Source organism: Chlamydotis macqueenii, chromosome 1, assembly GCF_036417535.1.
Source record: "Chlamydotis macqueenii isolate bChlMac1 chromosome 1, bChlMac1.mat, whole genome shotgun sequence".
Lineage (NCBI taxonomy): Eukaryota > Metazoa > Chordata > Aves > Otidiformes > Otididae > Chlamydotis > Chlamydotis macqueenii.
The window spans coordinates 56,340,942-56,409,770 of record NC_141556.1 but is presented as its reverse complement, the minus strand read 5'-3'; the positions used below and the strand labels follow the sequence as shown (position 1 = coordinate 56,409,770).

The 68,829-nt window shown below is 51.4% G+C and overlaps 4 protein-coding genes across 4 annotated transcripts in view; all 4 read left to right on the top strand.

Moving 5' to 3' along the window:
- The window catches only part of TAB1 (TGF-beta activated kinase 1 (MAP3K7) binding protein 1), an 8,810-nt gene extending 7,296 nt beyond the window's left edge, over window positions 1-1,514 (top strand). Inside the window, exon 11 of the mRNA XM_086752675.1 lies at window positions 844-1,514. Within this exon, the coding sequence (XP_086608801.1) occupies window positions 844-1,051 (208 nt within the window). The 3' untranslated portion in view covers window positions 1,052-1,514. The remainder of the gene's footprint in view (window positions 1-843) is intronic.
- A 23,413-nt stretch (window positions 1,515-24,927) lies between these two features.
- On the top strand, window positions 24,928-49,776 carry MGAT3 (beta-1,4-mannosyl-glycoprotein 4-beta-N-acetylglucosaminyltransferase). The gene is made up of 2 exons (XM_086752661.1): window positions 24,928-25,172; window positions 42,972-49,776. The coding sequence occupies exon 2, from the start codon at window positions 42,973-42,975 to the stop codon at window positions 44,479-44,481; it is 1,509 nt and encodes a 502-aa protein (XP_086608787.1). The 5' UTR covers window positions 24,928-25,172; window position 42,972; the 3' UTR covers window positions 44,482-49,776.
- Window positions 49,777-57,959: 8,183 nt separating this feature from the next.
- MIURF (mitochondrial elongation factor 1 upstream open reading frame) lies at window positions 57,960-58,691 on the top strand. Its single transcript, XM_086752643.1, has 2 exons — window positions 57,960-58,056; window positions 58,399-58,691. Exon 2 carries the CDS (start codon window positions 58,425-58,427, stop codon window positions 58,635-58,637), a length of 213 nt encoding a protein of 70 aa, XP_086608769.1. The 5' UTR covers window positions 57,960-58,056; window positions 58,399-58,424; the 3' UTR covers window positions 58,638-58,691.
- MIEF1 (mitochondrial elongation factor 1) lies at window positions 58,672-68,265 on the top strand. The gene is made up of 5 exons (XM_010120426.2): window positions 58,672-58,810; window positions 59,949-60,097; window positions 60,242-60,422; window positions 62,456-62,718; window positions 63,809-68,265. The coding sequence occupies exons 2-5, from the start codon at window positions 59,954-59,956 to the stop codon at window positions 64,613-64,615; spliced, it is 1,395 nt and encodes a 464-aa protein (XP_010118728.1). The 5' UTR covers window positions 58,672-58,810; window positions 59,949-59,953; the 3' UTR covers window positions 64,616-68,265.
- The last annotated feature ends 564 nt before the right edge of the window (window positions 68,266-68,829 follow it).

The following is a 68,829-nucleotide window of genomic DNA, read 5'->3' as shown; positions in this document are numbered from 1 at the left end:
CAGCTCTGAAGCCAGCTCTGGGAACATGCCTTGGGAGCAGCAGCTGCTGCTGTTTGCGGAGGGCACTCTGGCAGCGAGCAGCCCTTTGCTTTGGATCTTGGGTGCCAAGTGTGTTTGGGCTATGCACGGAGGGAGTGTGGATGCCCTTCATTTTAATAAGGAAGAGGGGCTATGCAGGTCACCTGTAAGGCTGCTGGAGAGGCTGTGCTGCACCAGGTGGCTTGGTCAGAGGCAGAAGTCAGGGTAGGAAAAAAAGGATAAACATTAGAACTGGATCCTATTTGGATCTGCTTTGCAGGATCATACTAGTTAGTGGCTCTGGTTTAGGTTCAGCCTTTGGCAAGGGTGGTGTGTGTACACACTGCAAAGTGAAGAAGCTCTCTCGTTATTGTGTTCTGTTAGCTTCAGAAACAATGAGGCTGACACTAGAGCTGCTTTGGCTGCAATGCAGGTCATGCAAGAATAGCTTTCCTTGCTGCCAGACTCTTCCTGTAAAGCTCATGCTGTATGGGTAGGGAGAGGCCAGCAGAGTGCATGCCTGCCTTTAATTTTTTTTTTTTTTTTTCCTGCTTCCTCTCCTCTGTTCCTCAGACGCCTGGTTGTACTTAAGGCCTTCCAGTTAAATCTGAACCGGATATCTTTTGGTGTTCATCAATTCCAAGCAGTTCTCAGTACTTCTAGTGCTCTGATAGAGCAAGAACCTGAGAACCTGCAACTTTTTACCTGTTTGCTGAGGATAGCTTGATCTGTGAACAAGCTGGTACTTGCAGTGCTTTTCTTGTCCAAAGCGTCAGATGAGGAAAAATAAAGACACTTGTGTTCTCTCTCATTTTCTTTCTGTAGCCAAAGCCCAACTGTGACGCTCCAGTCGACTAATACTCACACACAGAGTAGCAGCTCGAGTTCAGACGGGGGTCTCTTCCGCTCCCGACCCACCCACTCGCTCCAGCCAGATGAAGATGGGCGTGTGGAGCCCTACGTGGATTTTGCAGAGTTTTACCGGCTTTGGAATATGGACCATGGCGAGCAGGGAGCGCTGACTGTGTCCTAACATGGAAATCTGCCTCCTCCAGACACCCTGCGCTCGGCTGCGTGAGCAAAGACTGAGGCAAGAATGAGAGCGCTCCGCCAAGGGCTGTGTTCTGCCGAGAGTTAACTCCTATCCAGGATGTGCTGAACACTGGGCTGGGGGGCAGGCGCAGTGCCTGTGCCACACACCCGATCCTGACCAGCCTCCTTCCCTTGGAAGCCCTGTGAACAGGGGAAGGGGTCTTGAATGCCACCCTCGCTGCAGGTTTTTGTGAATAAAGATGCAGAGAGGGCTCCTGCTGGATAATGCAGGAGTTAGGGGCCTGTACAAAGGCTGTGTGCGTGTGTAGGTGTACGCGTGTGTGGCTGTGTGTGCGTGCTGTCATAATGTTTCCACAACTCAGTTCATAATGCTGTGACTCCAGTGTTCAACTCCATAGAAGATACCTCTATTTTGCAGAATAAATAACTTATAGCTACAGTCATTGGCACCTCTGTGGCTTGCTCTCTTCCTTACATCAGATGTGTGTGGGTGTGACAGCTCTTCCTGCTGAAACCCTCTGTTCCTCCAGAGCACGGGGTTGCACTTGCAGCAGGCAAGCTTCTGGCTTAAAACTGGCCCAAGCCTTTTTAGGTGACTTAAAAGCGTAAGGTCTTTGTCCCGTGCTTATTTGCTGAGCTTTGCTACTGGATTTTGGCTTGGAGTTTATAGTTTAACTCGGATTCCTTTTTTTTGTTTTGTTTTTTTAAAAGGCAAAATGCACATCGTTTCCCTCCATGCAGGCCAGCTGCGGAGTCATTGAGGGCAGGTGGAGCTTGTAACGCAGTTTCACTGTGCAGGCTTCTGGTAGTGCACAGCAGGAAGTCACACGTGGATTGAACCAAAACTGCCTTGTGATGAGGCTGCCTTGATGCAAGCGTGCACCCCCGTGTCAGAGCATAGAGGTGTGCAGTGAGGAGAGGTTCTGCTGGTGGTGTGGATATGCATTGGGTCAGCAGAGGCCTGGGATAGCTGGCAGAGGCGTCGGCGATCTTCAGTTCAGGCTTTTGACAGCAGGTGGCAAGTGAGCCTCTTCCCTCCCTGCTGCAGCCTTCCCCTTCGGGCTCCCTGGGGAAGGAGCCTTTCCCCAGCAAACGTGGGGAGGCCCCCGGGGGTGACTGCTGCTCCGCAGCGCCTGGCCCCTCCGCGGGGAGATGGGCAAGGCCAAGAGAGGGCTAGAGGAGATTAGAGTGAGGGAGCTGGCCTGGCTTCCTTCCTGGATTTAGTCTTGCTTCCAAGCTGGTCACCTAAGGAAGGAGAAGGGGAACGGGAAGGGATCGGGATGAAGTAGCAGAGGACGCTACGGTCAAAGCCAGCGTGTAGCCAAGCCTTGGCATGTGCAGGTTCAAGGCACTTGTGGTGTGCCAGCTTAGAAAGGAAGAGAGGGGGATTGATTCCTTCGGATAAATCAAATAGCACTGGGTGCCCCGAGGCAAGATCCGAGTTCACTGAGAAATACGTGGGCAGGATCAAAGTGGTGAGAAACACCTGTTTCTTCGGAAGGCACAAGGATCCCTTGCGTATAGGTGAGCGGCTCTCCGCCTCTGCCCTCTCCAGCTCGCACTGGCACAGCTTTGCCCTGCGGGGTTTCGTGTGAATCGTATGGTGCTCTTGGCTGCCGGGCTGCCTGCAGAAGCTCGTGTTTCCCTGCCCTCCTGTAGCTCCCAGGAAGGCTGGGTGTGCTGAATGTGTCGGCACAGGCACCTGCTGTCGAGACCCTTCCAGCCCAGCCAGGGAAGTGGTGTTCAGGGGCGTGGAGAGAAAGGCAGCAGAGTTGTGTGAAGTTTGGTGGCTTGTCCTCAAGGCTGACCGAGGCAGGGGCTGGCAGCCCCCACCTGCATCCTCTGCCCTGCAAGGAGCAGTGCATTCAGGTGTCTGAGCCCAGCCTGGCATTGTTGTCCAGGACTGCTCCGAAAGGTCATTTGAGCTGGGATTCTATCCTTTCCTTCATGTTGTGGAGTGGCTGTTCCATAGGATGGTGGGATCCTGGTATGGACAAAAATGGAGTTGAAGAGGTTTTATCCTATTCTGCATTCCTTAATCTGGCACAGATTTCCATAGCTGTATAAACAAGTCTTTCCTGCTTATTCCTCCATCCCATTTATCTATGGTATTTACTAACTTACACCAAGAACAGTTCCAATGGGAAATATTCCAGCATGTGGATGCTCCAGATATAAGTGTACTTGGCAATTCTTAAACTTTTATAAAGCAGATCGCGTAGAACAAACTTATCCTTTGGCATACTTACCAGTTTATGAAGTAAGAAAAAATAAAGTGGGTAGGAGCAGGTGGATCGCACCGAGCTGTGTCTGTACAGCCACTGGAAAAAAAGAAAGATGAGGAAAATGGGCTTTCTGTACAGGCTATGTATGCTATGGCTTAGGGGTCCAGGTCAAAGAAACAGACTGAATGTTGCATATGGGGCTCGGGAGTGAATGTTGGTATTTAATATCGTCCGTAGGGAGCGATGGGAAGATGCAGCCTGTAACAACAGTGGAAAAACCTCTTCCCCCTTGCCCCTTTAAAACGAAGGAGTGGATGGAAGAGGGTAGAACCAGAGCAATCTGGAGAAACAAGAGCAGGGGCCTTTTTGCAATGTAGTGAAATTCAAAACCACTGGAAACGTAAAGTGCTAGGCAGAAAGAGAGAAAACCAGTGCAGCTATGCACCACAAGACTGCTGGAGAGGAGCTGGCAAATTAAGATTCGAATGTGCCAAATAAGTCTGCTGCAAAGGTAGCTAATCTTATTTTTCAAGAGCTATGCCCCTGCGAGACAAGGGTAGAAATAAGAAGCTTTGTTCCTGCAATGGGAGCTATGGGGATGCTTTGCATGTCCCCCACCTGTGGGCACTGGTTGAGGGTCATTAGAGGTGCTCAGGCTGTGGCTGGTGGGACATGCTGGGAGAAGGTCTGGGTCCCAAGGCTCACGGGCACACAGCGAGGTGAGCAGGCAGCTGAGCTCAAGCAGCATGATGAGGATTCGGTAGGGCTGAAGATGACGCAAAGACTTCAGATGCTCTTGGGGAGGACCAAAGCCATATGCACCTTGCTGCACACCAGGGGTGTGGAGAAAACCCAGCAAAGACTGGAAAGGGCTTTGTAGACTCCCTGGTGCATTTGAGGACCTCCAGAAAGAGCTTGCCAAAAGAGGAGGCCGTGTCAGGGCTGGTTTCAGTATGGAGCTGGGGCTTACATTGCTCTGGAGTCAAAGTGGTGCCTCTGTCCTGAGTTATCCCCAAAAGGCTTCTCTTGGCTTGCACACTTGCTCCTCTTCAAACTACCATTATCTGGTGGGGAGCACCCAGCAGAGGGCTTGGTGGGTGTTGGTGAGATGCACTTACTGGCAGCTTCTGCACCTTCTGCCTCTCTATACATCTCATGGTCCCCAGGATAAGCAGAGAAGCCTCTCCAGCACTGGGAAAGGGGGTTTCAAAAAAAAAAAAAAAAAGAGCAAGCTTGGCAGGGTCATCTGGGGTGGACATAAGCCATCGGAGGGAGACCTGGAAAATCCCAGGCTCCCTTGGAGTAAGGGAGTCTGCAGCTACAGAGGGCCCTTCAATGCCACCTAAACTCGAGGTCCTCACTGCCTCTGACACTGAGTGATCACTGGGGGCATTTTTATTTTAAGCTCTCCATTAGGCGAGCAGCACACCCATTTATAACAAAATCTTTAAATAGCGGAAGGATGGTCAGGCAGGGTCACAGGCAGGAGTTAGTGCTCAGCTCCAGCACACGGTCTGTGGGCCAGTCAGGCAGGGCTTGGGTTTTCTTCAGCAGCTGAGGCATCAGCTGAAGCTCACACGGGCTGGTTTCTTCCTGTTCACCTCTGACTTCACACTCGGTTGCGTTTGGCACAGCTAGGCTTCCCAATAGGAAAGAGGCACGCGGTGCGTGAGTGCCACTCAGTGCCACCAATGCTTCCTGGACCATGCAAGGAAAATTTAGTGTCCTTATCCAGAATCTCCGCTTCCACTGCTGCCATGCTCTGAAGAGGAAGGAGCGCATTCCTCTCCCCTCTCCCTTTTCTCTTTTGCCACATTGAGGTTTTGAGAGTGTTAGGAGATAGCAGAAGGGTTTGTGGTACCACTGAAAAAATGCAGCAATTGGCCTTCTGTCATCGTGGGGCAGAGACAGCCATAGCTGAAGGGTGGAACTGCCTGAAATGTATATACAATCTTTTTTTTTTTTAATTTGATAGCTAATAGATAGTTGTTTATATACAATAGCCTGACTTTTCCTTCCCTAGAAATTCTGAGGAAGAGCTTTAGAGTCATCCTGTATAGTTCATTACTTGAGTGACTCTCCCTTCTCCGATTAAGAGCGTCACTGGCTTCCTAAAATGCCAGTGCCATTAACCTGAGTTGTAAATAAACCACTGAGGGTGGGTTAGGTATTTTCAATCCTATAGCTCTTTCTGTAAGCATAGGAATGCTATTTGGAGTATTCTGGCTAAAATTCAGCACGAGTACTTATATTCTGCCAACTCAAATCCCCTCCTGGAGTTTCAAATGGATACGATATTTATCTTCACTTCCCGACTTAACTGTTGTGTGTTGTCACTGTAGGTTGCTAAACAACTGCTGCCTCATCGGTGCCTGTATTTTGCTGGCAAATGAAGTGAGCCCCATGTGCATATGAACCATAAAGCTATTTGGAGTCCTTGCATAAGAACCCCAAGATACATGTAAGCTGTTAATATTTATTATGTGGAGCTGAGAACATCACTGAAGATGGAGGGATTAGAGTAACTGAGTTCAGGCTGTTGAACAGCCAGACAGAATGGAAGAGAAAACAGATGCCCTGGAGGAATAAGAGCAAAAAGCATGAGGAATTTTCTCTATGCAGGATTAGACTCCAGTGGAGCATAGAAAGAAAAAGCCTGGGAATGCTCGGGAGAACCAGGGCAGATAGGACAGATGCAGCATTACGGCTTCTTTGTTGGAGGTGAATCTTCCCCTCTCCGCTTCCCCTAAAGAGGCAGCCACTCAACCACGGGCTCGCTGGGCTGCAAACAGCAAGAGCCCTGGGAGAAGGGACCTGGCCGCAGCGGGAGGCAGCTCGGACAAGATGTTTGCAAGGTGTGTGAGAGAGGACTCAATCTTCCAGGCTCCGCAACGCTTAGGCCTGGCCCTCTCTCTGCTAGGTGTTTTGAGTCTCCTAACCTGTTTTTCTCTCTTTGCCTCATCTCTCAAGAACAGCGTGACCTAGAAACTCTGCATTTCTTCTGCTGTTTTTGCCTGAGCCGGGCAAAGAGCTTTCCTCTGCCTTCCAAAAACCAAGCAGCGACAGGGAGCAACACCAGCCCCTTTTTGTGGAGCAAGGGCCTCAGCAAAAACACCTACTTTGATGTCCAAAGGACTGGTAGGAAGGAAAGGCAAGGCTTGGAGAGCCAGAAGTTCTGAAAGGGCGGCCAACCCTACACCTCTCCGTTCAGAAGCTACGGAAGCGCTTCTGCACGATGCCCTTCTGGCTACTGCGGCATTAAGGCAGTCAACAGCCATCAAAACATCTCAGGAAGCCACGGTGTTTTATTTCCAAAAGCAGCCGCAAGCCCAGTTATCCAAAACAGACGTTCCAAGAGGTCGTTGGGCATTTCCGAACATGCAGTGAAGAGCTCCCAACCAAAGTGGAATTGGGCAAACGCAGCTGCCTCCAAACTCTGATGAGAGTTGGTTGCTTTGGAAAATTCAGGACTCCTTTCAAAGTGTGGGGATCAAAGCCGAGCTGTTAGTGGTTTCATGCATCAGCGATTCGGAAAGTCCCTTGCTCCAGCCAACGGCAACTGGCAGCCAAAAGCAAAGCAGGTAGCCGCTCTTGTTTGCCTGTGCACCGCACGGTCCTCCTGCCCTCATCAGTGCCTGAGCTGCTCCACCCCTGTCCTGGCTGCAAACCTGCTCAGTGGAATGGCCGAAAAATGGATGCATCTGTCACTTCTGAGGCAGGGTGATTTCACATTGCCATCACGCAGACAGGAACCATACGAGGGAGGGGAAGAGCCCTGGTGCCTTTTCTTGACCAAATGTCCACCCCAGGCCCACTGTGCAAACCCTGTGCAAGGGGCACCAGCTGCCTGCATTCAGAGAGGGACGCTTCTGCTTTTAGGCAAAGCAACGCAAACCGGCTGGGGCACCCAGTTTAGCCTCAGTTAAAGGTTTGCTGTGCGTGCCCATCTCTGAACGGGCTCGTTGGGTGCTGCTCGTCGGTTCGGCATGGAGACTGGCCCAAAGCGGCCCTCCCACGACCCACAACATTTTTTACCTGCAGCCATGTGCTGTATGAAAAGGGATGAAGCTCTTCCCTCTGTTTCAAGTAAGAAATAGGCAGAGAAACAGCTTCAGAGCTCATCCCTAAAACACTTACAGCTCTTAAATGTAAATGAGAGTCAGGCACGAAGGTGAAACAGCTTTTGGATATGAATTCTTCATCCAGGTAGTTCAATAATTTACTGAACTCCCCCCCAATCCCAACATATTCTGGAGCCAATTCTGCTTTTCTTTATTGCTCCTGTCATTAGCTCTTCCAGGAGTTTTCAGCTGCTGTGGTGAGAAATATCCAAAATAGTTCCACAGGGGACTTCTCGGAGATCTGAAGTCTTGAAACAACACACACACACACAAAAAAAAAAAAAGGCTAGATGGGAAATGGAAAAGGTGAAGAGACAAAACCAACATGCAGTCAATAAAAGCTTTCAGAGAAGAGATAAGAGCAACAAAACACAGAATGGCTTACTGCTTGCTAAAGGTGTGATGGGAATGAAAAGAGCTTTTGCAAATGTCTGGAGGGGGAAATAAATTAGAGGAGAAGTGTATCCATTAGTAAATGAGTGTGTGAGTGTATTATTCATGGCTGCAAATATCTGGGCTGCAAAAGTACGACTTTTTAATTTCTGGCTGCCTTTAGAGGGATATTTAAGAATTTTGGATAGCAAGGAAGTAATTAAGACCTAATAAAGCAGCTTGCGCCTGCCGCTGCAAGCGAGGAACGTGGCAGCATCCCTCCTGAACTCCGCAGGGCTGTTCACCTGGATAAAGTTACTCTGTGTTTGCAGAACGGCAGCTTGCATCAGCATTAAAAAACCCAAACAGATACAGCACCTGGGCAGAAATAAGGTACAATATTCCATTATTTAGCTGGGATGCGTATCAGCTGGTGCCCTTCACCGTAGGCCTTTGTTTTCAGTAAGCCACCGAGGTCCTGCAGCTGTTTGGCACCAAGGGACCCTCACTGCCATCTCCTTGACCCCCAGCAGTGCCCCTTGGAGGGGTGCAAGTGGACTATGCTGCGCTGGGAAGCAAGGTGGGCGGCCAAACGTGCCTGCGATTTGCAGCTGCCATCGTCAGTCCCACCCCAAAGTGGCGGTTAATTGTTATGCTTGGCACCTCCAGACAGCCTGGCTACATCTGGTCGGCTGCTTGCCAAGTGCGCGAGCAAATGCGTAGTTCTGGGGAGACACGCTGTTGTGCTAATGGTCTTATGCCAAGCTTTAAGTAGGCTGGGGACCTGCGGCTCTCCAAACAGGAGAAGAATTTCACTCTCCTCTAATTAGACCAATTTCTTGAAACAGGGAATTGGAGGGGGGCTGCGATTCCTGGAGAAAGGGATGGCTCCGCAGGCTGTTTGCCAAACCTGCTGCAGGCAGAGGGAGGGATGTGATTTAGCAAGACCCCCCTATGCAGGGAAGCTGGGAGGCACACTGCCGCGCAGAGCCTGTTGCTGCTGCGTCTCCCGCACCTCACAGCTGGAGATGTGCTGGCTTTGCGCTTTGCCAATAGCCTGTGACACAAATGAAGACATGGGACAGGGGAAAGGTGTGAGGTCCAAGTGTTAGCCAGGCTCCACATCCACTGGGAAAGCCAACTGTTTGGTTTCCCAGGTGTTTTGTGCCCATAGCAGAGAAATTAGGGTAGTTTCCAGAAGTTTCCGCAGCTAGCGGAGTTCAAGGGACGAGAGAAGAATATGTTGTGATAAACTTTGTTTGAGAGGTGGCTGATGTTTATCTCACCACAGGAGTGTGGCAATTTTAATACAAAATTTCAGCAGAGAATATAAGTTTTTCTGTATTTCTGAAAAAAAAAAAAGAAAATTGGCATGGATATAAATATGGCCATGTGAAAGCACGCTGCCTGGAGGACCTGGACTACAATGATAAATGACTGCTAAGTGCTAGAGGCCTAAGGAAGTGCCAGGGAACTAAATATCTAGTCAAGTCTTAGCATCTTCACTAGTAACTGCAAAAGCAGGTGGCAAAAAGAGCTGCTCCAGGCTCCCTGCTTAATCTGGGGCTTGTGAAGTCCCCATGCTGGAAAATAGCTCTGAGAGGCATGAGCTGCAGTGGCGTTGCTGCAGAAACTCCCCCAAAGCCGTGTCATGATGGCCTCATTAGAAGGCACATTCACTAAACCACGTTAAGCAGATCATCTAGGTTAGGGACATGGCCAGGAGGTAGCACAAAAGCAGGCTATGGCATGTAGACTTGGTGGGGACAATGCTCCCGAAACATGAGGAAAATATAAGGCTTGCACCCTCAGCAAGTTTGCTGACGACACCAAGCTGTGTGGGGCAGTTGACATGCTGGAGGGAAGGGATGCCATCCAGAGGGACCTTGACAGGCTGGAGAGGTGGGCCCGTGCAAACCTCATGAAGTTCAACAAGGCCAAGTGCAAGGTCCTGCACGTGGGTCATAGCAATCCCAGGCACAAATACAGGCTGGGTGGAGAATGGATTGACAGCAGCCCTGAGGAGAAGGACTTGGGTGTTCTGGTGGACAAGAAGCTCAATATGAGCCAGCAATATGCACTTGCAGCCCAGAAAGCCAACCACATCTTGGTCTGCATCAAAAGGAGAATGGCCAGCAGGTTACGGGAGGTGAGGCTGCCCCTCTACTCTGCTCTGGTGAGACCCCACCTGGAGTACTATGTCCAGCTCTGGAGCCCCCAACATAAGAAGGACATGGACCTGTTGGAGAGGGTCCAGAGGAGGGCCACAAAGATGATCAGAGGGCTGGAGCACGTCTCCTGTGAAGACAGGTTGAGAGAGCTGGGGTTCAGCCTGGAGATGAGGAGGCTCTGGGGAGATCTTATAGCAGTCTTCCAGTACTTAAATGGGGCCTACAGGAAAGACGGGGAAAAACTCTTCAGTAGGGCCTGTTGCAATAAAATGAGGGGTAATGGTTTTAAAATAGAGGGAGGCAGATTCAGATTAGATATTAGGAAGACATTTTTTACAATTTCTTGTTCTTTTACAATTTTACAACTGGAACAGGTTGCCCAGAGAGGTGGTTGATGCCCCATCCCTGAAAACACTCAAGGCCAGGTTGGATGAGGCTCTGAGCAACCTGATCCAGTTGAAGATGTCCCTTCTCCTTGCAGGGGAGTTAGGCTAGATAACCTTTAAAGGTGCCTTCCAACCCAAACTATTCTATGATTCTGTAACAGGCATTGAAACCAAAAGGGTTTGATGGGCCACACTATGTGGGATAGCCTCCAGTGAGAAAGCCCTTTGGAGCTGGGCTGTCCAAGCAGCCTGATCTGCTGGTCGCTTCATGCCCATTTCAGTCCCTCCATTTATTTCTGCTACCACAATCCAAAAACCAAGTCAGGGAAGTGTTTTCAAATCAGAATGATTTCCTGGCCAAACGGCAGTGAAATTCTGACTTTTTATTCCCATGTGGTATGTAAACAGACTTTGAAGGGCTGCGGCAGAGGGGAAGGAATCTCTGCTCCAAGCCAACTCCTGTTAGCTGGGAGCAGCCGCCGTGCTCCTCGGGCGCCAGCCCTTCTGCGGGAAGGTGCTGCTCCTGGTCCGCGGGGAAGAGGGGAAGGAAGTGGCTCCTGAGTTAGGTATTTGAACCAGATTTTGCTACCCTGAGGGCAGGAAAGGGCTGAAGAGAGGAGAGGAGAGAGGGACAGTGCAGGCAGTGCAAAGGGACAGTGCAAAGCAGAGGAGGCCCTGAGTGACCACTTGTGCTGCTTGTCCTGGTGCTGGCCACTTGTGGCAGTGGCCAAGGTGCCCAGAGCTTCCTGCCATCAAATGGATCCGAAAGCCAGTGCTTGCCCGGCAGCTGAGGTGGGCCGTGGTGTGCTAGCACAGGCTTAGCAGGTCAAGGACTACAAAATGGATTCAGTCCCCTTGTAACAGCTGAGATCCAAGGAAAGATGTGCAGACTGGCCCATCAGTGGCATCCCCATTTCTGCAGAGCCCAGGACGGGGGTCCCCGGTCTCCTGAACTCAGCTCCTGTGCACGGGCTGTCTGTTCACAGAGATGTACAGCAACATCTTGCTCATCCCCAGCTCCCTCTTCTCTCCTCTCTAATCCCTAAATACCTCTAGTTTATCACTCCAGCAGCAGTGGCGGTCCCACGAGGGAGCAAGTGCCGCCATTTGCTAACTGAGGCATGTCAGAGAGACACTTCCAATCCCCCTTGCTCTGGCTATGCTGAGCGCGCGGGCTGGCTGGAAACAAGAGAGACCAGGGGAAATCGGCCCTGTGGGGATCGTATCCTCCCCACGGCGTTGACCTGCTGCTCCTGGAAAGGATCGGCAACAGGGATACAGTTGATTGTCCTTTATCCACAGCACAGGGAAGGCAGCCGGCACTCACGAGGTGCTGGCAGGAAGATGGAGGAGCTGAAGGGATGCAGCAGCATTTACACTACGTTTACTAAACGTGTCTAAAACATGAGGCCAAACCATTTATTTATAGTCTGGCTGATGTGCAAAATTTTGAGCACAGCGACTGCTGCTAGAGAGAGACCAGATGCCCTTAGAAAGGCCGCCAACCCCCCTGCTTGCTACATTCCTCCTACACCAGTGCAAAAGGCCGCTAGAGCCTTACCGGAGTGGCCCTGCTGCACACAAAAGCACGGTGTGAAAGCGTCAGGACGTGTGCGTCAGCAAATGGAAACCGCGCTCGGAGAACTGCTCTCAGCAGAGCCTGAGCCCGTGCGCGTGTCCTGCCCCAAAACATTATTGCTGATTCTCGAATACCTGCAAAGCACCATACCTGGCCACTGTGTTAACCAGATATCTGAAGGCAAGAGAGGATGATCTACACAAGGGGGTTTGTGGGTGGAATGAGGTAGCCATAAAACCACCACCACCACCAATATGAATCTTGCTAATTTAACTAAACCCCTATATTTATTCACTGATCCATACAGCCTTGATTAGAGATTGGCTAGGAAGACATTTGTTTTAGATTACGCACTGGGAAAACCTCGTGTTTCTGAGAAGGTTCTGGTGTGTATCACTCCCAGGTGTTCAAACACCAGGAATCAGATCCCTTAATATTCTTGTGTTTGGCTTAAAATAAAAAGAAAACAATACCAGCTCCTTTCCACTTGTGTTCTGCTCTTCCAGCCTCTGAGGTGCCTCGGGCAGCTTCTCCTGGAGGTTCTTTGCAACCCCCACGGCCCAAAGGTCCCAGAAAAGTCAAAGAGGCAGAGCAGGGGGGATGCAGCCGGAAGACATCACCTCCTTGCCCTCCTCCCCAGTTTGGAGATTTCCCCCATCCCATTGATGCTAAAGGCAACTTCACTGGGCCCGAGCTTGTTCTGTCCTTACGGCATCTGTGGTATTTTGGACACATGTGTGTTCCTCCCACCCTCCAGTTCCTGTGATCCATCCAAGGGGATGGGGAGGGGGCTGCAGCCCCAGCTGGCAGAAGCTCCCACCGCTGCTAATTGGCCCCGGGTAGGCAAGCGCTTTCCCTCTGCACTGGCACATCTGCTCAGCCTTGGCTGCAAGTGATGGGCTTCGCGCAAGCAATCCGGCAGCCTGGGGGGACCCGAACTAAAACTGAACCATGGGAAGGTCCCTCTGCATCCTCACCAGCTGCAACCAGGGAAGCAGGGGCTGAGAAGACCTTTGTAAATAGAGTCTGCTGATCCCTCATAAATCTTGAGGAAAGCTCTGCCAACATCTAAAACCTGCCTCCTTTCACCTGCAAGGATTGTTCACTACAGGAAAAACAGGTTTAAATAAGCAAAAAGAAAAATAAAAGAGCACTCAAAAGGGAAATAGTTCTGCAAACTGAGACCCAAAGAATCCCGGAGGTATTTGATGCTTGAACGGCTGAATGAGATGCCATTCTGCAAAGCAAAGCATTCGGACTCATTTATTTATTTAAATTGGCATCGAGATGCTGCTCAAATGTGCTGCCTGCAGCTATCCATCAGCTGGGATCCAGCGGGCTGACAAGGACACCGCAGGCGCTGGGGTATGCAGGGCTATCCTGGCTCAGCGCCTTCCTCAGGAGGGTTTTCTTCCACGCGGCGGGAGCAGCAACGAGGGTAGGTGAAGCAGGGGACCGCAGACCCTCCTGCGCCCCAGAATCTGCTCCAGCCATGGTTTCCCAAGCTGGATGCCATTGCATGGGTGGTGCTGGGACAACCCGTGAGGATGGGAGCATCCCTCACTGCCCCAGGGCTGTGACATTTCTGATATCACGTCGGATGGTGTTAAAACACCCCAGCAGTGAGAAGAGCAATAATTCACTGAGTGGTTTGGTCCTCAGCCGACGGTGCATAAGCACCAGCAAAACCCAGCTCTGGGGCACCTGCGAGATGGGGCAGCCCGTGGCAAGCTGCCCCAAATGAATTTGGGAGAGGGAGTTAGCAAAAGGCAGGAGTGGCCTGCCAAACCAGTCCCTCCTAAAAGTCTTACAGTGCCGGTAACACCTGTACGTGCCTGGACACGTTGTCAGCAGGCTCCGGGATGGGATCTAGACCCCACGCAGCGACATGGAGCTGGGGCTGGCGGCCCAAAAATGCCTCTGTCTCCCTGCAGAGGGTGCATGCAATTTGGATAACTGCTTTTCCACCCTGTGGCAAGCAGAGATGGAGCGATTTTGGCCCTGGCATGGGACAACAGGAGTAAACAGCTCTCCTGAGTATCCTCGTCTCCAAGGTGTAAGACCCCTCGCCAGGCAGGAGGGCTCCCAGCACGAACCCACAGGTGAAAAAGGTGCTGGTTTGGAGGGGTGGGTCCTCCAAATACAGGACTTCCCTTGGAGGTACCTGCCAGCCCCTCTCCTGCTCTGTGACCCAAACGTAACCACTGCAGCTGGTGGGGACAAACAGCCGTTGGAGCAGGAAGAAGCAGGAAATGGGAATTAACAGCATGAGGTTTGGCAGGTTCACATAGGACCAGACCACTTCATTTTCGGCTGCCAGCCTCTTCCTGGCTTCTTGTGGCTCAGGACATATAAAATAGCCTGAGGGTTACTGCAGCCTGTCAGGACTTACCCACAAAAAATCAGGCAGCTAGGAAAGCAAGGAGAGTTTTGTTTCCTGTCCCCAGCAGGCCCTGAGCTCAGCTGCACTCAGAGGAGAGGTTTGTTGGTTCAAGGTGGAAATAAAGGTGAGCTAAGCCCAATCCAGGCTTTGTTTAACCATGTTACGCTCCCCTCTCTAGGGCTCTGCTGACATTGTACGTTGTTTTCCAGATTAGCGCCACACGTTTTCTGTGGACACATTCCCAACGGCTTTCCAGATGAAGAGCTGTGATAAAAACCTAACCTGTTGTGGTGTAGGGCACTTCCTCTTCACCCTCGTGTAATCCAATAATTAGATTTATTTGGGATATTTCCAGCTGCAAAAGAACGGCACCTGGGTAGAACATCTCACCAAACAAAAAGGAAAACCCCACAATTAAAATGCAGCTAAAGAAAACATGTGAAACCCGAGATATGGAACAAATCCCAGCTTGAATCATCTGGTTCCAAGACCTGCGTGGAGCCCATTGAGCTTGAGCTAATATCTATTCACAACATGCAAGAAGCAAAGACAAATAGGAATGGCCCGGAGCTAAAGTTACATGGTGCTGTATCTGGAGACAATACAAGCCCCCTCTTCTGCTCTGACATCCACTCCGGATGTGTATGTGCTTCTGTGGTGCTGTCACCGTGCTCTCCTTGAACCTCAAAGCCCTTCTCCAGGGAAGGCAGGAGCACACACCCCTCTGCAAACTTGGCAGCTTTTTGGTGACTAGGCCTTAGGCTTGGAAAGCACCTCAGTGTACTCCTGGCCTTGTGGCAGCCCGGTGTTGGCGTTGCACATGGAGGGCCGGTGGCTGCACGGAGCACCTTCTGCTGTTGCGGCCCCCAGCTCATCCCCACTACGGAGCCAGTTGGGGACCCAGCAGCTCCCAGCCAGGTATCCCTTCCACGGGAACCAGCTGGTGGGGTAACATGCAGCACCCTCTTAGGGGTTGCTCCCACAGAGGCGCCTTCAAGCATGCCATTTAATTCTGGAGCCACATCTAGGGGGACAAGACAGAGTGACCCTTGTGCAGCACTTTGGAGCATGCATACCTACTGAAGCCTCCTTTGCAGCCCTAAGTGACCCATCAGACTCCATCTGTTGGCAGCCGTGCCTTGACAAAAAGCCACCACTTCCTCCCTCTCCCTTGGCTGGGATGGTGCTGCTCCTGGCCGCCCACCCCGCGCGAAGCCCTGCCTGCACCAGCGCAGGCAATGCAAGGCTGGCTGATGAAACGGCCACAGTTAACCTGAGTCACTTGAGCAAAATGGGCTATGGAGAGGCTGAGCCAGTAATTTTGAAAGTGCCTGGGAGGAGGCCGAGCCTGCTGGCAGGGAGGCTGGTGGTGACAGCTAGTCAGGCTCGCTTACTTTTTAACCTCGCTTGGCTGCAGGCAGCTCAGATGCGATCAGACCTTGAGGTGTCATTTCCTTTCCAGGTCTCGTTTTGCTTTCAGGGTGTTTTCCTAATTGTGCATTTCTGGGCTATTGGGAATCTGTCCTGGCTTGGAAGATGAGTAAATCTCCATGGAGGGCTCTGTGCCCGCTTGCAGCTTCTTGGTGAGCCAGAGGGGGACATTGAGACCCCGGTGGGCACAAACCGTGGGTCTCTGCAAGAGCACGCTGGGCCGGGCAGAGCAAGCAGGTCGCTGCAGCGTAACCACATTAGTCCTGTGATAAACTGTCACCCCGAGCAGGGTTTAACAGTTTAGCTAGATTAACGACCCTGGGAGAGCCGATCCAGTTCATGCCCCAGCTGTGTGGTTCAGCCACTGCGGGCAGGGTGAGCATCATGGTTAAGCCAATGCAGCCAGATTTTGCCAAATAAGAGGACGCAGGGTCAGAGCAGTCCTGCTGAAGGTGATGCTGCTGGCCTTCCCGCCTGTACCCGTCACCCCTCCCAGGATGGTCTGAATGGTTCTCTCTGGGATGCTTTGATAAGCCTCTGTATCTCACAGGTACTTCAGAAAAGAGCAATAAAAGAAGATGAGGGGCTGACAGGACAGGCGTACGAGGGGAGAGCAAATGGCACACGTGTTGTAGTTGCTGGTTGCCACACGTAGATGACAGCCCCCCCTCGTTGGGGTCCCCTTTGAAGGGACAGGCAGCTGTTGTCCTTCTGAGATGTCCCTCTGCTCTGCGTCCCCACCTTCTCCCAGGGTAAAAGAGCCACGAGCGAGTGATTATGACCCAGGTGCAAGCAGGGTTGAGGCAAGCAGCTCACCAGGACGGTGTGGGACAGGCTGAGGTCTCCCTCCTTGTCCTGACCGCTGCCCCAGCCCAGCCACCAGGCACAGGGCTGCCCTAGCTGCTCACTACTTGCAAAGGGATGTTTTTCAGGCACTGTAAGGAGTTGCTGGTACCTGCCTCCAGCTCCCCTCTGCCAGCAGTGAGGAAGCCGTACCTTTGAGACAGCCCTGTCCAATATTGATAACTCCTCTCTGCAATGTTATCAAACGCCTTATCAACGCATGCAGCTGGCGCTGGTTGCAATGAAATTGGTTTCAAGCCTGTTTTCTTTACAATTCCCTGGCTGGACATGCTTGTATCAGTCACAGGGGCCAGGGAAATCAATCCAATCCCAATGAAACACATTCACTCAGCAGCATTTTAACTCGTTTGTCTGCAAATCCCACCGTGCCTCTGCCTACGTCGGAGGTTGGATGAGGGAAGTCAGGGGCGGTGGTGCCCACTGTGCTCCCAGGGGAGGTCGGCCACAAGGCCAACCAGCCTCTCCTTGCAGGGGGCTGTGCTCATGGTGGGGCTACAGTGCTCCTCGCCCTACCCTCATCCCCTCTCCAAATCCACTTGCCATGTCTCTGCATGGCCAGTTGGGTTAAAGTCCAGACTGTGGCTTTTCGATAGATGTAATCCTGATGAGACAAGAAAAGATGCCGAAAAAGATGCTGAATCAAGGGACCCTCAAATCATCACCAAGGGCTAAGAGAGGAGGGCGAGGGAAAGCAGAAGGGATAGCTGGACTGGTGCCCCACCTGAGATGGCTGAGACAAGGATGTGGTTTGAGGGAAGCTGTGATGGGAACCACACCATGGGGAACATTTCAAAGCAAACTCGGGAAAACACCATCCCAGGAACAATTCTGCAAGTGGATGGAGACAGCTGTGGTTTAATGTGCCTCCCTCACCTTTGACTCGTGTGAGGAAAAGTCCTAATTGAGAGGCTTCAGGGCCACGCCCACGAGAAAATCCACCAGCTGAGGTGAGCCCACCTGGTCCTAGCCAACAGCCCCAACTCCCACAGGAATACCCAGGATCCCCTCCTGGGTGCCCCAAGGCAAATCCTTCCCACTCTGGGTGCTGCTGGCAAGCACTTTAACCCCCTACGGCGTGCACCAATGAATCGAGCGCTGCCTCACCGTAGCCACAGCGAGCTTCCTGTGGTTGCTTGCGCTGCGTGCCATCGATCCTTTCACCGCTTTCTCACCCGCATGTCCCTCGCGGAGTGGCTTTGTGTCTAAACAGCCTAGCTGCAGCTACGCATGAGAGTTTCACTATGATTTGGTTTTCATGTAACGAGGACGACATGGGCTCCCAGATTTGGCCACATCCGGTCCGATAGCACCTTCCCGCATTTCCTCAGGTTTCCAGCCCCAGAAGCTACCCTGCATTAAACACTGAGATCGGCCCCCTTTTCCTCCTCTGTGGGTACCAGAGGTGGCCAGCATCAGCAGCACTGACAGTCACCCCAGAAGCTGATGGAGGTTAAGATTTGCTAGGAGTGAACGGAAACCACAAAATAAAACCCCTCCAGACTGCGGCCACCAGACAAAACACACCAGCGTGCCATTTTCCTTCCCTCCCATGCTGGTAGAGTGACTCTAAGCCACATCTCAGTATGCCGAAGCACACAGCTGCTGCTGCGCTGGATGGGACTTAGAAGGTGTTTCTTGACATATCCTTGTTTTGGCTGTGGTTATTGCTTGGAACACTGCTGGGAGGGAATGATGTGCCTGGAGGCACTGTGTCTGGTGAGTAATGTGACATGGTAATACTGAAATTCAGGTCTACAAGAGGCCCTGGGGTGAGGATTGAGGCTGGCAAGGCTGGGGAGAGCACATGCTAGTCTTGTCTTAGAACTGTAGAATCATGCAATGGTTTGAGTTGGAAAGGACCTTAAAGATCATCTAGTTCCACCTCCCCTGCCCTGAGCATGGGCACCTTCCACTAGACCAGGTCACTCAAAGCCCCATCCAGCCTGGCCTTGAGCACTTCAGGGATGGGGCATCCACAACTTCTCTGGGCAACCTGTTCCTGTGCCTCACCACCCTCACAGTAAAGAATTTCTTCCTTATGTCTGATCTAAACCAATCCTCTTCCAGTTTAAAGCCATTACCCCTTGTCCTATCACTACATTTCCTGTATGCCTCTTTAAGTACTGGAAGGATGCTATAAGGTCTCCCTGGAGCCTTCTCCTCTCCAGGCTGAACAGCCCCAACTCTCCCAGCCTTTCTTCATAGGAGAGATGCTCCAGCCCTCTGATCATCTTCATGGCCCTCCTCTGGACTCACTCCAACAGGTCCATGTCCTTCTTATGTTGGGGGCTCCAGATCTGGATGCAGTACTCCAGGTGAGTTCTCATGAGTGCAGAGTAGAGGGGGAGAGTCACCTCCCTCAGCATCCCCATGGGACCAGGGCTTTCTTCTCTCATGTGTAGGCACAGCTCCATTTTAGGGGATCTGGAAACTATACCCAAGTGGCAAATGAGAAAATCCCCTTTGCTGCATCATGCTGTCCCTGCTTTCCCCACAGTACTTCTCAGCCCTCCCTTGAGAGCTCCCAAGTGAGCCAGGACCGCAGCAAGGCAAGATGTGAGGGGCACACAAGATGGGGAGGCAGCAGGCTCAGAGAAGCAGGGAGATGGATTGGTTTGACCAGAGCCTGGCTAAGTGGAGAGAAATACAGAGTAGGTGTCTGCAACACCACAAATTGGGATGTGGAGAGGGGTCACAGGTGATAGCTGAAGGGTGCTGTGTGTGAGGAGGAGAGGGAAGTGTGGTTTACTTTTCTCCAGGCTTTTTTTTTTTCCCCTCATGTTGTGATAATTATGTTTGCAAGACCAAATTAACATGCTTAAGTGTGAAGAGCAAAACTCAACCCTGAGAAGGAAGGAGCAAACTGTCTCCCTCTAGGACACCTGCTTCTCCTCGACCACAGCAACAGCTCTGTGCAACCCCAAAGGAGGGCTGCTGTACCCAAATCTGTGCCCCTACCATCTTCCCCTGTCATCACATCACTTGTAGAAATGTGTTCCTTTTGACCTCTCCTTTATCTTTGTTTTGGCCAATTCTGCACGCTGAAAAAAAAAAAATATTCCTCTCGTTTATTTGGTTTCCAAGGCCAAATGGTGATGACTGGTTGGCTCACGTGTCCATCTCTGGAGGAGCTGGCAGGTACTGATCCTTCTGCAAGCTGGAGGATGCAAGCTAATCTGAGCTCAAGCAGTGACAAGAGCTAGAGAAACACAGGTAGGTGACGTTCTCCTTTCCTGTCTGACGTTGCTCCTGAGGGGAAGACACCAGAAAACTCCCAGCTAGGCAGTGTTTCTTCTGTAATACAGGAAACAGGTGACTCAGAAGAGCACCCAGTGACGCCAGGACGCTCAGTGCTCTCCGCTGCTTACGTGCAATTGCTGTCAGAGGCCTCTTCTGCCTTGCTGCAGAAATGCCTCTGAAGCCACTTCTGCATGTGCTTTTTCTTGACTGCATGGTGGGGTTTTTATCATATTTGTGTAGAAACATACTCTGTTGCTGCCAGGCCAAATTTTTGCTCAACTTTTCCTTCACCCTTCTTCCGACAAGCCACCACTGACTCGTTCTTATTTGTATTTCAGCTGTTCTTGGAGGAAGCGATGGAAGCCTCGACACATCAAGGTGTCTAAAACCATACAGCAAAATATAGCCCCACGCTAAAGAGTTTGCAGGCTGGAGAGGCACGATGTTAGCAGGTCCAACCGGCATGACCTGGGCCAGGCAGGATGCTGGTGGCAGCAGACACCCTCCGCTCTGTCTCCACCACCTAGGGCAACCCCGCTGTGGCTGCCGCCCTCTTTTGCTCTCCCAGCTGTGGAAAGATCGGATTTTTCATGCTGCCCAGAATCGCTCTGTAGTAGGAGATGAGGATGAAACTCAATCGCTTTGCCCTTAAGATCATAAACTGAAACAAAAACCAAATGCATTTCAGCAAATAATCCAAGGAGCGGGGCTGCCAGAAACCCCTCAGTGAGAGCAAACAATCCTTATCTGGCTCAGTTTTACGTTACTTAACACCAGTGCAAGTTTAAAGGCATTTGTTTGTTTCTGTTACACACAAGGCATCTTTTCAGGGCAGATCTTGCTATTAGGGTCAGTCCTTGAGTATCTGTACCAGCACTTGTTCATCTTCCCACTTGCTCGACAACAGCCTGATTGCTGGAAATGGTGATTGCCAGTGACTGTAATTTTTTTTTTTCAGATCTGAGGCCTCAGAGGGCTCAAGGAGGAGATAAATATCACTGTCTTACACCGTTTTCCTTGTGACGGAGGATAGAAATGTCACTTTGTTGTTTTCCTCCCTGCCACCAGCAGTGCAAAATGAACAAGGGCATCGGATTTCAAGACTGGTTGGCTCAAAGGAGGACTTTGTTCGCGGAGTCTAGCTGGAAACGGCATTAAAAGGACTGTAGTCCCAAAGAGGGGGCAAAAAAGAGGTGACCTTTTGGTGATCTTCTGGGGAAAGGGCGACAGTGAAAGTTCGTCTCCGCCGCTGTTAAGTCGGCTCTGTAACTCGGTGTGAAGGAGTTAACTAAATGTCAAACGGCTGGCACGAAGGGAGCCCGAGAATCACTTATCAGCAATAGCCACATGGTGAAAAACAGATCACATAATAGCGACTGAGCAGAAAACGTTTATAATTCCTCGTAGAAAAGGGACTGGCCAAGTTACCTTTCTGTAGCAGCAAATCCTCAGGCACAGCCCCTCGGACACGGACCAGGTTCCCCTGGAAGCAATGGAGAAGCGCCTTTCCACCCCCTGCCCTTGGCTGGCAGATCAGAGCTACTCGGCTGGGGTAGGTAAAGCCCAGCACACCCCTGACACCCTGCCAAGGGGCTCTCGCCCACGCCACCAACATTTGGCACTGCCCAAGAGGAAGAAAATAGGGCCCGTGTCACAGATCGCAACCACTAAAAACCTAAAAAAAAAAACCTGCACAGGACAATATTTTGCTTTGAAGCCTTGCACCTGGTAAGGCGGCAGCATGGGGTGAGGAGGTACAAATCGTCGCGCGGCCGAGCGCATCACCTCAGAGTCGCAAACACAGAAGTGTCCCGGTTAGCAAAGAAGCTGAGACGCGGGCTCAGCTGTGGCTGGGCGGTGTTTCGTCTCGCTCCTTCCATCCGAATGCATTTGCATGCAGAGGTTTGGATTTTCAGACCATTTAAGGTTAACTCATTGCAGTATGTTAATCGGTTGCCTTCCCAGAGGAGCAGCCGGAGGCGGTTAGGGAGCGCGGAGAGCAGAAGTTGCTCTGCCAACAGCGGGATGAATGGTCTCTGCCACATTCGTGTCCCGGGTCGCTGCACACCCAGGGCATCCCTGCAGTGTGCTCAGCTCCTTCCCAGCCTCCTCAGCCCCACACGCCATGTCCTGATCTTGGTCCCTCTCTCCCTTCCCAGAGAGGGGCAGGAAGCATCACATGCCATGCCCGGAGCAGTGTCCGGCCAGCCCGCAGGCACGCAGGCCCATGCTCCGCTTTCTCCCTCTCTTCCCTCCCCTATTTCTGCTCGTCCTGGAGCTCATCCGAATTGCTTTGCTCCAATATCCCTTCCTTGCTGCCGGGTTCGGTCGAAATTGGCCGGTGGATTCAAACCATGCTGTGGGTGGCTGATAGACAGGCAGTGGACAACATGATTGCAAGAGCTTCATTTCTGTAAGAAATCGGCTAAAAATGACTCCTTATCCCAAGGGAGCTTGTCCAGCACGTCTCAGACTGGAAGTATGCAAAGCAGAGAGAAAACAGCACACAGACAGCAATGGCTAGGGTGCTAATTCGAGAGCCACAATCAAATTTCTCCCCTACCACAGCCTCTCTGTTTGGCCTCCAGCAAATCACGCAATTTTTCTAATCCTTGGTTCCTTTTACATACAACAGAGCCAAAGGTTTGGGGTTTTTACCTTTTGGAGAGCGTACGATGGCAAAGTAAATGAAAAGTCATGAGATGCTTGGATACTTGGTCTAAGCTGACAGCCTCAGTCTGGTGCCATCAAAGCACGTAATACCATAAAAAAAAAATTAAAAAAAAAGACTTCTGCAGTCTGGGCTTGCAAACCAGAACCACAAGGTCCCATTTGGGAGGTGGTACAGATACGGCCACGCCGGGGTGGAAGGAGGTACCAGCACGCTATGGCATCTGGTAAGGTACTAGCACACGCCAAAACAGCAGCTTCCTACATCATTCTGCTCCAGGGTAAGCCCGGGGAAGAAAAGCAAAATCTTGTCTTTCCCCACACAAAGATTGAAAGGCAAAGCTAAAATCCTCCCCCAAATCTTTGCAGGGCGTAAGAGAGGGGCAAACGCCTCCAGGGAGGCTGCGGGAGCCTGTCTCTTTGCTTGGGAGTACTCAGCGTGGCAAACGCTGTTTGTCACAGGACAGGGGAGCTGTGGTATTGCAGCTGCCGCCTCTCTGGGCGCAGGGATGTTATTCTGCGTCTCGATTCGTGGCCTGATGTTCCCGAACATTTCCAGTCTCTGGGTGAGCCCGTAAACTTTCAATTTTATCACATTCACATGGAGAAGTGTTGGCTGTCTTCAGACCACTCCAGGGATAATATTTGAAGCAAAGGGATAATGTTTTGCAAGCGAAGGAGGTCCAGAATAGTGGTTTTCTTCCCATTAGCACCAACCACCCCTTCTGTGATGGGTGTTCGCTGGCTGGGGGAAATGAATTGGTGATTGCAGCCCATCCCTAATAGGATTTATACTCCCAGAGCTGAAATCACCCACACAAGCAAGGCTAATGCCGTCACTTGCCAGCCGTCTCAAAAAAAAAAAAAGCAGTCATGGTCTCAATGCAAATTGAATCATGGCTGACAAATTCCCCTGACAAATTGGGGACGCGGGAGCTGAGGGCTCCCTTCAAGCCCAGTTTTCTGCTGGGGACCCATGGCTGTCCCAGAAAGCGTTGAACTGTGGGTGAGCAACTTCATCCCAGACCTGCAGAGATGAGGATGTTGTTGTCTTGCCAGCGTGTTCCCGGCGATATGCTACTGCTGTCATCGAGATGAAGCCTTTTGGTGTCCTCAAGGACTCGTGCTGGCGCGGTATCGTCTTCTGCCACAAAATGACCTCCCTCATATGGTGAGAACTTCACTTGCTGTATCGTTGTCTTCCTCCTCCGTCCTCATTCCTTTCTGTCAGTACTTCCGCAATAATCCCAAGGCACTTCTGAATCCAGCTGACTTCTGCTGCCTTTAGTTATCCCTCTAGCTGAGTTTGCAGCAGGGAAAATTCCCTTTCACCTATGCTGTCTCTTTGCCTGTGCTCTGACACGGTCTCCATCTTGGCCTTAAAACTAAAAATTAGGATAGCCCTTTCCCAAGGAAGCCCTGGCTGGTGCTGGCTGGGTGAGATGAGGAGAACAGGCAGAAGATCAGTCTGTAGGGCAAACTCTTGTCAAGCACATTGGGTCTCCACAAGCGCTGCTCAGGAGAACAGGCGGTGGCGATCGAACAGAGCCGCTACTCCCCAGCAAGCTCGCCCATCTGATAAACGGCAAGTTGGAGGGGTGTTGGCACCGATGCTCATGTTTTTCTAAATTCCCATCAAATGGAGAGGAAGAGTGTGCGCTGGTCCTGCTTCCTTTTGACCGCTCGTTAGCTCTGGGCCACGAGGGGCGAAGTCCCACGCTACGCGTTTCAGCACGTCTGTAGCGTCTGTAGCGGTGCCGTTCGGCCGGCGAGGGGGTTGTTTCAGTTTGACTTGGCTTTGTTTCCCTTTCCAAAGATGGGCCTGAGGAGGAAGAAGTCAGGGAAAAGTTGAATTAAGAAAAGGCAGGGGTTTGGTTTTTTTTTTTTGGCAGTGGGGGCGCGGGATCGAGACCCAGTCAGCAGAGGCAGGTTCTATTTCTGGCACCGCAGCAAAACTTCCAGGATGTCGCTGGGCAAGGCAGCCCGCACATCTCCACCTCGCCCCACGCCAAACAACGAATGCCCCGGCCCCCCCTCGCCCGCCGGGGCACCGGGAGCGATGCGGCCGCGCCGGCGTGGGGTGAGGGGGCGACTCTGCCGTAGGGCTGCGAGGCGGGACAGCAGCATCCTTGGGGGAATGGGGGGGTCACCGCCTGGCCCCGCACTCGTTACCGCAGCCCGCTCAGTAAAGCGCGGGCCGTGCTGCCCTCCCACCTCCCGCTACAAGGCGCTCCTTTGTGCAGGGAGGCGGGGGGCGGCCGCGCCGTGCCCCGGTTTCGGGGGGGTGGGGGGCGGGCAGCGGCGGCCCGGAGGGGGGGGGGGGCGGGCGCGCCGGGGGAGGAGACAGGCGGGGAGGGCGGCACAAAAGGGGCTGCTGCAGCCCTGCCCGCCGCTGCCGGCGGGGCTCGGCACCGCATCGCATCGCATCCTATCCTATCCTATCTTTTCCCGCGGCCGGGAGGAGGTGCCGGGCCGCTCCGCTCCCCGGCGGAGGAGGAGGAGGAGGAGGAGGAAGGCGGCGGGGGGCTGCGGGCTCGCCTCGCCTCGCCTCGCTGCGGCCGGCGCCGAGCCATGCCGGGGGGCAGCGGGCGGGCCGGGGGCGAGCGGCAGCCTCGCCCCGCCGGGGGCCCGGCGGGCACCGACGCTGCGCCGGCCGGGGGTGAGTGAGCGGGGGGGCGGGCGGAGGGGCTGGGGACGGCAGGGGGAAAGAAGGAGGGGGGGGGGGCAGCGTACACCCGCCCGCCCTTCCCGGTGGAGCCACCCCGGGGCTGCGGGCAGCGGCGGCGGGACACCCCCTCGGTCCGTGTCGTGTGTCCCCCCCACCCCGCCACCTGCAAGTTGTGCTTCGGCCCGGGGGGGTGCGGCGTCATCCCTTGCGGGCACAGCAGAAACGGCTTCCCCCGCCGAGCCCCCACCTTCCCGCTCCTTATTTATTTATATTAGCAGTATTATTTTTTTTTCCATCCTCCCTCCTCCCCTCCTCAATAATCCCGGCATCCCCTGCTAGGGAGCATCGGCGATGGGGAGGAGGATGGAGGCGATGCTGGCAGCCCCCTGCCCGCGGGATACGGGCTGGCCGGGGATGGAGGCACCCCCGCACCCCCCGCGGCCGGGGCACTGCAGGGAAGGCCCATCCGCTGCCCATCCTGGGCTTGCGGGGAGGACAGGGGCTGGGGATGCCTGCCAAGCCTGCAGCAAGCGAGAAGGAGTAACAGGAGTGCATGCGTGGGAGGGAAAACATACATACAAATACATGTGTATGATCATCATCAAACGTCCCCTCTCCCCTTGTGCTCCCTCTCCGTGTCAGATTGATACACACACACAAACACCCCCCCCACACCCCCCCCGCCCCAAGTTGGAAGCTGGCTGCAAAGGGACGTGGGCACCCAAGTTGGTGGGTTGGTTTTGGGCTGGAAATAGCTGTATGTCCCGCTGGAGCGGCACAGGCTGGCGTAGCTCTGTCCTTGTGAGAGTTTTGCTCCCTGGTTGAGCGTGACAAGGGTGATGGCGGGGGCGGGGGGGGGGGGGGGACGGACACGGCATCTGCTGCGGCTCTAGACTTGCTCAGACAGCTCAGGAGCGAGCACGGAGCAGGATGGAGAGAGGCTCCTCTCGTGTGCCTCAGCCCGTGGTTTTCCTCTGGGGATTTCCGCAGGCTGCGTTTCCGTAAGCCACGCCTGGGTCACTTGGGAGCCCTGCCTGTTTGTCAGAGCCAAAGCTGGGGTCTCATTCCTCTGCCTTCCACCCTAGGGCAGAGACTGGGTCAGGAGAGAGCCTGCCCTGTTTCCAGCACATGGTGTGGGTGCGAGCACCTCCCCTCCTAGAGAATGGCCCTCCAGTTAACTCCACATCCCTCCCCTTGAGTGGGAAGTTCAAGCCCATGAAAACACTTGATGGCACCACTGCTAACAAGGATGACTTGAGTCACCAGGAACCCCCAGCCCTCTGCAAACAGAATTTCAAATTCCTGCCTACTCCTGTCCCCGTCTCTCACACCCCAGCAGTGTGAGTCAGGAACTCTTCAGGCCCCTTCCCCAAAGGGTGGCTCCCATCCTGTGTAAATACCACCTGCAGAAGCGGTGTTCAAGTCCAGCTGGAGACTGTGACTTTGGAATCACTTGCAGGTCCCTGTTGCTGAAGCCTGGTTGCTGGCAGCTCCTCTGGGAAGAGCTGAAATCAAACAGGACCTGCCATCGCTTTGACTCTCACTCAGCAGAGAGCCGTCTTGGATGGGAATGAAAACCAACAGGCTCCTTACCTTACCCCCCAGCACCCCTACAGCTTCCAAAGCCCCCCTTATCACAGCCATAGTACCTGTGCTGTTTTTTTCCAGCCTCAGTAGTAGTGCTGGGAACACATCCTCTGAGCTGGGGTGGGAGAAGAGCAGCCCTGTGAGCTATTCCTGGGCAGCCTTGAGTCTCCCTGTAGCATTATAAAGCAGGCTTTGAATGAAAAGCCATTGCGAACGGCAGAAGAGGAGTGAAGCTGTGACTCTGCCATGGTATGTCATAAAAGTCCCTCAAAGATTTATAGCTCCTCTACACCCTGAGGTGATTTTGCAGTAGTGGCAAGGAATCTGCTGCAAGGTATAACATTCCCTCCCTGCCAGGACTCAGTGATACCTGCATAGCTTGTTTATTAATGCCCTGGATATGGCAATTACATCCTTAGGAGAGGAGTGGGATTCCAGCTAGCAGCAGATGAATTTTCTTGCCCCGCTCTCAATGCGATGGCCCAGCTGCTGCCTTTTGTGCTGGCACACCTTTGATCTTGGGTACTGCTGAGGCTCATCTCCATCAGTAGTGCCCAGAATGTCGGGGACCATTTCCAAACTGGGACCAGAGGCTGAGCCACTACCCACCTGCCTCCCTTCCTGCGAATGGCAGTACGACTGGAAAAGGAAAGAGTTGCCTGTATGACATGCAGGGGCTGCCTTAGCAAGGAGGTCAAGAAGAGGAGGTGGAAAATAGCATGTGTATTTGCATGGATGTTAGCTTCAGGGGATGCTCACAACTGTAAACATCTATCTGGAGTACTTGTGCCTGACCAGACACAGGGGTAGGTGGTCTGAAGGGTTGCTGGGGCTGCTCTGTGGTCACAGAGCCTGCTTAACCTAGGCCAGGCACACAGCAGCAAGCGCAGATACACTCGGTGGGTTTGCCTGGGGACCGTACCTGTGAAGTTTATGTGCTTATGCATTTCCCGTACACCTTGTGTTTACCTTTCTCCTTCTCCCACGCACAACTGGTTAAGTGCGGTGTGGCTTTGTGGCCTGCCAGATTGGTATAACATGCTTATTGCATGTCTTTGAGGGATGCTTGTGTGAGAAACCTGGGTGGGCGTTTGCTGGGTGCGTGTAGCAATGCACGCGGGTCCTGCCGGGTGCACTTGCCGTGGAATGCATGGACTTTTGTAGGGTTCATGTCCGCAATAGATTTGGTGTTCATCAGCTACAGGAGTTGTTCAGGGCAGTGCATGTAGATGTTGTTGTGCCTGTTCAGTACGTGAAGGGCACCTTAGGACAAACAAGCTTCTCTCTCTGTCCCTCCCTTGCTTTGACCTGCCAGCAAGCAGAGATAAACTCTATCTCATGGCAGGGTTCGTAGCTGCATTCCCCCCCCCCCCCCACCCCTCCCCTCCCGCCTCCCAGCTCCTGCAGTGGATCATAAAGGCAGAGGAAGGAAGTGGGGGGAATTTGGTGATGGATAGATGGGGCAAGCTGGGCCAGCATTCATTCCTAAAGGCTGATTAGGTTTTAGGTGTGGTTAGTTGCTCTAAAATGAGCCCTTTGTACATTGTTGGAATCTGTGACCCAATCAGTGGGATGTAGCTGGAGGAGGTGGTGCTAACGAAGGCTGGTACAGCAGACAATAACTCCAGCAGAGAGGATGGCAGAGGGGGTACTGACTGGCACAAGAGGCGTCTTCCCGTCTTTAGGTCAATGTAAGGTGTCTCAAAGGGCTGGTTCACGTTATCAGCCCTGACTGTAGAAGTAGAAGAGTGTGGCTAGCTGTCCCCACCTGCTTTTCCCTACTGCCACCCATCAGGCTGCATTGCCTTTGTCCTGATGACAGGATGGCATCTTGTGGTACTACAATGAAGTGTTGCAGTGGGATCTGAAATTTGGGGACGGCAACGCAATGCAAGGGGACATGGGGAACAGCAGGCATTCATTCCTCAGATGTAACCCCATCCTGGGTGTTCTTGGAAAGGTGGTGACACATTGGCAGTGCACACATGGACTGTGCTGTCAGGTCCGGTGCCGCAGGCTAGCCTTGAGGAGCCCTGGCAAAGCTCTGTGGAGGGGTCAAGCCTGGGATCGTGGGCAGTTCTGCACCAGGTTTAGGGTGCTTTGATAAGAGTTAGGTGAGTGTGTGGCTAAGGCTGGGCTGTGCAGTTCAGGGTTGTGTTGCAGCAGCGATGCTGCGCGGGGTGCCAGGACCAGGCACTTGTCCCAGGGGCTAGGGCAGGGTTGCAGTCACAGAGCTGCTGTGTTGCAGTTTCTCCCAGAGGAGGTGGGAAGAGATGTTATGTGCTGGAGCAGCAGTGTAGGGTGCACAAGAGCACTCCATGCCTCTGTCTCTGTGAAATGGACTCTAGTTGCAGCTCTCGGAAAGGCAGAAACAGGATTTCTTTATATTCCTTTTCTGACTTCTTTGTGCTCCCTGCAGTGCAAACCCTGTACTTCCCTCAAGCTCCTCTTGAAGCACAACAGGTACCACCTGCTCTTCAAACCTCTGAACACCTGGAACAGGGTGGGTGTTTTTTTGTGCTCAAAAACTGGCCTGGTAGAGCTGATCGGTGAAAGGGAGTGTAGCAGGCAGGCTGAGGAAAGGAGGAGGATGAAGGGAACTGGCTGCCTTACAAAAAGCAAGGGCTTGTTCTTCAGCCGTGATTTAGGAAGTGATTATTCCCTGCTTCAGGATAGCAAAAGTTACCTGAGCTGCTTGCTGTGGGAGCCTTGGCCTTTCATACTGAGATAATCTCCTGGTTGAATGCAGCTTGATAAGCTCAGTTAATGTTCCCTGTTTCCCCAGCTTAGGCCTGTGTCTAAATAGTTTTTGGTTGATTTTTCTTTTTTTTTTCCAATTGTTTAAAAAAAAGGGCAATGGCTGTGGGGTATGGCCAAACTGACCTCTGCCAGGAGTCTGTTTCAGCCTGTAATGCACAGGCTACAAGCGGCAGGAGCGGTGGATGTGGCTGTCCAGGGAGAGAGGTGATGGGGGCAACTCTTCGTTCTGAGGATCATCTCAATGTCTTGCGCTTTATGGCAAGATTTCTCTCCAAGGGCCTCAAAGCAACCCATTAAGCTTCTTTTAATTAGGCAAGCCCCTTACCTGGATGTAGAAAAGCGTCTCTCCCATTTCCTACCCAGGGAAACTGAGGCACGGAGCAGGGCTGCGGCGTGCCTGGCCGCACACACAGGAGCTCAGCAGGAGAGCAGTGACTGAAGCGCAACACTTCCCGTACTCACTTCCTTGCTGGCCATCTCGGAAATCCCAGAGAACGACCGGGTGTGGGTGCTGAGCCAGGGGTTATGGATAACTTTCTCGTCGCTGCTTGGATCCTGCTGCCCTTCTCACTGCAGATATCACCACCTTCTTGATCTGCTGCCTAATCTATAATCCCAGCGCCCTGCTGCCTTTCCCTGGGAGTGCTGTCTTCCCCTCGGTGTGTAAATCCTTACAGGTTGGGCTGGAGTTAGCGAGCGGAATCAGACTCTTCAAGCGGAATCATCTCTTCAAGGCCTTGGGGTAGTTTTTATCTGTGGGCATTGCTGCATGTGTCTGGCATGATACCGACGCTGCAGCCAGCAGATTTGAAGCATACCGAAAGAGTAATGCAAATCAGGCCCGCTGCATAACGGCTTCAGCAACTGTGAAACCTGTGATCTAAAGGCAGGTATCTGCCACGTTGACTTTATCTGTGTTAGGATCCCCTGCTCTGGCGTGCAGATACTGGAACCGAACAGAAAGCTGGAGAGAGAGTGTGGCAGAGAAAGAGACATGAAAGGCAGTCTCTCTCCTAGATGCTGAGCCCTTTAAGAAAGAAGGGGAAGGTAAGCTGGAGCCCTGAGATTTTAAGCTGGTGGTGCTGAGGCTGAAGAGAGGGCTGTGGTAGCGCTCTCGATTCCTCCTTCCACTGGCACGAATGCTTCTAGCTGGGCAGCACGGAAAAGGAGGAGGACAGAGGCCTGAGCATGTTGGGCATGGACAGACCTCGGAGGCGGCAGGAGCCTGGAGAGGTAGGGCTGTGGAAGAAGGGCTTGCCTCTGCGCAGGGTCTGAGAGCAGATGGTGCTCACTGCATATGAGGAAGTCCTGGTTTTGCGGAGCTCGTCGTACGACGGCTGGCTCCGAGGCAGAGCAAAGGGCAGCGTAAATCAGGGGAACGGTGCCCTGGAGTGATTAGCGTGAGCCGTACGCTGTTATTTAATGACCCCATTGTCGAGGGAAACCTCGGTGGCCCTGATATCCAGGGAGGCAGCATCTCCCGAAGGCAGAGCGGAGCAGAAAAGCAGACTGAGATGCTGCCTGCTTTCAGCTCAGCCTTCCCTGTATGTTGTTTGTGTTAGCAAAACTATCCTTTCTTTACTGCCTCCAGAATGTTTTCAGTTCCCTTTTCTCCTTCCCACCTGCCCCAGAAGCCCCCTCCTACCCACACGGCTGTGCCAGGCTGGCCAACTGCAGCTCTTGCCAGCTGACCACCACGGATGGAGGCCAGACGTACCAAGCAGCCTCGCTTGAAGGCAACATGACTTGCTGCTTTTCTCCTGGGGCTATCTGAGGCCTCTGGAGGAGAGGCGGGTTAAAGGCATTGCTGTTTCCCCATCAGCCCTGTGTCCCCAAATACCCCCTGTCACGCTGCTGTTCGGTGTGGGCTTGACTGTTAGCAAGTGGCCGTTGCGCTGTCAGATACGTGGTGTTGGCACAGAGCCTCCATGGCCTCAAAATCCCTATCTAGCAGCAACTTTTGGAGCAAGGATTGACCACACCTGCATTCAGCTCGGCCAGGGGGATGACGGGATTGCTTTTGCATAATTTAGCAGTCTCTTGAATTATTTATAGTGCAGTTGTGCTCTGGAACAGAGTATTCTTGCTTCCCGTGAGCGCTGGTGGGGGGGTGGGGGGGGCGAAGTGTGATGAGGAAGTGCTGTGGGTTTCCCTTCTGCCCGTGTTCGTTCGTGTATGCCTCTGTGCAACTGAACTGTCCGGAAAATCCAGTTCCAGTTTCCACATCACACTCAGGTGTGTGGTACTGCTGAGCATCTCCATGGCCTGGGACTGTGCGAGAGGTTCCTGAGTTCAGAGCCTTGTCTTTGCAGTAAAGAGGCGGTGTCAGGCTGGAGACGGTGAATCTGGTACTTGGATTTGGTCCCTGACTCTATTACAGTGCTATGCTGGGATCTGGGGCAGGGATCACTGGCACTGCTCTCTAAAATATTCAGGTGCTTGAGAACATTTTCTTCTTTCTAAGGCCTATCTTGTCCTGCCAAAGTGGTTTTTAGCGTTGGCATGACATGGTCCATTGGACTTTACAGGAGATCATCAGCACGTGAAGACCTCAAAGATCAGGTGGTTGGGCAGCAAACTGTGCAGCTGAAATTCCCATTATTTCTCAGTGATTAAACCCTGAAGAGCAACCAGTTGAGGGAAGAGGGAGATCGGGGCAGTTTTTTATAGGCTCTTGCAGCAGAAGAGCATCAGAAGACGAGCTGGGCAGGCTGAGCACCCACCTGCGCCATGTATGAGCTTAACGCCCCTTGGTCCTCTGCCTTGTTATGGCAGGTTGCTGTACCACGTGACTGGGCTGTCCTGCTCCTGCCCTGCTTCTCCTGGAGACCTCATCATGACTGCGGTTTCCCCCCTGCCCCTGCATTGCACATCCTTCTCATTCACCACCAGTTTTCGTGGTGTGCTTACACATTAGTTTTTGTCTTCCTCCTCTCCTTCCTTTCTGACCTGGCTGTGGCAGCTGACTTCTCAGAAACGGAGTTCAATATAAATGTTTGTGTTACTGAAGACCTGAAAGGGGAGGGAAAGGAACTTGGCCTGTAATCAAGAGATTGTGGCAGTAAACTGCTCTTTCTACTGTGCTGTTGAGCAGAAATGCTCAGCTTCCGTGATTTTATCTGCACAGTATCAGTTTGTGGCTTTTGCACTTGGGGAAGGGTTGGCCAGACAATCACCAGATGTCCCTTGGACAAGCTGTGCTGTCCCACCTGGCCCTGGCCTGGTTCTCGGGTTCTTCAGCCTGAAACGAAACTTGTTCTTTCATCGAATGGTTTTACCTCTTGTCAGACATGTCAGCAGCTTGCTAAATGCAAAATTCCTCCTCATCCTTCTCAAGAAATAAGGCGATCTTTGGGAAGAATGTGAAGACAAATGGTCCCAAAACCTGTGTGATGTCCAGGATGGCATTTGCTTTTACTGATGAAGACTAGCACTCTCCCTCTTTCCCCATAGACCCGCTCCCCCTCCTTTCCTCTTGGTTTTATCTGGAGATCAGGGTACTGCTTTGCTTAGTGGAAGGGAATGTTTGTACAGAAGTAAACATATTGTTGAGACCCAGGCCTGCTGCAATGCCTGTAAACAAGATCCAGCCGTCTGTGGGAGGCAGAAGAGAGATTTATGTGACCCTGAGTTAAGTGCATTAGGAGGCTTTTGATTTCATTCTGGGAAACTGCCCCTTTTCGTGGCACCATATGCCTGTTACCGGGGTAGAGCTGTTACTGAAGATTTGATTCGTGCGGATTTAATCCGAGGGGCTGTGATGCTGCAATCAGAAGGATTACATAAGCAGGGGGTTGTCTCGGCAAGCCGGAGGCCAAGGTGCTCCGCAGAGCCCCCGTGCCCTTTGTCCACCTCAGCGGTGGGAGACTGGGCTGATTCACTTCTGCCTTGGGGCCAAGTCATTGAAGAGCTCTCTGCCTATCAGCGCTTTCTTTCCGAAAATAATAACAAAGTGAAGTGGCAGCGGGGGATCCAGGCGGCACTGTGTCGAGGTCTTGCCTAAGTCTTGAAAGAGGAAATGAAGAACAAAGGCAGAAGAGACAAATAAATAAGGGTCTGTTCTTGGCCCAAGGAAAATTCCCATGGGTTCGTGTAACATTCTTGGGAAGACGCGACACTCCCAGGGCTGGAGTTAGTTTTTGAGAAATAAAAGGAAAGGGGAATGAGGAGGGGGGGATTGGGGAGGAGAGATGGAGGGAGAGACACCCTGGAGAAACCTCTCAGTACGGAGTCAGGTTTCTCCGGCTGTTCCTGGTGAAGAGGGGTTAATGCTTTTTGCATGGGATTGGCTGGTCACCAGACATTCAGAGAAGAGGGGGATCAGGGGCTGCCAAGCGGGACCCCTGTGGCCTGAAAGGAGGGGAGGAGGGGAAGGAAGAGGCTGGGAAGGCTCTTCCAAACAGTAATAGATCAGCTACTGTGGGAAAGTGAGCGCCCTGCCAAACCCCAAGTGGTTGGTGATGGATGGGGGAGGAAGGAGGGCGGGGATGGAGGGCCAGCTCTTCTCCGTGGCCGCTGGGATCTTGCTGCTGTTCCATGGCCTCCCTTTATTTATTGTCTTTCTGGGGCTTATTACTCTCCTCCTCGATACATCTTAGAGAGCTTTTATCCTGGGGATGCACAAACAACTGCCACCCACTTCAAAAATAGCTGGAGGCGATGTGGTTTCTGCCTGCCTGCGTGGGTCTGTGCACTCTACCCATCACCACAAGATCCTTGCCTTCTTCCTTCTTCAATTGTGTCGCTCTGGGCCTGTGGGGCACCCACCTCACCTTCTTCTGGGCTGTTCGACCTGCATTTCCCTGTTGCTTGGGCTGTCACCCTGTCCCCAGGAACTCTCCTGATTTCCTTTGCACATAGGCATGGTCTGGCATGTGTCTACCATGTGCTCTTCACCCACGGGCCCTCAGCTCTGAGAATAATCTTCACATCCCATTTTGGTGCTATTCTCAGGATTTCTGACTGGTACACCACTTGCTTGGCGTACACAGATTGCCTGCCAGGGTCTGCTTTCAAAACAATTACCTGCTGCTGCTTCTTTCAGATCCCTCCTTGAGATGCATGCCATCCCTGATGCTGCTGGGGGGAGTTAGCAAGCTCATGGTAGTTCAGCAGTGCTCAAAAAAGTCCTGTAATTTTGAGTTTCTGAGGATGTATCTACAGGATACCACAGTTTTGACGAGAAGTTAACTGGTGAAATAATTTAGAAAGCTTCTGCTGGTCAGCTTCCAGTTCCCATGCCTAGGCACTTTTCTTGAAGTTTATTTTTAACCCAGTTAGATCTGCTGCTGATTTGGCCAGATTGACAACTTGAATTCATACAACTGACAACTGAGGGGTGGTGAGCTGTGAAGGTGGTGAGTGAGGGGAGAGGACCTACAAAACAACAGCCTATGTTATCACATGCCTCACTTGAGGTCTCTGAAAGGGTGATATTTCTTTTATCCTCAGACAAAATGGTTTTGTCCTGTCCCCCTCTGCAAGACACCAAGACTAGCTGGGAGTTCTTGCATGCTTTTTTGATTACCCCACGGCCTGTCTGAGGCCATAAGTTGCTTTTTTTGTGTAGTTTTGTTCCTTTTTCCTTTCCTATTCCTCGTCTCATGATGGGGCATTCCTTCCCTGTAAGACACCAAAGTCAAGAAGCAGAAGAACTAGCCAATTCCATTTTGCGCTGCTCTAACCGCTGCACTCTTGAAGCATTGAGCAGCAGTAGTACTGTATTTGGCTGGCCTCCTTGGTGTGCACGTACTGCGGAGTGCAACGAGCAATGCCTCAGCTCACCCCCTGATGTCCTGAGAGACCTGATCTTGGAGCCAAGTGGTGATGCAATCTCCAGAGCCATCACAGCAGTCTTTATGGAACCAGATGTTTTGAGGAGGCAGTAAGCAGGGTTGAGGAACAGTCCTTCCAGGATATTGGACACAAGTGAAGGAGAGAAGAGGATAGGAGAAGTGATGCTTCTCCCTTAGCGGAAAGAGTACTTAGACTAGTGGTGCTAGTAAATTAAAACTGTAGCTTCTGAGAGTGTCTGAAGGACCAGAGTGTGCTGCGGCATCTCTGGAGCCATGGAAATTCCTATGGTGAGACTGGCTTTAGCTCGAAAGAGGAGATTAGTTACAAAGGAGCCCAATACAGCTGAAGGATACTGAGGAGAATATTTGATAAGTTCCAATAGAGTTGGAAATCCAGCTTGAAGTTTTCTTTAGCATGCAGTACTGTACCCTTGTGATGCCCAAGTACTTCTTGGATAAAATTAAATTGGTATCTCACAGGCCATGATTGGATTTCACTAGAGTTTTCTAGTCTTCTCTGAGCAGTTCTTCTTCTAAACCGGGGGCTGGAGAATTATATAATTAGGCTGCTATTAGTATTATGGTAGTTACAGTAAGAACAATCTGTTCGAGTGGAGGGTTCTATAATGGACTCTGAAGGTGTTCAGAGGCTGGCCTATTCTGCGAACTTTAGAAGATCAGTCTTGAGCCAAAATCCTGTCAACAAAGACTGCTTTATCGCCAGGTCCCATGTGCTCTGTATGGAGGATTAAGAGCTGCTTTGTTCCAGAGTGTACAGCTCTCTCGCTGTGGCAAGACATGTGGCACTGAAAATAACCAAGGTTTAGTCCACCAAAGAGCTGGACAGCACACTTGAGAGAACAGTAGAAACAGTGGAAAGTGTGGAGACCAAAGTTACTGCGCTTTGAGGAGCTGAAGAGGTGAGCACCCACAGTACTTAAGAAGCTGGAGGCTTTCTGTTGTGTCCATCTTAGTTTCTGTATGGAACAGATGGTAGCTACTGGCATGGAGCACTTTGATTTCCTACAAGAGTGCATAGGAGAAGGGACACCTGTTTTCTTTTTTACGACAGATGCTTCTGGTCAGTTGAGATGTAGGAAAGCCTTGCACACAATCCTGAGGCTTGTGGTTGACATGGTGTACATCATGTGTCTGCCTCCAGAGGGAAGGGGAAGGCAATGCCATGGTTTCTTGGTGCTATCATCCTTCCCTGGCCAACCTCACCTTAGCCTTGTGTAGATTTACCCTTCAGCTGTCTTTTTTTCCCCCCTCCACCCAGTTTTTTTCCTGGCTTGATGGCACCCATTAATGGTGTGTAGATGGCAGTTCTGGAAGTCAAATGGAGCTGTGGTGGCACCCTGTTGAGAGCAATCACCTTGTGTCTCTGCTCATCTCCCTGTTGAAAGGGAGGGAAGATGCTGGAATGCTGGAAGGAATTGGCTGGATGGCCACACTGAAAGAGTTGTGGTCAATGACCCGATCTCCAAGCGGAGACCAGTGATGAGTGGCATTCCTCAGGTGTCAGTACTGGAACCGGCCCTGATGTACATCTTTGTCAGTGACATGGGCAGTGGGATAGAGTGCACCCTCAGCAAACTGACTGATGACACCAAGCTGTGTGGTGTGGTCAACAGGCAGGAAGGAAGGGATGCCATCCAGAGGATGGATGGACAGGCTGGAGAGGTGGGCCCCTGTGAACCTCATGAGGTTCAACAAGGCCAAGTGCAAGGGTCCTGCACATGGGTTGGGGCAATCCCAACCACAAATACAGGCTGGGTAGAGAATGGATCGAGAGCAGCTCTGACGAGAAGGACTTGGGGGTACTGGTGGACGAGAAGCTCAACATGAGCAGGCAATGTGCCCTTGTAGCCCAGAAGGCCAACTGCATCCTGGGCTGCCTCAAAAGGAGTGTGGCCAGCAGGTCAAGGGAGGTGATTCTCTTCATCTGCTCTGCTGTTGTGAGACCCCACCTGCAGTGCTGTGTCCGGATCTGGAGCCCCCAACATAAGAAGGACATGGACATGTTGAAGCGAGTCCAGAGGAGGGCCACAAAGATGATCAAAGGGCTGGAGCACCTCTCCCATGAGGACAGGCTAAGACAGTTGGGGCTGTTCAGCCTGGGGAAGAGGAGGCTCCGGGGAGACCTTATAGCTCCCTTCCAGTACCTCAAGGGGGCCTAGAGGAAAGATGGGGAGCGACTCTTCAGTAGGGCCTGTTGTGACAGGACTAGGGGTAATGGTTTCAAGATAGAGGGAGGTAGATTTAGATTGGATATTAGGAAAAAAATTTTTACAATGAGGGTGATAGAACACTGGAACAGGTTATCCAGAGAGGTGGTGGATGCCCTATCCCTGGAAACATTCAAGGCCAGGTTGGATGGGGCTCTGAGCAACCTGATCTAGTTGGAGGTGTCTCTGCTCCTTGCAGGAAGGCTGGACTAGATTACCTTTAAAGGTCCCTTCCAACCCAAACTATTCGATGACTCTGTGCCTAGGACAGAACCTGGCTCTCCGTTAGCCTGACCTTACTTGAAGAGTGACTGTGCTGGATGACTTGTTCCAGCTGGTTGTGCTGGCAGCAAGTCAGTGGCACCTTGTGGTCAGTTGCCTCGAAGCTGCAAAGGAAATGCATAGCATGAGGTATTGCTGTTTTGCATTAGCACTGCGGGCAGTAGTTCTTAATGAAGGTCGTGGAAGAGTGTTGTATTCCGTCCTTGAGACTTGAACGGAAGCCGATGTGGACTTGCTTGCATTCAAACCACCTTGTACTGTGACTCTGCCAGAACTTCCTGCTGACGTCGTCCTAGCTTGCAGTCCCTGAAAACACTATGGCATCCTTAATGTGAAATAAATGCTGAGCCCTAGCTATCTTCTGGTACATCCTACTTCTCTCCACTTTCCCTGCTGCCTGGTTTTGTACGATAATCTCTTCCTGTCCTTAAAGCACAGTCCTGCCGTCCCTAAGCTAGTCACATTTCAGTTGCAGACAAATAGTAGGTTTTATAGTTTCTCCTTACATCCGTGGGTGTTTGCAGGAAAAATGTAATTGGAGATCTTGGAGTGTTTTGAGGTACTGTGACCCCGATGTGTGTTGTGATGCCTGTGCCCTGTGGATGGCAGGTAGACTAGCACTTCAGAAGTGTGGAGCCTGTTCATTTGTCTCTAGCTGGAGCAGAGAGAGTGAGCTTGGCCCTCAGTGTGGAGTGGGGGATGGAAGTCATGCTGGATTTTAATCTGCCATGTGAGATTCTAATTTGAACTGTTGCTTTGTGTTGAAGTGTCTGAGTGACGGGCGAATGTATTACTGCATGGGTGTTATGGGATAACTTTAGGCAGAGGAGATGAGCATTTCTGTATTGGGAGGGAAAACCAGAAGCCTATACCTTGATTTGTCTTCCACAGCAACTTTTCTTCTGTAACCACAGGAGAGGTCTAGGGAGTCTTGAGTTCCATGCCGTGACGAGATGGAGCGTGGGGTATCATGCATCCAGCGGCCTGTTGCATGGCCTCTTGCCAGTGTCCTCCAGAAGAGAACATTAGGACTGGTGAATTGCCAGCTCTTAGCGGTGCATATCTTTCTGGCTCCTTGAAAATCAGGATATGATTTCAGGATGGTATAAATCAACTGGTGACTTGATATAATGGCAAAGTAGAACGGTAACAGGTGCCTGGGGATAACTCATGCGTACCCCTTCTAGCTTTCCTCCATCTCTGAAAGCGCATGGCAGAGACATAACTTCTTCAAGCAAGGAAATATCAAAGGGATCCCTTACAAAAAGAAGCTTTCAGCTTCTCTTGCCGAGGCTGAATGTTGCTGAAGCCGTTTATAACTGCATGTTCCCTAAAGAGCTTTATCTTAATGGAGCTGACCGTCCATACTCCTTCTGGCTTTTTCTTCTGCTGGAACATTAAAGCTTTTCTTGCTGTTGTCTTTAACCTAACAGCAACTTGATCACTCTCCCTGAGATCAAGTTGACTTTTTTTTTTCCCCCCTCCTCACTCACAATTGTCAGAAGGGAAATATTTCTTCTTGCTGTTTTCTCTGTTCCTGTTAACTGATGGCTGCTTTGTGGCGGAGCAGCTGGGCTCTATTATGACAAGCTGAGATGTTTCCCTGACTGCTACCTCCTTTCTCATTTCCACCACACATAAATGTTGTGGATGGGGAAGGTGGGTAATAACATCTTCCTCCCCTGCTGGCCTTTGTCTCCAATTAGCTATCACGCAAAGACACGTCTTCCACTGCACCGCTGATCCGAGGATATGGGAAGGGATATGTGACTGATGATTTTTAGCATCTCAGCCCACCCAAGTGTGCGTGAGCTCTCTCCACTCCCTGGTAGAAGAATCCTTGGCGTGTGAGAACGGAGGTGGTTCCCAAGGAAGAGGTTTTGAAGAGGACACAGCTTGTTTCTTTGCTTCGCTCCTTTTAGGAGGAGATAGGAAATGGTTTCATGTTCCCACTCCTGAACAAAGGCAACTGAGCAGTGAAAATTGCCTCCTGGGACATGTCGGCAGCAAAACAGCAGAGGGTACTGCAGGGCCAGCTTGCTTTGGCAGAGCTGCAAGGGAGGGCTGTGTGCACCAGCCCGGCTCTCCCAGGCGTGGACTGCAATAACAGGGAGGCCACGCAGCCGTGCGCAGGCTGAGTTTTGCCAGTGGGTGAAGAGCTGCAGAGCCGTGAGAGCCGTGTGCTGAGCCTGACAGATATCGGTGTACGTAAATGTCAATGGAGGAAAATATGCTTTACTTCTTAAAACCACATGTCCTGCTACATTGACATGGCACACCACATCCCAAAACGTGAAGCGGTTTGTTGAATGTTACGTTTGTCTGGGAATTTCCCATGGCATGCAGAGCATCACAGCCATCTGGGAAGAAGATGGAGATGTGCCTTGTGTGACTCCTTCAGCACCTGTCCTCTGTCCTGGGCTGGCCTGGAGGAAGCTGGCTGCCCTGCATTTGTGTGTCCTGCAGGAACTGGAGAGAAGCCAGCAGTACCTGGCAGCCATTGGGATTGCCTTACTGGAGCAGGCCAGGCGTTCATCTTGCTCGGGCTTCAGCATCTGAGAGAGTGTGACCTGATGTCTGGAGGTAATGCCTCGGAGAAAGGGCAGAACACCTGATTGGAGAAAGCTGTACAAAGTTACCAGCGAGGGACGTTTTCTTCTGACAGCCAGTCACTCCTGATTTAGTGTTTTCAGCTTCCTTTTGCCCTTCTCTTCTCCACACTTGAAGACAGAGTAAAAACTGGTGACATGCAAGGAAAAGCCACTGGATACTCCTCTGCCTTGCTTCTCCAGCAAGACATTAATGGAGCCTTAAGAAAAAAAGAAAAATAAGTACCCTGGACACACCAAGATGCTCTTGGGGGCTTCTGCAGCCCCTTATTTTGCCACGTGAAGAAAGCTTGACAGCAATCCCCAAGATGGTCCTTTTTGGCTGTGAACAGGAGGATATCCAGCCCCATCACAAAGATGGCCTGACACCAGCTGGGCCACAACCAGGCATGTGAGGCCGGGGTGTGGAGCCGTGGCAGGTGAGTGCAGGAGGTGAGGGCCTGCCCTGGCGTGGCCTCCTGAGGAGAGCGGCCATTTCCTCCTTCCTAGGCTGCCTGACAAGATGGCCTCCTAGGGGCACACAAAACCAGGACCCTGCCCCTCCACTGACCTATGTTGTGTCAAAGTATATAAAAAAAAACATAATAAATATTAACAAATAGGATTGTGCTATCTCTTTTTGTTGTTGTTGTTGTCTGGGTTTTTTTTCCTTTTAATTTTTTTCCCCTCCCATGGCAATGCTGTAAATCTTCTGCCAGCATCAGGCTCACGGTGCCCCCCTTCAGAGCTTGATGTGGGACACTTCACCCTGCCGCCTGACCATGAGGGACAATGTTGGTGGACGGTGGTTCTTGCTAAAAAGGCGGCCGTGAAGCGTCCAGAAACGCTTGTTGCTGAGCTGTAAGGTATAACTGCGGACAGCCCTTCAACCAAAGTCCATATCGGAGCCATCTGTTGAGAGCCAGATATGTTTTCCTTTGGGCAGTTGCCATCTGTCTAAATGCTTTATGGCTTTTCACTTTGGTATTAAATTCTCTCCAAGTTAATCAGTAAACGCGCTTTGCTGTATTTTACTTAATACCCTCTGAAGCGGTGGGAGCGGGCTGGGTGCTTCTTCCCGCTGCTCCTGTGCCGGGGCACGTCCAGTCCCCCAGGGTAGGGGAGCGGGACAGCCCCTACTTGGGGCTGGTGGCATGGGGCAGCTCCCCCATGCTCCCCCAGGATGGGGGTCGGCCACCTGTGATGGTGTCACTGGCACCATTGCACACTGGGCAGAGGTTTTATAAGTGATGGCATGGGGTGTGTGGTGCCTCTCAGGAACTTTGGCCCTGGGAGTGGGACGGCACCAGGGCGGAGAGCTGCCGTAGTGGAGCGCGTCGCGGGCATAGCAGTGTGTGTTGTGTGTGTGAGGTTCGGAGGGGTCTCTGCTTCTTCACCTGCCATTGCATGGAGGGTTTCACGCTCTAGGGAGGAGAGGACAACCTCTGCATTGCAAAGGGCTGTTGGATGACCTTGTTACCCTGCCCACCTTCACCCCAACCTTCCCTTTCCTAAACAGCAGAAGGTGAGTGCCTTTTCTCCTTTCCTTGGGTGAGCTTAGTTCATTTTCTTCCTTTCCTTTTGGTCCTTTTTCTGGATTGTGGTCTTCAATCACTTCTCTGCCTGACAGCAGCTCTGTGCTCCCTACCTAGGCTGGAGGAGGGGAGGATGAAGGCGATATTTTGTGGTGTTTGGAGGGAGGGGCTCTGCACTGATGCCTTCTTGCTGGCCTGATGTGGATCTGTCATGATGGAACAGATAGATGTTCATTTTAGCCACCTTGATCTAGAGGCAAAAAACCCCTCAGCATCTGGTCCACAGAAAATGAAAAGCAAAGGGCAACATTTGGAGATACAGTGGACTTCAGAAGGACTGGAGAAGAGTAAAAGTGACAGAATCTTAATTTTTTTTTTCCTTCCTGTTCCCCATGTGAATTAAGGTAGCTTTTCCTGGGACTAAGGGTGGGATTTAGGGCGTGTGTTGAGCAAACACTGAAAAGATCTGGGGACTGTAGGTGTTTTCCTGGCTGTGTCAGCCTGATTAATGATCTTGATCCTTTAAAACTGCTTTTCTTACACTGGGTGTGTTTCACTTGTGTACCCCCTACTCCCTTTTGTCACTCATGCTCTATTTTCATCTCCCCCCAACCCTCTGGTGATGCAGGGCATGAGGTGGTCTACATTCATTTTGTTTCCATCAGTGAACAGGGACAAATCTGCGAAGCGCAGTGAGTTCACTAGGTCATGAATTCCAGTTCTTCTGCATTTCTTGTCTTTCTACCCTGTCACCAGTGCCTTTCTTGTCTTTGAGTTTATAAGACTGTGACTGATCTAGAAGAGGTTCAGCTTGGTGTAACCCAGCCAAGGCAAAACGCCCACTGAATATGGCAGGGAGTGGTGGGGGAGTAGTTGTTGGATTCAAGTCTTGAAAGACGCATGCTGAATTTGAACCAGCTTTCTGCCAGCCCCAAACTGTCTTCCTACCAGTGGTAAACTCTTTGCATCTCAGTAACTATTGAATGTGACTTTCCTTTTCATGACTTTTCCACAGGATGAAGATGAGACGCCATAAGCTCTTTCTGACTCTCTGCATGGCTGGTCTCTGCCTCATCTCCTTCTTGCACTTCCTCAAGGCCCTTTCCTATGTCACCTTCCCCCGGGAGCTGGCTTCACTTAGTCCCAACCTCGTCTCCAGCTTCTTCTGGAACAATGCCCCTGTCACACCTCAGGTCAGCCCTGAGCCAGGGGGTGCAGAATTCCTCCGCACACCCCTATACTCCCACTCCCCCTTGCTCCAGCCCTTACCTCCCAGCAGAGCCAGTGAAGAGCTGCACAAAGTTGAGTTTGTGCTGCCAGAAGACACAACAGAATACTTTGTCCGTACCAAAGCCGGCGGTGTTTGCTTTAAACCAGGCACCAAGGTGTTGGAGAAGCCACCCGTGGGAGGGCGGCCAGAGGAGCGAGCGGATGGCGCAGCCTCGGGGCGGCCGGCTCGCAAGCCCCTGAGTGCCAGTGGGACCAAGCGGCGCAAGTGGGTGGAGTGCGTGTGCTTGCCAGGCTGGCATGGCCCCAGCTGCGGAGTCCCCACTGTAGTCCAGTACTCCAACCTGCCCACCAAGGACCGCCTTGTGCCACGGGAGATCCCACGGCGGGTCATCAATGCTATCAACGTCAACCATGAGTTTGACCTGCTTGATGTCCGCTTTCACGAGCTGGGAGACGTGGTGGATGCCTTCGTGGTGTGTGAGTCGAACTTCACGGCCTATGGAGAGCCGCGGCCCCTCAAGTTCCGTGAGATGCTCCTCAACGGCTCCTTCGACTACATCCGCCACAAGGTGCTTTACGTCTTCCTGGACCACTTCCCTCCTGGTGGCCGCCAGGACGGCTGGATTGCTGACGATTACCTGCGCACCTTTCTCACCCGGGACGGCATCTCTCGCCTCCGCAACCTGCGCCCGGACGACGTCTTCATCATCGATGATGCTGATGAGATCCCAGCCCGCGACGGGGTGCTCTTCCTCAAGCTCTATGATGGCTGGACGGAGCCCTTCGCCTTTCACATGCGCAAGTCGCTCTACGGCTTCTTCTGGAAGCAACCAGGCACCTTGGAGGTGGTTTCGGGCTGCACCATGGGGATGCTCCAGGCTGTCTATGCTACTGATGGGATCCGTCTGCGGCGCCGCGAGTACTACACCATGCCTGGCTTTCGACAGTACGAGAACAGCACAGGACACATCTTGGTGCAGTGGTCACTGGGAAGCCCCCTCCACTTTGCTGGCTGGCACTGCTCCTGGTGTTTCACCCCAGAGGGGATCTACTTCAAACTGGTGTCAGCCCAGAACGGGGACTTCCCCCGCTGGGGTGACTATGAGGATAAACGAGACCTCAATTATATCCGGGAGCTGATCCGGACTGGTGGCTGGTTTGATGGTACTACACAGGAGTATCCACCTGCCGACCCCAAGGAGCAGATGTACGCTCCCAAGTACCTGCTCAAGAACTACCAGCGGTTCCACTACTTGTTGGAGAACCCCTACCGAAAAGTGGAGGGCGCAGGGTGAGGTCACTGCAGCTTGCGTGGGAAATCAGAACTTCACAACAAAGGGAAAGAGTCGGGTGTTTTCATCTGTTTCTTTTTTTTGTTTTCTTTGGTTCCAGGTGGGGTGTGCCATTTCTCTGGGGTCTCTGCCCTCCCTCCCTTCCTTAGCTTCTTCCATTCATCCCAGGGTGACCCTGGGGACACAAATTCCTCAATTGTGTGAAGGGCAGGAGGAGGAGAGATGTTGGGGACCTACTCTGGCACTAGCATAAAGACTGTTGTGCATTTCCTGGACCTCTCCTGCTGGCTGGAGAGAATCTCTGCAGCCGGCTGGCAGATTTTCCTCTGGGGGAGGCTGAGAGGGTCCCGTGGGGAGAGATGGCAGCTGTTCCCATCCACCCTTGTCCTTTGTGGATCGGAGCAAGCACAGATGCGAGCCTGGGCTATTCAATGAGCGTGTGAGTCAGCAGGCACAAACCAATGCGAGTGGTCATGTGTGCAGATGTGTGTCACAGGCGTTTTTTGGATGAGTGAATGTGCAAAAGCATCTCAGTATGCATTTATTTTTGTGTACCTCTGTATTCAAAGAGGGGAGATCCTTTGCTTCTAAGATGCAGCCTTCTCCCGTAGGCTTAATGCCCCTGTCCTGGGCTGTGTCTTACCCTGATGCTCCACCAATACTGGAGCAGGCAGATGGGAAGCAAAGGAGAAAACTGATTTTTTTTTTTTTTATTTTTTTTTAATTTTATTTTTAACTCCTTTTTTACTCCTGCCCCCACAACACTGCACTGGCTTGGCCCACAAAAGCTGAAGCATCTTCCCTGCTTCTGTTGGGGCTGGGATAAGCTGCAGGGGACTCAATCAGATGGTGGGAGTGTATGTTTACAAGTGCATGGTTTCCTATGTGCATGAGGGCTAACATGCATGGTTTTGGTATGCACGTGGGCGTTTGTTACCAGTATTAGGGGGGAAGGGGACGTAGTTGAGCTTGAATGTGTGTGCTTTCAGGAAATGGTGGAATCTGGAAGCTGTGGTCTCTGTCTTGGCGTGGATGACCTTTCAGGGAATTTGTAGGAGAGGGCCAGGGAGAGCACTGGCTCTGCATAGCAGTGCTATACACATGGGATTGTTGTGTGCTTCTCTGCCTGCCTCTGCTGTATCTGTTGCAGATTTGCTGCTTACATGTGCTGGCTATTACTTCTTGCCATGGAGTAAAAAGGGGAGGAGAAGGGCAATGCTTTGAGTCAGTGATGGGTGTTGTGGGGAAACACAAAGCCTGTCAAGGCACAGGATCCATCTTTCTGCTCTTAGGGTGTGAGGGAGCTCATGGAGAAACAGGCCAACAGACTCCCCCTGGGGCCAAGAGACTTATTTTGGGACCATCATGCAATCCAGAGAGCATGTGCAGCCCACAGATGCAACCTGGGCCATACATCCAAGAGGAGAGGGGATCTAGGAGGACACTAATTGCAGCTGGTTGGGCTGGTGTCTGCTCAGAGTTTGCCAGTGATCGGTAATCAGTATCTGGCCTGTCACTGTATTGGATTGATTCAGCTCACTGAGGAGGCAGATCCACATCTCCACCCTTACCACCCTTCCTTAGCAGACAGCTTGACGGGGTGCCCCGGGCCTGGGCTGTAGCGGGCAGAGGATGAAAAACATGATGAACTTGCTCTGTTAGCCTTGCCGTGGAAGGACTGGCTTGTGTTCCAGGCAGAGAAGTAAGGATCATGAGGAGGAGGAAAATGTTGGCATAAGGAAGAGTGACCCTGACATCAGGCCAGATGTGCTGAAGCAGGAGGGTTCCCATCATCTCACTCTCAGGGCTCCATATTCCCATGTTGTCCAGCCCATTACCACCTTTGTGCCTCATTCCTGTCTCTGCATCTCTCTCTTTCTCCCTCCTATTCCCCTCTCTAGAGAAGTGAAAAACATCAACAAAAATAACTTGATTGCCTAATAAGACCAAGACTGGAACATAATTATGATGAACATCTTTTTTTGATCAAACTGAGATGGAGTTCATCTTGGCTCCTTCCACATCTCATGTGCTGTAGTGCCTGCTTAGAAGAACTGAAGGACCCTTATTTTGGTTTTGGTTTTTGTTGTTGCTTTGAGGTTTTTTGGTTTGTTTGGTTGTTGTTTTGTTTTTGTTTTTTTTTTTAAATCACTGTTCTCACTTCTGCTGTGTCTTCCCCAGAGGAAGAAAAGCCCTTTTGGGAACTGAGCAGAGGGAGAAGCTTTGGTAGGCAGAATGTTTTTCCCCCAAAGGGAAGCTGATGCAGTAGGAGGGAGTTTTGCCACAGTCACGGGGTCCTGGTGCCCAGCGGCTGCGTGGTGGTCTTGGGCATAGAGAGATTATAGAGAAATGGAGACTCAGCTGAGAAAGGAGGAGAGCCTGTGCTGAGCAAGATGAGAGCAGTAGCACTGAGGTTGCAGCACGAGGGGAACATGCTTTTCCCCGGGGCAGCTGAAGGAGAGCAGTCGTGTTAGCTTGTGGGATTCAGTAGCAGAAAAGTACAGAGGGAAGAAGCTGTTTCTAATTTTTACTCTTGGAAAGGAGTTTGAGGTCTACTCTCAGACCTTTGGCTTTGCCTTATCTCAGTGACAACAACAGGAGCCCAGTGGCAGACCTTGCTGAAGACAGAAGAGAAAGATAAGTCAGTCTTTGCATGAGTTCTTTGGCAACACCAGAGCCCCGTGAAGCAGGGCCTAAAGTGCGTGTGTGCTGGGGCTGCACCTCATTATCTTCTACAGTGGGAGCAGCCTCTCCTCTGATACGCCCTTCCCATGCATGAGTGTCCTTGGGGATTTTTAGTGCACTGCAAGTCACGTTTTCATTGCTGAAGTATGGCCTTTGTCTCTTGGGAGTTTCAGATAAGCCCACAGCTGCAGTATCTGGATCTCCTGTTCCTGAAGTAAAGCCTGTTGCCTTCTCTCCCCTCTCCTCCATTATTTGCTCCATCATTCTCCACCTCTACCTCCAAATTCCCTTTCCCTTCTGCCCCTTTGGGCAGGAGGAGAAGGTCCTACTGCAAAAGCAGTGCTGGGGCTCTTCTGTAGGACTCTGGCCCAGTCCTCCTCCTGGATTTACTTCTTTATTCTTAGAAAATTAAATTTAAAACAGACTTCTGTTGTCGTGGGAGGAAGGCACTTTACAGATGAAATGCATTCTTTTTTTTTTTTCCCTCTTTCTCAAGAATTATTTAAACATTTCTTGATTTAAGGCCAAACCAGTCAATGTTTCTGTCTAATTTGTCTGCCTAACCTTGTGTTTATTATACTTAGGGAGCTAGAGTGCTTGTCATTAAAAATCTTCCTTCTTGTCCCTGGGGAGGACAGGGACTAGCAAGCTGACTTTTGCACAGTTATTTCCCAAGGTGATGAGTTGTCCTCTGTCCAGCCTTGCCTGTACTGCTGCGCTGGGACCTCCGCAGCCAGCGCACAGCGGCGACAGTCACTCTCCCAGACAATCCCCACAAAAGGTAACCCAAAAGTGGATGTGTGGGGTGGTGAGAGATGCAAAGGAGGAGACAGGTTTGGATCAGATCCTCATTTCCCAATGCTGAACTGTGAGGTGAGCGTTGAGGCTCCTTGATCCTGTCTGAACCAGATCTTGAGGTTTGAGAAGGACTAAAAAACCCTGTCCTGCCCCTGGACTGGAACTGGGATCAGACCACCAGAGCCTGATGCCTGTTGATTGTTGCAGCCATGAGCAGTGAAGCCACGTGCCCGCTGCCTCTCTGGGAGTCAGAATGTCCAGTGGAGCGAGGCCCAGCATCGCCAGCCTTTCCCTGAAGCCCTCTTCAGCTCTGTGCTTTTTCTTCCCCAAAACCTTTCCACCTTCAAATTAATTAGTGCAAAGGAGGGCCAGGTAGTAAGCAAAGCTGTGCCTGGCATCCCTGAGCCCTGCACTTCTTTCTCTCTGCCCAACTCTGTTCTTGCCTTTCTCTGTGGTTTCCACCTCAAAGAGCAATTGTGTGCCCATGCCCCATGCATGGCTTTGGAGAGCGGAACTCATCTTGCTCCTTCACCCAAAGTGAAGGGAAGGACGTGGGCTTAGGTAGACCTGCAGCAGGTGAGCTTGCTAAAGCAGAGGGAGCAGGGCAGGTCAGCTGGCTTTGCGCCTCCGGAGAACTGGGGGTAATGCTGTACCCAAGTGATGGACAGAAAAGATGGGGTGGTTTTGTGCCTGTGTGGTTGGTGTGAAGGATGACATACTCAAGTCCGCTTTCACTGTTGCTTTCTCTGATCCATGTGTCCTGCTGAAGTGTTTGCTGTCGTGCAGCTCATACTGGCCTGCTCCTCCTGTCTCTGTGGCAGGTAAACGAGGGGACCTTGTGGCCTCCTGGTAATGTGTAAGTTGGGGTGGGGGGGGTGAGTGTTAGAGCAGAACGGGTATTTATTCCCCTCCATTCACCTTTGGTGTATCCTTGTGGGATGGTACTGTCTTTTCCTCTCCCAAACATCCCCCTGGGCTCAGTCCCTGTCTCCAGTTGCCCTGCCAGCAATCTCCATGGCTGCTATGCCTCTGCACTGTGAAGACGTGTCCAGGACCACTCCTGGTCCAATTAGTGAACACTGGTGGTGAAGAGGGAAGGGATGGGTCATCCTGGCTTCACTGACCTCAAGCTTTGGCAAGAAAGGAGGGAAGTGAGTGGGAGAATGCATCCGGAATCCCTCTATTGTTGTGTTCTTCTCACCCCCCAAAAAACCTCCCTTCTGATCTCTGAGACATTGGACAAACTCACTCTTCTTATGGAAAGAAAGAAGACAGCTGGATATAAGGGGGTGGCAGGAGGGGCTCGGATCCAGCACCAAGAAAGGAGAGCTGTTTCCAATGCAATACACTGACATGTACAGCTTTGGGGACTACAGATCATGGCTTAAGAAGGGATCTGAAATACCCTTGAGACTAAGAATTCAAACCACTGTTTTTTCCCTTCCTGTGTGGATGATGATGCAGTGTCATCGCGGAGGTGGTCCAGCAGCACTTCTGAGCCTGGGGTCTACCTGGACCTACTGGTGGTGTTGCCCCTGGGGTGGCACCTTGCTTTGGCAAAAGAATGCGTGGACTTGCCAAAAATAAGATTTAAAAAAAAAAAAAAAAAAAAAAGAGAGAGTCTGAAAAGCTCCTTTCCACTCTGTAATTTATAAAGAGCAAGTAATAATGAACTTTTTGTAAGGATAAATCAGATGTACATTCTGAAATCATTTTCTCTGTAAATGGTTGGATTTCATTTCACCCTTAAAGGGATGCTTAAAAGGAGGAGATAATAAAAATAAAAAAAATTTACAAAGTATGAAAGGAAACAAAGGCATGTGTATGGCAGCTTTTATTTCTCATTGCCTGGCAGAGGGGCTGCTGGAAAATGGAGTGAGGGAAGTTGCTTCCCACATTGGCAGGACCGTGTTCCCGAGAAAGGAGATTGAGGGAGAGCCCGGCTGATTTGGGGAATGATTCCTGATTTTGTAGGCCCAGGGCCCAGGTCAGACCTAATCTTCTGCATGTTAGGTGAGTATGAGCACGTAAATGCATGCGAGCAGGCTCTTGGAAGAGCTGGTGGATGTAGGAACCAGCATCACCGCTTGTGAAATGACCCCTTGTCACCATCTCCCCTGCCTTGAATGCTTCCACTTTTTCAACTGAAGCTGTGGGGAAACCTTAGAGCCCCAAATTAGATCTCCCCACTGCAGAAATGTCTCTCTGGTGGCTCACTTTTGGCACGGCGCATGAGAGAACGTGACCTCCTTGTTTTACCTTATTTTTAAACCCGTCTAATGTAATTTTGGCTGTTCCCATTACTTCGTATCAAAGCCTGGTCCTGCTCTGAATCCTCCTAAGCCTCTGGCCTCAGCAGTGCCTTTGGCAAGGGCCTTTTGCAAGCTCATGTGCCATCTACAGCTATTTCACCTTTTACCTTTTAAAGTGTCTTGTGCTTCGGGTCCATTCCTGGTCCCATTTAGAGATAAATGTGACCACAACCGTCATAGGTTGGTTTCCTTATAATCATTAGACCCAGCACATTCCCTCTTCTTTCACTCTTCCACGTCAGTTTAATATTTTCAGTTCTCGTGTGGAAGGGTCTCCATCAAACTAGAGACTTGTGTTGTGCATTGCTTAATGTGTTTCCCCTGCTTCTGTCTCTGGAACAAAGGGCCTGGAATAAACATGCCCCTGAAAATTAACAATTAAAATTTTCTATTAAGAATTTTTAGCATTCTTAGTGATTGCTGTGCCTGAATAGGGGATAATCTAAAAATAGATGATCACTAGGATGCCTGAACTTTCAATTTTTCACGAGGGGAAGATAAGCATATAAGCTTAGGCCAATGGCAATTTAGCAAGGCAGTTTAAGAAATGAGAGTTGACTAGGTCAAAGGTTCTCCCATGTATTTTTCTTGCCTCCAAGCCAAAATCTTTTACTGACATTTATATTCTTTTTAAAAGTAATGTAAATGGCATTTCTTCAGTTTCTTATGAGGTTTTAAAAGAAGGCACTGGCAGAACCCAGGACCTTTTTCCCCAGAAAGCACAGGCTTCTGCTGTGGGAACTCAAAGCGCTTCTATGAGCAAGGAGTTGGCTCTTTTGCAAACCAGTCTGTTGTGGAGACCCTCATTTGCAGAAGCAGTGCTGATGGTCAGCCAAGTGTGGGGGGCATGTGGCTCCACCACGAGCATTGTATACCATCTCTCCGAGGGTCCCTCAAGACATTAGAAGGGATCTTGGTACATGCAGCACACATCCTGGATATGGATATGGAGTCTTAAGCACTGTGTCAAACCAGGAGCACGCGAGCCACCCGACGCCAAACATGGCATGTTTTTTGCGGAGTTTCAGTAGCCCAACAGGCGTTACAGGGGGAGATGCACCATGGAGGGGCTCTGGCATGACCTGCGTGGAAATCAGCTGTTTCCCCCAGGCTCTCACTCTATGTCAGAGGTGCCCAGCATTCATCACGGGCGCCGTGCAACACCGTTTGCTGGGGACCGAGGCTACGGCAGATCCTCTGTCTCCGGCTCGCAGAAGGGCTTGCTGCGGCTGGTTCCTGATCAATGCCTGCAGCAGGTTTGCTGATCGGGGGATGAACGTGCTGTTTCCAAACACCAAGGTGCTTGGAAACAAAGCGACTTCAATATAAACTTAGAACATCATTTAGAGAGCTGGAGAGGGGATACCAAGAGCCTGGCTTGCTGGCTGTTTGTTTTTGTTGCTCGGATACATTTGTTCCTTGTGTAAGGGCACAGCTTAATATGCTGTTTAGCAGGGAGAGTTAATTTTTAATTATTAGTCCAATTTTATATATATATTTTTTTAAAAAAATCTCCCTGCTTTAGCAGCAGGGAGCAGTGAAGCAGTGAAGCAGCCAGGGAGAGAGCCGCCCCAGCCCTGGAGAGCCTCACCAGCAAATGGCTTCATGCTCACGTGCCCCCAGCTGCAGGCACCGGCTGCCCTGCTTTCCAGAGCACCGCGACGGAGAGGATTTGGCGGCCGCCATGGCAGAAGGGAGGCATATTCCTGCTTCTGGCGGTGGCGTGTGTGTCTGGGGCTCATGGGCACGCCCCTACTCCAGCCGTGTCAAAACATCACCTGGGCGCAAGCTTTGCAGGGCTTTGCTCTGTCACTGCAGAACAGCCTCAGAGGTGCTGTGCAAAACTGTCCCATCCAGAGGAAGGGCTCTGGGTCACTGAAGTGAGGGGCTGACGGAAGGGATATAACCCACGGACGCTTGGGAGAAGGGCTTGGCTTGGGGCCAGGCTGCCGCAGGCTTCGCCTTTGTGGCTGCAGCAGGGACAAGCACGTCAGCAAAAGGTGAAAGGATCAGCCTGCTTCAGCTAATGTTTGAGATATTCCTGTGAGCATCTCTGAGAACCCCAAACACAAACCCTTGCTTGGAACTAAAAAAAAATTTGGCTGCCCTGACATTTGCAGCATTTCTGGGTGTGCTTTTTTTTTTTTTTTAAGCAAAGTGAGAAGAGAAAATAGTCCTTACCATATTTTGAAATACATTATAGCTATGTAAGAACACAAATCTTTCAAAGCCCTATCTCTCCTCACCCTGCCAAACGAAACACAAAATAAAACTCCATTGTTTTACTCTTATGTTTCCTGTGCCTTACGGCTTGAACCGTGGATCCTCTTGGCTGAAGTCCATCCCAGTAACGATTTAATTTGGGAACCACACTTCACCTTTCTAAAAATAAGGAAAACTGAGAAGAAGAAGAGCAACTAAGCTGTGCTGAAAAAAAAAAGATCTAAAATGACTTCTCCAGGATCTCAAATTAAAGAAAATATGTTGCCCAGAGAATGTATAAAATCAAATATTCTAAGCCTGCCTCTATGCAGCAAACTCTTTCCTGGCATTTTAGCCTTGTTCTACAGTTTGGACCTTTTCCAAAGGGAAAGTGACAAATCATCAGTCATATCTTCTTTTTTTTTTTTTTTTTTTTTTTTCCCCCTCAGACACTTACTAAGATCCAGGCACACATGCAAAAATAAAAAAATGTAGAAAACATCTACCCACTTCTGTTTGGTTCCCAATGTTTTTAAAGCATTTGACTCAAATTGTTACCCAAGAGTGAACATCAAATTACTGCAAAACCAAAACCAGACAGATTTCCCCAAATGGGACAGAAATAAATCTATCTAAGGATCCATGAGTTAATCGGCCGAGATCTGCAATAGGTGCCTTCACCTAAAAAAAGAACAGAAGCAGCATGAAATGGCAGCTCTGCCCTCTCAGGTTGTATACACGTACATGAGACCAAACCCCCACACAATGCTGGGAGTCCAGCCGCCCCTTAAACAAGCCAAAATACCATGTTCATGCTGGGAGGGCCTCACTGCAAAGCATGCAGTGGACAGAGGGGTACAAAAAGCCTGGGGTTAGTGTGTGCAGCCCTGCTCGGGGCGGGGGCTGGTGCCACCGGCTGCAAGCTCTCAGCTCTCTGCAGACATTTCCAGCGCAGAAAGCTCACAAGGCTGTCAGAGTGATGCAAAACTGCAAGGATAACAGCACTGACAAAAGCAGGGTCTCTGAATGGCTCTGGAAACCTACTGCAGCATGCAGCTGGTGCACAGTGCAAACTGGTGAGGGGAAAAAATCTTACTAGCCAGGAAATTTAAAAAAAAATAAAAAATCCGCAACAAACCCAGCCACAGGGAAATCTGTTTGAAGAAACGTGACTCGTGCTGAGAACATAGGTGCGCACAGACCGATGGCAAAAATACTACAGCAGCATTTTCAATTTGTTAGGTAATAAAACTGAGCCTCCTCAGCGACCACCGGCACCGGCCCTGGCAGCAGCAGCAGCCCCGCATCGCTCAGGCTCGCCACTGCCAGTGCTTGCAGCTCCCTGGGCTGCACGGCTGGAGGCTGAGGAGCTGAAAAGCCCCACCACTTCAGCAGCAGCAGGGCTGGGAACTTTTCCTTTCTTACCCCTGGCAAAAACATACCCCGAGTGGGGCTCCCCAGAGTGGGTAGTTACCTTCTGTTACTAAAATCTGGGATTACCCCTTGGAAGGCAGATGCATACCGGCAGTCTCTCCTCTCTCAGCACCCCTCTTCTTTCCCACACGCACACAGCATCAGAGCTTCTGTGGGTTCAGGGAAAGAAGCCACCTGTGCCACCCTCGGCCTTCCGCCCCTCCTGGCTTATCGCAGCTCAAACGCTCCTGTTATTCCTTGCAATTGCTCGATAAAAGTAAAGAAGTAGAGCTGCAGTGACAGAGAGAGCTGTTGAACCGAGTCAGACTGCCAAAATGCCTCTTGCAAGGTCTATTTACTAGAAGATATTAAAGATATTAAGCTCAAGCTCAGATGGCATTGGTGGGTCACCACCCATCTTCCCTCTCATGTTTTGAGATTGCTTTCTGGCTCCTGGAAGAGGCCAGCCTTCCGTTTCCAAGCGCAGGTTTTTTCCCTGACGCTGCAGAGCCCCTCCAAGATGCCATTTGCAGCTCTGCGGGTCACGTTCACCTCCCTGCTGCCCGGGGAGGTTTTGCTGGCTGGTGGAGGGCAGCATAGAGATGTCTCCCTGGCTGGGAACAGTCCTGCCCTACCGAAATGGGAAGCCCTGGGGATGCTACTTGACTCCCAGGAGCAGAGGCTGCAAGCCAAGCTCGGTGGCAGCGGTTTGCTGCTTTTGGTGGCCATCAAAGCCTGCAACAGTGGCCGCTTGAGTGGGAGGACCGCCTGCAGGCATGAGAAGACCGGCAGAGGAGTGGTGGGTCTGGAGACTCCCAGGGAGGCGGGGGACTGGGGGGAGGGAATGTCTGTGCCTTATTCCGGCTAACAGCACGGGTTATTGTGCCCCATCGCCCATGCTGCCTTTGATATTTCACAAGCTCACTTTGTCATTCGGGGAAACAAAGGTTGCTATTGTTCTCCAGGCGCACAGCAAAGGTGTGCTCCCTCCTCTCTGCCTGCACCTCACCCTGTTGGGGTGAGTGAATTCCCTTTTTTTGCAGGAAGGCAGGCTGGAGGCACAGAGGGCACCCCGTTCCCAGTGGGTCCTTAGGGAAAGAAGCCACCAGGCAACAGGGCTCTGCAGGCAACGAGCCGCTGGGGCCAGGGACCCATCGGGGCAGCAAAATCTTTGGCGCTGCTGGGTGGGTCTTCACCAGCGTGGCTGCGTGTGGCAGGTCAGCAGAGGAGCCAGCCGGGTTGGGAAACACTTGGGGAGGGGGGGATGTTGCTTCACTGTCTCAAGGCTGAGTTCAAGTTTACAACGCCCAGCATATCACCAGAGGTCCGGTGCTCCCACAGCAGCTGAGACAGCATCAGTCACGGGTCACTCTGCCGCTGCGCTCGCCCTTCTCTGTGCAAGACAGAAGGGGCAGGTTGAACAGCTGTGTCTGCGTGGCGTGGGAGTGGGGAGCCCGTGGCAAGCAGTGGGCATGGCGAGCCAGGGAGCAGCTTCCCCAGAGGGGCCAAGGCAGTTTGGAGGTTTGCTGCGTGGCGAGGCCGGAGGAGTTCACAACACGCACACGCAGCTGCTGGTGAGGGGCCCAGGAGCTGGTGTCAAGCCTGGGGGAAAAAAAAAACATAAAAGAAACACTAAAACTGGCACAACCTGAGGGGGCCAGGCTAGGGAGGGGCCGCTTATGGAAGCCCGCAGTCCTTGGCTGCGATGGCGGGAGGTCAGCAAAGAAAGCTCATCGTTGCGCAACCTGATCCGGCCGATCCCGCTTGTAGCGCATCAGGGGTTTGCTGCACGTAGCTGCACCAGTTTTGATCCAGACTTGGGAGTTTGGGGGACAGGGCTCACGAGAGCACCTGCTCAGAAGTGATAGAGCCCTGCTGTGAGGAGTGAAGTATTTCTGTGGATCAACAACCCGAGGAGGAGGCAGGAAGCCGGGAGGAAGGTTCAAAGATCGATTTTCATTCTGGCAGAAGGTTAAGGGTAGGGAATAAGAATGCTGCCTCTGAGGTGCCGGAGAGCTCAGTATAGAAACTGATGATCTGGAAACAAAGATGAGCAATATACCAAACATTTTTAAGAGATGACTCAAAGCTATTGACTCTTGAGGAGATCAGAAAGGGCTGTAAATGTAAATGTGGCAAATGGGCAACAACACGCATTTGCCAAGGCTTAACAGGGCACGTGCGAAGTCAGAAAAGAGAAAACAAATTGCACATAAGAATTACAAAGCTCCAGACAGTCTCTAGCAACTCGGGAAAGGATCTGGATGTCACACAACCCTGTCTCTGTGAGTAGCTGCAGGTTAAAAAAAAAAAAAAAGCACGCACAAAATATTAGCATGCAGAAGGAAGAAGGGGAGAATAATATGGAAAATATGATAATGCTATTATGTAAATCAGTAACGCGGCCTCTCTGGGAATACTGTCTCCAGTTCAAGTAAGCCTTTCTCAGAAGGGGCTGATTAGGGACATGGCAAACTCGCTCACAAAGAGAGATCAAAATGATTGGGGTTGTTTATCTCGGAAAGGAAATGAACAAGAGGAGATTGGCACAGAGCGAGCCAGTCCGGAGCTTCTGGTTTTCTTCCTGCTCAATTCTATCACTGTCATATCTGGTGTCGCTGAGAAGCGTGTGAAGTGATGTGGCTCTCCTCTGTCACACACGGTTTGCTCTTTCTCTCACCCTGTCTCCCATGGGAAGCGCAGCACATGCAGTTATGTTTTACATTTTGGTAGGATCTGGGGAGGAGGAGATGGCTAAGGAGGAGTAATGACTCCCCAGAGTAGGCATATAGTAGAGAAGGTGAGACTGGAAAAGGGAGATTTGCACCTGGACAGAGGGGCGGAAGGTCCTGGCTGCGGGAGGCTTCTTCTGTCTCCTCAGGCCGACCCCGAGGAGGCTGCTAGCTACTGCCCTTCTCCCAGAGCCCTTGAGACTTCCAGACCAGGCCCCGGGGTTCCTCGGAGATAAAAATAAGGAGCTTGAATTTGATAAGTTATCTTGTAAAAAGCATCAGGGTGGCCAGAGGTACCTTCAGACATGTAGCATTAACCTGCTGCCCTCTGCCTACCCCGAAGCACCAAAGAAACCTTCTCTGTTTTCCCCGGCATTACCGTAGGCAGCCAGCATGGACAGCTGGGGACAACTGTGATAGCCTGTGCTGGGGATGTCGACTCGCTGCGGCATGCGGAACTCTCCCCTTTCTCACACGAGAAGCTGTCTGATGGCATTTAGGCGTGTCAAAGCCAGGACAACGAAAGGAAATTCCTGCTAGCCCTCCAGCTGTTCTGGGCCGTGGGGAGCACACTCACAGGCACGAGGAGCCGCTGAGGCCGACAACCCAGCCCATTTCACCACAGCACACGAAGCCCGGGCTGCTACTGAGACCCCTGCATGGCGGAACAAGGCCGGTGTCCCCAGGTGGGTTTGGCGCGGGCGCCCACCCGGCCTCCACGGCAGCGGCAAGCCTAAAGGGGAGGGGAGATGCCCGTCTCCGCTGTGGTGACACCTCAAGCCAAGGTGGGGAGCAGCTGCTCAGCCCCGGGCTGTCCAGGCTCACGCCGGGGTCCCTCCAGGCCGCCCCATCGGGGTCCCACTCACCCCCTGCTCCCCTCAGCGCTTCCCCACAGCCTTTCGGGGTGTCCCCGGCCCCCACCCTGCCCCAGCCTCCTCCCCACCGAGGAAGCCGGCTCTTCCCCGAAGTCGTCACCCCTTGAGGGGCACGGCCTCCTCAAACCAGACCAGCACCGACCGGGCCCAGCCTGTTCCGTCCCAGCACCAACTGGGAGCAACGGGGGGTGGCAGTTCCCCTCCCCGCCGGCAGGGGGCAGCCTCCCGGCGCGGGCGGGCGGCGCGGAGTGTCCCCTCCCGCTCGCCGTAGGGCGGCGGGCGCAGCTCCCGGCCGCCAGGGGGAGACAGCGGCCGCGCCGCCGCCTCCGCGCGGGCGCGCGCCGGCCGGAAGTCCTTCGCCGAAGGGACGGTTTGGGCCCCGGCGAGCGAGCTCTATGATTGGTGGGGGAGCTGGGGTCACGACCCGGAAGCGGATCGGCCATGTTGCCGGGTGACCCCGGGAGCGGCGCCGGGGGGGACGCGGCGGTGGGGTTCGTCGAAGGGAAGCGGCTGCCGTGAGGGACTTGGAGCGCCTTTCCTTCCTCTCCCCGGTCCTGCCTGGTGAGTGCGGTGCGGCCCGGCCCGTCCCTCCGGAGCCTCCGCGGACTCGACCCCGGGCCGGGACCCCGGCGGTGAGCGGGTGCTGCGAGCGGCCCTGGGGTGGCCTCCCGCGGGGAGGGCCGGGCCGCAGGGCCCGCCGGTCCCCCCGCAGCGGGGAGTGCGGCCCTGTACCCTCGGAGGGCCCGTTTTCCCCCATGCGCCGTTAGAGAGGCCGTTCCGTCGCTACCGGGGCCGTGGAGGACTGTGGTCTAGGGGTCAGGCATGGCGGGGAGGCGGCGGCCGGTGCGTCCCCCGGGAAGGGAAAAGCTGACTCGGATCCCACACTTTGTCACCTCTGTCTAGGTCGCTCGTCCGTGCACCCGTCCCCCATGGCAGCCTGGTCCCGGGAGGCTGTCCTGACCCTCTATCGGGCTCTGCTGCGCCAGGGCCGTGGGCTGCGCTACACGGACCAGGATTTCTACCTCGCTTTCGTCCGCCGCGAGTTCCGCAAGAACCGGGAGCTGCAGCGGCTGGAGGACAAGGAAAGAGAGCTGGAGAAGGGGCAAGCTTTCCTGCAGAGCAAGCTTGGGGGCCTGGTTTAGAGATTCCCTGTAGCTCCTTTTGGCCCCATTTATTTCCCTTTTCTTTCCAAAATCTCCTCGCTGGACAAAATAGATGATTGATGCTCCGTGCCCACCACTATCTTGAAGAAGGTGCTTCCACAGGCGCACCAGGAGGGCTCTCCTGTTCTTTTTACAAATGCATTAGGTCACAGGTAGGTCATTTACAATGATATAACAGTGTTTTTCGTGCTACTATTACAGTTAGCTTTGTGAAAGTGCATTTGTTTTCTGCGTAGGGATGAAGAGTGACTGGATTCCTGATTCATCAAGGCAGGAACGTTCCTCCTGAGATTATAGTTTGGCCGTAGAAAAACCTAAGGGCGGTTTTAAGCCACTCAAGTCAGGCAGGCTCTGAAGCTTTGAAATTGACTTAGCAAACGGATCTCAAGTCAGGCTGGAGGAATTTCCTGGTGTTTTCATGTAGGTTCACTGAGGATCCACCTACAGCTACAGCAATGGCGAAATGTGGTTTACACGTGTAGCTGGCCAAATATCAAGGCCAGCTTCAACAGAAATTGGAGGAAACAAAAGTACATGTGCAAGAAAATCGCATTAATTTTTGGGTTATACGTGGCTTGTGCGAGAGTCAAACCCACTAGCCTTGAGAGCAGGAATAAATGTCCAGTGAAAGCAAGGGAGCTGCTCCCTTTGTGGTGTGTTGTGGTCTTGGGTGTCTTTGAAGTACCTGGGACCAGCCATTGTCCAAAAATGCATCTGGGAGTGGATGCTCCGAGACTGCTGGTCAACTCTTGGGAACATTCTGATTTGTGACAGACAGGCAGTTGACCGTCCGAGCATCGCCTTGACTATGAGCAAAGTTACACACATTGGATTAAGAATAAGAAAATCAATTGGCATTAAGAAAGCCATGTTTTGGTTGAGAAGCACAAATTTAAAATACCTGAATGGTCTTTACGTAATATACAGGATTTTGTTGCAAAATATTGCTGAAGTAAATCTTTCTTTTCAAAAAAGCATTAGATGATTGCACAGTTAAGCCTGCTTCAATGATTAGAAGCCTCACGTCAAATTTGGGATGTTTTTCTTGAGGTCATAAACGGAGCTGGATGCAAAGAAATGCTGCCATTGCAGAGCTCTGTCAGTACTACTCTGGCATGTCTGAGAATAAGCAGCTTCTTGAGGGAAGATAATTAAAGAGGCTGCAGGGTTAGGTGGTCCTTTCCTATGGCTCCGTGCTAAGACCTCGAGAGCCGTCAGCGTGGGGTGCAGCAGAAGGGAGTGAACCTTTAGGGCTGCGTGTTTTGATCCGTTTGCTCCTGCTCCTTCCAGGTGAGATGGCAGGCGCTGGGCAGCGCAAAGGGAAAAAAGATGACAATGGCATCGGCACAGCCATCGACTTCGTGCTGTCCAACGCCCGGCTTGTGCTCGGCGTGGGTGGAGCCGCTATGCTGGGCATCGCCACGCTGGCCGTCAAACGGGTGAGCGTGCGGGACGACAGGGTGGGACCCGAGCACAGGGGCACTGGAAGGAAGGAGTGGGAAACAAAAAGAGCCAGGGTGCTGGGTAAAATGCAAACACTGAGCTCTTCACGACTCAAACTGTGCCTGGTGATGTTGCTTTAGATGTACGACCGCGCAATCAGCGCTCCCAGCAGTCCCACTCGCCTGAGCCAGTCGGGAAAGAGAAGCTGGGAAGAACCAAACTGGCTGGGCTCCTCCTCACGCTTACTGACCCAGGACATGAAGACTAACCTCAGCCGCTCCCTGCAGACCCTGCCCACTGATCCTTCGGCCACAGACACGGGTAAGGGGCAGGGTGATGCTCCTGCATTGCAGAATCATCCAGGCCTGTAAACCCTGTATTCATTTAAAGGAACGCAGGAAAGAGAATACTCTGTCTAGCCCAGGATTTTGATGTTTTTGTTTTAAGTAGGTCTACTGGTAACTTCAAGAATTAGCAGTTACGTTGGGAACCGGTGAATAATAGTCACCCATTTGCATTCTTCATTCCTCTCATGATTTCATGGTCTTAAGCTTTTTTCTCCCTCAGTCTTTTCTCTTTCACACTGAATACTTATCTGTGCAATCTTTCCTCAGAAAAAGCCATTCCATTCCTTTGTTGCCTTTCTTTGGACCATTTCAGTTTGTTTGTGTTTTTTTTAAGAGGGGAATATTCAAATTGTGAATGTACTAGCAATTAATAACAGTATTTCCTATATTATTTCTACCATTTTCCTAATAATTTCTGTAACACTGTTTGCCTGTTTAGTGCTGCTTATCACTGAGTTAGTCTTCATCAGGCTATATAAAGTGACCTGCAGTCTTCTTTCTGACTGGAATAATAAGTAAATTAGAGTCCATCCGTGTTTGTTATGTGTTTGCTTCATTTTTCTCATGGGTTTTACTCTCTATCCCTGGTCAATTTGGGAGATTTACACTTGGAGATTTAAAATAAAAATCAGAGACCTTCTTAGACTGAATGACTTTGAATCTGAAAAGCAGCAGTCAAGCTTTAACGTGATTTCCAGATTCTCTGAAGAAAGTCAGCTTCAGGAGGGCAATGGATTTTCTGCTGAGGAAACATTAAATAATTAGACATCTGGGTTAAGTGGGATCTAGATCATTTGCTGGCCTCTCCAAGGATGAGGACTGACGAATAAAACCATTGATGATGGCGTCATAAACTAAAATAATCAATTAAAACTAAAACTTAAGATAGAAGAATAAGTTTTTTCATGACCAGACAATGAAGTCTGTTTCCCTATGGTTTTGAGGGCTGTTTCCTTTTCACACAAGCCCTTAAACCTGTCCAAAAGACCCCAGTGGGACAAGAGACAGCAGCTGCTGAGCTTGGGCAAGGCAGGTCTGTGCTTGGTTAGCCATTCTGCACGTCCTGCGTGGCCAAATGCCTGTTGCCAAAGGAATGTGCAACAGCCGATTGCCTTAGTGGGGCCACTGACTTGGGTGTTTCTCCTGAACCCATTAAGTACCACAGCTCTTCCAGTCATCTCTTGAATCTGTAGTTCTTCCTTAATTCTCATTAATAATTTCTGAAACTCTTGGTCCATGTTAAGAGAAGTCTGAAGAGAGATGGGAGGCATTAACTTACTTCTTTAGGAAACCAGGTCAGAAAAAAATGGGCTTAGGGCATCAGTGCTGGTTCATTGCTTCATAATGCAGACGGCAGCGTAAAGCGTTGTGTTGCTGATATGTGCCTATGAGTGCGCTCTCTGCTCTTCAACCAGTGAAAGTTTGAGGGAGGTTTTCATTGGGGCTATGATGGCCTGAGCTGTGCTGGCCCCAGGATCGGTCAGCTCACCCTCCTGGTAAGTGTTGATCAGACTCCTGACAACCATATCATTTCCAAGTGGCATGATCTCAGATCTCGTACCCTAGTCAGGACTGGGTTTTGCTGATCAATTTGTAGAAATCCTTTATGATGTTAAAGACAAATGAGATCAATCATGTTTTATGCACTGGTCTGACATCATGTTAAAATCTTCTGAACTGGTAGTGGTGCTGAATTTTTGATGAAGTTGAACTGAAGTACTGCCCATGTAGCCATTAAAATTACTTCCTTGTGCACAATGTTGGTTGTGTTCTCGCTAAATTCCAAATCTAGTAACTTGTTTTCATCCCGTTTGATTCTTGTAGTAGTATCTTTTGGAGTTTCGCAGCATCTCCCTTTTGACTGGTACCTGTGTAAAGCGTGCAAAATGTCTGTTGAAAGCTTTTTGAGACCTAGGAGGCTGCATTTTGGTGCTGCAGATTTTCTTCTGCAGAGCAGTTCACAGCGGAACACTGCAGATGATCAACAGTTTTCCTTCTGTCTGGCAGACTTTTTCCGACCCACAAAGCCCAAGCCATCTGCCAAGAGGAGTCAAGCGGAGCTGAAAAAATCCCGCCTTCGTCTGTCTCTGCAAGAAAAGCTCTTTGCTTATTACCGGAGGAAGGTAGCTATCCCAGCGGATGAGCAGGCCCGGGCCAAGCAAGCAGCCGTGGATATCTGTGCTGAGCTGCGCAGCTTCCTGCGTGCCAAGCTGCCGGACATGCCCTTGCGTGACATGTACCTCAGCGGCAGCCTGTATGATGATCTGCAGGTAATTCCTGGGGCCGCGTGACGGGTCATTATTCAGAAGGCTGACTAGGCAGGGACATTTCAGGCTTCCCTGTTGGCGGTGCTGGCTCAGCACAACATTCCTCTGTAATAAGGCTCTTGGTGTCGCCTTTCCCACTGTGGAGCCAGGCGTTGATTTCTGCAATACTGTTTGGACAGGCGTGACCAGGCTGCTCTGGCGTTGTCTGCAAAGCATTTGCTTTTTGCTCTTTTATTTCTCTGGATTATCTCAGCCCTTCTTTCCTTCCCCTCTGACTCTCCCTTTAGCTGTGTTTTTCTTGCTGTTTCTTCAGTAGACCTCTGTTTTCTCTGTGTCCCTTCTGTCTCCTTCCAGATACATGATATTCCCTTAGAACTCCTGTATATTCATGTAGGTCTTCCCTACTCTTTTTTTAATGCATGACAGACCTGGATTGGACAGCAGTCCCTGCTGCGTATCTCCCTGATGGCAAGATGCCCATGGCTATAGTGAGTGATTCAGGGGCACCCTTTTTTGTTTGAGTCAGAGCTCTGGAATGGAGTGTCAAGTGTCCAGTGAAACTTAGATCTGGGGTCTTAATCATGTTGCTGAAAAGGGATCTTTAATGACATTTTTCTGAACAATGTGGCAGACTGGGTGAGGGCAGTACATAGTTGTAGCATGGGGTAATTAAACCGTGGCAACTTAAGGCTGTCTAGAAACGTAATACTCTGCCTCCTCTTTTAAATTATCGTGTGGTGGTGCTGTGTCCTGGGCCAGCTGCATCTCGCATCCAAGGAGTGGACTTAAAGCAATAGCAGGCAAAATTATTCGTCTATATGCAGCCCATGTCAGGTGCTGAAGTATTTAAAGATCTCTGAATAGCATGTACCATGTAAGCCCTGGCTTGGGTTATACCTTGGAGTTATCCCACTGACAATGGGAAATAGTCCTTCAGAATGTCTTTTGACAGAGAATCCTACGCAGAGAGGACAGTGAGACAGCTGAACCCTGTTCCAAGTTCCTTCGAACAGAAGGCTATCTAAAGGTGGTGAATAAAACTGCGTGTGGAGAGAGAAAGCTTGTTCTTACCAACTTTTCTCTCTTGTGAAAGGTAGTGACAGCTGACCACATCCAGCTCATCGTGCCTCTGATGCTGGAGCAGAACCTGTGGTCGTGCATCCCTGGGGAGGACACTATCATGAACATTCCTGGCTTCTACTTGGTGCGTCGGGAAAACCCAGAGTACTTTCCTCGTGGGAGCAGCTACTGGGACCGCTGTGTGGTGGGAGGTTATCTTTCCCCCAGAGCTGTAGCAGACGCCTTTGAGAAAGTTGTAGCTGGCTCCATCAACTGGCCAGCAATTGGGACTCTCTTGGATTATGTGATTCGTCCAGCAGCTCCCCCAGCAGATTTGACGCTGGAAGTCCAGTATGATCCAGAACGGCATCTTTTTATTGACTTCCTACCATCTCTGACACTGGGCGACATCATCCTTGTGGCCAAACCCCATCGACTGGCCCAGAATGACAATCTATGGCGACTTAGCCTGCGGCCAGCAGAAACTGCTCGCCTCCGAGCCCTGGACCAGTGTGATTCTGGCTGCCGTTGCTTGTGCCTGAAGATCTTCAAAGCGATATGCAAGTTAAACCCAGCCCTGGGTCACCTCACTGCCAGCCAGCTCACCAATGTCATCCTGCACCTATCCCAAGAGGAATCTGACTGGTCCCAGGACATGCTGGCTGATCGCTTCTTGCAGGCGCTGAAGGGGCTGATCCGCTACTTGGAGGCAGGTGTCCTCCCCAGTGCTCTGAACCCCAAGGTGAACTTGTTTTCAGAGCTCACTCCCGAAGAAGTGGATGAGTTGGGCTATACCCTCTACAGCTCTCTGTCAGAGCCAGAGGTCTTGCTGCAGACATAATGGGGCCTTACCTAGGGAAATCTCAATAGGGTTTAGCCAGGACGGACTTTGATTACTGTGAAATATGTCTCCTCCACTTCTCTCTCTCTCTCTGTCTCCTTTTTGTTCGTTATTATTTCCTGCAGTAGAGTTGGTGCTCCAGTGAATTTCTTGGTGCTACTGGTCCATTTCCACCATCTCTGCCCGAACAGGTACCCATTGGCCAGGGAAAAGAGGCTAAAACTGCAGCTGTAAGATCTTTGCCTAAATTCTGCTGATGTTTAAGTGTCTACCAAAAAAAAAAAATTAAACCAAACTATGCACTTCTTTCTCCTGTAGTACACTTACTGCAGGGAGTTCGTTTTGGTCTGAAGAAGGTGGAACTGGGCTTGTAAATCCAGCAACGATTTTGGCAGACTTGCGTTGAGGGCCTTTCCCCTAGCCTGACTTGGCCCTATGTTTCTTTTTTTCTGTTCTGCCACGTGGTCTCACTTTTCCTCCTTTTTTTTTTTTTTTTCTTTTTTTAAGTTTTCCTTTTGTTTTGGTTTTTTTTTTTTTTTTGGTCCCTTTGACCCAGTTGTGCAGGGCAGACTGAGTGAGATGTTTTGGATAGGGTTGGCTTTTGTATTCCTGAGTGGAGAATGATTACACTGGCAGTATTTTGGGCTCTAGAGCTTGTAGGAGCCTGCTCTTACGGAGCCTTCTCATCCTTGCAAGCTGAGTTCAGGAGTAAGGGCTGAGGCTTGTCCAGGCTGTTGCCACACAACCTCCAGCATGGGCAATTCTCACTGAAGCTGTCGCAGAGGAGGAAGAAACTTTTGTGGTCTGGCTGTGTGATGGGGCCGAAGGAGCAGGGCTTGCCATTCCTGCCCAGCCAGATCTGCTGAGTGTTGCTGGTGGGAATGGCCCTGGGAATGGAGAACAGGGCGGCTCCTAAGATGTGTCTCTCTGGCCTGAAGGAAAGAGAGGCTGATTATCAGGGAGGGGTGGGAGACACACATGGGAATGGGGATTATTTTTTTCATCTTTTCCCCAGGAGCTTATGGCTCTTCTCGTTTATAGGAGGTGGAAGCAAGACTGCATGCCTCAAAGGGCTTTGTAATAAGCACACGTTAGCCAGATTCTCACCAGCTAGAAGTCTGTGAAGGTGACAGGACTGAACTGCTGTCATCAGCAAGGTTCTGTCCCATACACTGATATTAGGGTATATATGCTGAGCTGGCATTTAGAGATGTGTTGGCTTTGCCATCTGCTCTTAGTGTGTGTTTTAGCCCCCTCCCCGGCCACCTCAGAACTGCGTCTGTCTGTCCCCTTCCTCATTCCCATGCACTGACTTTCCAGTGCTTCCAGTTTACAATTACTCTTAGAAAGCTGGTGAGGGCACACCTTCCCGTTCAGTCTGTTTGGACCTGTTGGTAATGCAGTTCTGCCTACTCGTGTTTATGGCTGCTGCCAGGCTTTTCTCCCTTGGCTGCTCCCCCATCTGCTGCTGGACTGCGGTGTGGGTTTTGGGGGGCAGCTGCTGCACTGTTGGTATCCCCTGCAGTAGCCGTGTGGGCTCTGTGTACTCTGCATTCAGCCTTCTGGCCTCCCATCTTCAGAAAGGGGAGGGAGAGGGTCCTCCTGAGCCTGGGGCTGTCTCTCTCTCAAGAGACCAGTGCAGCTATCCTTACAGAAACATACTTGCCTTTCCCCAGATTTAGCACCCTTTTTCCCCCGCCTTGCTGTCCAGCCTCCCTAGCCAATGGAGAGAGTTACTGCAGCAGCAGAGTTTAGAGGGAGCAGGAATCCTTTTCTCTTCCTTTCCTCTCAGGACTTACTCCCCTTTGACAGAAAAGTTTCAAGGTGAGTTTCAGGAGTGGAACCACAGAGGGGGGTCTTTAGCCCTTGTTTTCTTTTAGAGGCAGTGCCGGGGAGATGAGGGAGGGAGCATCTTTCTCGGACGATCCGTCCATTTTAGCCAATGTGTCAGATAGTATTCCATATACAGTGATAATGCAACATTGCATTTTAAATTATTTAATCCTTAGGGTACTGGTATTTTCTAGACTGCCAGTTGTGTACTTTGAAGTTTATGTGTGTATATAAAGTCTAGTCTATAAAAGGTTAACAGGAATTCTGTTTGTATGATTTTGTGTTTTGTAAGTTTTGCAGCAGTCAGTGTTGGTCAACTGTTGATTGCTGTTCACTCTGGTCCCCAGATTTTTTCCCCTCTTCCTTTCCCTGCCCTCCACTGCCTTTCTGATGTCAGCCTTCCTACCCTAAAAGCAGACAGATAAGACTTGGAAGCCTGTAGGCTACTGGGGGAAATTCCCCTTTCTTCTGATTACTTGAAGGTCAACCAAAATATTAAAATATCGGGGTTGTCAGGAGTTCCCCATATGTTCATTTCTTCAGTGTGATCTCACCCTCACTTGGTGCTGACTTCAGTACCATGATCTTCACGCAGAATTGAGCAGCAACGTGGTTTGGAATGATCAAAACTATAGATACAAAAAAGGTGAGATGTAAGCAGAAGGAAGCCACGGTCTGAGCTGGCTTGAGTTGCCACATACATATCTGTATATAGAAATTTTTACATGAATGCTTTCACTTCTTCCTGGCAACCTAATGAATTAATATTTTATGGCCATTTCTTGCTGCTATTGAGCTCAATTTGTGTATCAAATGGAGACTGAAGCTGCCTTTTTGCCTTTTCTGTAGACTTTGCTCCACTTCACTTGACTCACTTCCATCATTTCTTCCCTTCAGTTTTTTCCCTCCTCGGAGCTAGCCACAAGCCCCTTCACAGGAGGCAAACACTCACTTCCTGCAGGCAGCCACCGCAGCAGGCAATAGCTGCCCTGGCAGTGGCAGTCTCAGCAAAGGCCAAAGATGTAATGGGTCACAGGGACACTGCAACTAGGAGTATTTCAAGAGCAGGGTCAGGCATAAGGGGCAACAGAGGCAGGGAAGAAGGAGCAGGGTGAGTGTGCAGGAAACTTACACTGATTGCTGTACCCTAGTGCTGTACCCAGCTTGTGGGTCAGACTGTTGCGGCGTCTTTTGAACTGGCACCTTTCAGTATTAAAGGCAGTACACGTGTTGAGGTACAGCCTGGAGGGTTGTCTTACCTAGAGGTAGGCTCCTTCCTAGTCAAAGCTGTAGCGCAGAGCAGGAGGACCTAAAGCTGAATGTGAAAAGGGCAGCTCCTGGCCACCTTCCTGGCAGAGCAGCTCAGAGACAAATTGATTGTAAGAGGCCCAGAGCATGCTTCTGGTTGGTTGCTGCCTGGGCTCCAAGAATGCCTCGGTGCATTCTGCTACACCTTAGCTCACGTGAGCTTCCCACGAGATTGTTGTCTTGTTCTCTGTAACCACAGGGCGAGGACCGACTTGCTCAGCAGTGGGGTTTCACTGCTGCTGAGCTCCACCACTAATCCCTCGAGTCAGATGGATTTATTTTCCAGTGTTTAAAAGCAATTATGGAAACCAGAGGCTGCTTTCTGCCTCCTGGCGAGCTGCCGTCAGGGCCCTCACTCTTAACATGTGCGTACTCGCAGTGAGAAGTCAAGAGGTGATGCCCCATCTTTCCCAGGCCTGGAGGCTGTGGATTTGCAAAGGGGAAAGTCTAAGTGCATGGTCTGTGACTGAGTGTGTGAAATTCTGAAATAAAATGACTTTCCACAGTAACCTGATTGTCTCTGGTGTGTTTATAAGCAAAGAAGCACCTCTGCTTTTGTCTTGGTGCATCACCTTTGTGCTGACATAACTCTGCACCACAACCAGTGCTTGGGGACTGACGTGCCCCTTGCTGATTCACTTGCTTTCCCTTTGCAGCTCTGGGTGCTCAGCAACTTGCCTTGAGAGAGCAATCCGCTCGGTACTGCAGCGCGCTGGCTCCTGGCAGCGTTCGCAGCAGTCACAAGATGATGCGTAATTATGGCGCTGTGCCTCCCATCCTTTCTCCGATAGCCCGCGTGCCCGGACAGGCACCTGCCTTTCATGTGGCTCCCCAGACTTCACAGGCTTCCGTCCCTCTTTTAATATTAAACTTTCCTGTGCAGACTCCTCCGTCCTTGCTCAGTCACGTGTTGTTTTTTATGTGCCGATTCTCTCCCTTGCCAAATGCACTCCTCTCTTATCCAAGCATCAGCCTTGAGGCGGTGAGGGAGCCGCTGTGCCGCTGGGCTGTGGCTGGTGTATTGAAGCTCTTTGCAGTAAGACCCCAGTTTTATGTGCCTGCTTGCGAAGGTG

Bases quoted from the DNA above. Each gene is read 5' to 3' on its own strand.
- MGAT3 (XM_086752661.1), top strand. From the start codon at position 42,973: ATGAAGATGAGACGCCATAAGCTCTTTCTGACTCTCTGCATGGCTGGT.
- MIEF1 (XM_010120426.2), top strand. From the start codon at position 59,954: ATGGCAGGCGCTGGGCAGCGCAAAGGGAAAAAAGATGACAATGGCATC. The intron at 60,423-62,455 runs GTAAGGGGCAGG...TCTGTCTGGCAG, and splicing joins TCCTTCGGCCACAGACACGG to ACTTTTTCCGACCCACAAAG. The intron at 62,719-63,808 runs GTAATTCCTGGG...CTCTTGTGAAAG, and splicing joins GCCTGTATGATGATCTGCAG to GTAGTGACAGCTGACCACAT.
- MIURF (XM_086752643.1), top strand. From the start codon at position 58,425: ATGGCAGCCTGGTCCCGGGAGGCTGTCCTGACCCTCTATCGGGCTCTG.